This window comes from Saccostrea echinata, unplaced genomic scaffold (genome assembly GCF_033153115.1).
Source record: "Saccostrea echinata isolate AGI-Se365-2 ecotype Australia unplaced genomic scaffold, CSIRO_AGI_Sech_v1 ptg000029l, whole genome shotgun sequence".
Classification (NCBI taxonomy): domain Eukaryota; kingdom Metazoa; phylum Mollusca; class Bivalvia; order Ostreida; family Ostreidae; genus Saccostrea; species Saccostrea echinata.
Genome location: NW_026889778.1, coordinates 20,348,647 through 20,420,735, shown reverse-complemented (window position 1 = coordinate 20,420,735; position 72,089 = coordinate 20,348,647). Strand labels below are relative to the sequence as shown.

The 72,089-nt window shown below is 33.1% G+C and overlaps 2 protein-coding genes and 2 long non-coding RNA genes across 5 annotated transcripts in view; 1 reads left to right on the top strand and 3 right to left on the bottom strand.

The window, feature by feature from the left end:
- The window catches only part of LOC133194613 (glycine receptor subunit alpha-4-like), an 11,802-nt gene extending 6,752 nt beyond the window's left edge, over nucleotides 1-5,050 (bottom strand). The window contains exons 1-3 of the mRNA XM_061330540.1: nucleotides 4,978-5,050; nucleotides 4,537-4,601; nucleotides 251-268 (exon numbers count right to left, since the gene is read on the bottom strand). Of these exons, the coding sequence (XP_061186524.1) occupies nucleotides 251-268; nucleotides 4,537-4,582 (64 nt within the window). The 5' untranslated portion in view covers nucleotides 4,583-4,601; nucleotides 4,978-5,050. The remainder of the gene's footprint in view (nucleotides 1-250; nucleotides 269-4,536; nucleotides 4,602-4,977) is intronic.
- Nucleotides 5,051-7,657: 2,607 nt separating this feature from the next.
- Nucleotides 7,658-8,972, top strand: LOC133194612 (uncharacterized). The gene is made up of 3 exons (XR_009722135.1): nucleotides 7,658-7,752; nucleotides 8,212-8,442; nucleotides 8,656-8,972. It is a non-coding gene; the product is annotated as an uncharacterized LOC133194612 (long non-coding RNA).
- A 17,310-nt stretch (nucleotides 8,973-26,282) lies between these two features.
- On the bottom strand, nucleotides 26,283-69,654 carry LOC133194611 (cell division cycle protein 123 homolog). The gene is made up of 13 exons (XM_061330539.1): nucleotides 69,478-69,654; nucleotides 68,140-68,272; nucleotides 67,367-67,435; nucleotides 66,719-66,773; nucleotides 33,147-33,185; nucleotides 32,679-32,774; nucleotides 31,089-31,195; nucleotides 30,535-30,668; nucleotides 29,518-29,640; nucleotides 29,329-29,357; nucleotides 28,860-28,979; nucleotides 27,110-27,241; nucleotides 26,283-26,830 (listed from the first exon to the last, which is right to left on the bottom strand). The coding sequence occupies exons 2-13, from the start codon at nucleotides 68,211-68,213 to the stop codon at nucleotides 26,771-26,773; spliced, it is 1,038 nt and encodes a 345-aa protein (XP_061186523.1). The 5' UTR covers nucleotides 68,214-68,272; nucleotides 69,478-69,654; the 3' UTR covers nucleotides 26,283-26,770.
- LOC133194610 (uncharacterized) lies at nucleotides 39,881-56,190 on the bottom strand. Of its 2 annotated transcripts, XR_009722134.1 has the most exons (4): nucleotides 55,973-56,190; nucleotides 42,796-42,923; nucleotides 42,600-42,702; nucleotides 39,881-40,869 (listed from the first exon to the last, which is right to left on the bottom strand). It is a non-coding gene; the product is annotated as an uncharacterized LOC133194610 (long non-coding RNA). The 2 variants fall into 2 exon arrangements; XR_009722133.1 differs by lacking the exon at nucleotides 39,881-40,869 and having other exon boundaries at nucleotides 42,527-42,702.
- Nucleotides 69,655-72,089: the final 2,435 nt, after the last annotated feature.

Below are 72,089 nucleotides of genomic sequence, written 5' to 3'. Positions count from 1 at the left end.
CGATGAAAAAATGTGAGTTTGATACACTACTAAATAGGACTGTAAACGGAGAGAGAGAAAAAAAAACTTCGAACCAATTTAGTCTCATACATGTAACTAAGAATAGTATGTAGTTAGTAATGATTATAGAAACTTTTTCTAAGCATTAATATCTATATCAAGCATTGCATGTGTTTTTCATGTTTGAATCTAAATGCTGATATATTGTTTCTAGCTGGCCACGTCTTTTAAATCTTGTTTTTATACTAACCTTTGTATCCTAGAGTTTCTGTGAGATAAAATAAAGATGGCATCTAAAATTGTGTTACTTTTTATTATCCCTCGCAACAAAGTTGGAGGGAATATAGTAAAAAGCTTGTGTGTGGGGTGGGGTTGGGATGGGGTTGGGGTGGATGGGTGGGTAACAGAAGCTACGCAATTAATTTCCAACACTAAAAAATAATAATATACATAGCTGTCATAAAACGCTTATCCAAAAGTGAGATACTTTTTCATTTAATCCTTGAAGGGATTTAATGCCCTCGACAAAGCCCTCGAGTAATAGTTCCTGTCGCGGGTTTGATAAGAGAACTATCGTACTTACAGTTAATGGATAAATGTATGATATCAATGTATGAAACAAATTTAATACACTTCCAGATAGGAATTTGTGTGAGAAGAAACTTAAGAAAGCATTCAAACAAGACGGACTGACCATGCATTTCTTTAGTACAATAACAACTTTTTCCCGCATTTTTTCAATAAAGATGGCCTTTCAGTGAGCGCTTTATTCGATACGCAAGGTTAAGAGCACGCTCCACATAAGAAACATTTTAAAAAAAACGATCAAGGCAAGCTATTGACAAACAAGTCGATGAAACAAGGATATCAACAGTCTCGTGTAAAGTCATCATTTGCAAGTTCTATGGCCGATACAATGACCTTGTCAGCAAATACAATCTATCATTAAGTCAAATGCTAACTGATGTTTTTCGTACTAATTGTAAGGCCATTATTTACACACCGAATTGTCTACGAAATTTTCTGTTTGCCCGATCAATCATGACAAGAAGCACACGGCGGGTGTGACCGGTCGACAAGGGATGCATACTCCTCAATGGCACCTGATCCAACCTCTGATGCTTTTAGAGGTCCGTTTTTGCTCTGCTCCTGACTTATATCTTTTCAACGGACTTTGAGCTTGATTACTGTTCGTTACATGTATCTCCATATCTGAAGATAAAAATGATGCTTATGAAATGCTTGATTTGTGGATTTCTGCTACTTTTCTTTTTTGTCATTAGATTTCTATAATGTAAGATATCAAGCCATAATAAAATTAAGTAACTCTTTCTAGAAAACGATGCAAATCATATAGGCCTCGGACCCGATTTACTCATTAATTGAAACATGAACGTTTTCTTAAAAGATTGATTTCTTCCCTGTAGTTGTGGCATGTCGTGTACTTGCTTTATAGCGACATGGCTCTTTTGATCTCCGGTTATAAATCGTAATAACAAAGGTCATAAATTTTTACCCATTGCATTTCGTTTGTCAATAACAAGAAGCCGCGTGAATGATTTGTACAGGTTATTACAATTTTTATTCGTCATGGGTTTTGCAATATTTTTCAACTGATCAAAGAAAATCCAAACCGAGATTTTAAAAAAGCAGCTCCAATTCATTTCTTGTTTTAATAAAGTCTTACAAGACGATGAGTCGACCATCAATAACTCTCCATTGATGCTTTTAATATTTCATGTGCAAAATTGTTGTCTAATGATGAGATACGTATTAAACAGCAAAAATTTCCAAGGTTGTATTTTCCCCTTTTGGCATAAAATAGATAGTGTTCAAATTGAAAAACTATGATACAAGCAAACCAGTAGAACTACTACTTAAAGGTGTACTAGTAGTATGTGTAAACTCTACCTTTGGGATATAACTTCAAATAAGTCTTTTTAACTTCAAATTAAGACAGCACTTGAATAAATACGAAAAAAATCTGGAATTTGTTCACAGGATTATAAGACCAATAACTTTGAAAACAACCTGATCAGGATCAATAAAATAACTCCTAAGAGAACAGAGATTTCTTAATCCCCTGTAGTGTACATGTGTCATTACTAAATTAGTATCAAAGTATTAAATCTCTTAAAATCGAAGTCATAAATCTTCGACTTATAATCAAGAGTGTATGTATAAGTCAACACAGATATAAGGTTAATATATGGAGCATCTTTTCTCAATCATTGGTAAAATAAACACGCCCTAGTCATGAATGATTAAAATTCTGGATGCGCTGAGACACAGATATTTCATACATCTAGTTTATAAAACAGGACTGCTTATCAACCTTGTACAACAGTGCATATAAGTTTGATTTACTACTAGTACATGTATATGACAAAATTATTTCATATTTTGAATTTCTCTATCTCATGTCTAATACAACATGAAGAAGTTTAATACTTTTTGAAGGATATATGTTGCAAATATATATAAAAGTTCATATCTGTTTTTAATTTTTTAACGAATCAAGTGCCCCCACCCAGAGAGCATCAATTTATGCACATTTTGAGTTATTAGATTTCGTATTTTTATGCATTATTACAACTGGGAATATTAAAGTATATCTTAAAATATAAGATTTATATTTAATACTAACATTTATTCCTATAATTGACAAACCTTAACAAAAAATGAGAATCCTGTTAATATTTAAATTATAAATTAAAACACTTATTGAAATCCAATATCAATAAGCTTGTGGTTGAATTGCGTTTGTAATATCTCATGAATGATATACAAGTGTTTTGTTTTACATACACATATGAAACATATACAAAAATACCGATTTGGTTGTCAAATATGCAGATTTCTTATTTGCAGCCTCATATTTTTATACAGCTTTTTTCATTCAATTAAGAATTCGTTTTCTTTTCAATGAAAGCTAAGATTAACCTACAAAGATGGATCTAAAGAATCATGATTATATAATTGTATATTTATATTACATATTGAAATAAATAAACATGGTTGTATTTCCTGTTAATTCCTTTTTTTCTAATAACCGGGATTTTGCAACAATATAATTTGATTTCTAAAATGATGGGTATTTTTTTTTAAATCGATTTATAGCTAGGGTCTTGATGTCAATTCATCACTGCCAGGAGTCAAATAATAACGTAGCAATGCCATTGATCAGCTGTTTTCATCTCACCATAAGGACTTTTTCATTCTTTTGTGTACTCATTATCATTTTATAATCCAGTTTTATTCTACATTGTTTACTGAAAACTATGAAAATAAATCAGTCTTTTAGAAAACTTTGTCTTATAAAAAAGCCTTTGTGCATCCAATTTCATTCATGTATTTGTGTCCTAAATTTTACACTCTTTTCATTATGCCTAGTGGTTCATTTAAAAAAGAAAATGTTATTAAAACTACTTCCAACTTTAAAATCAGTGATTTGAAAATTTTCTCTGACCTAGCTTTTTAAATTTGCACTCCATTCTTTTCGTGCATAATTGGATTAAGCAAACATATTTTCAAAACGTAGGCAATTATATTTCTAGATATACCGTGTACAATACAAATACTAAAACTTTAAAATGGGAGTTTCAATTTGCATTGTATAAAAATTAAAAAAAAAATATTGCTGCTTAGTGTTTGCGGATCAGGATTTAGGGACAATTGCTACAAATAAACAAATAGAATGTATTTTTGATTATTTCGGTCGTATATTGTTATGCAAATATCAAGAAATCAAATATTAAGAAAATTTCAAATTTTCGATGATGTTTGAAATTCTCACTTTTAGCATTTCGCCTTCTAAATTCACATTATATGATACTAGTATAAAATCCTGAATAAAACTTAAACTTTATATTGTTAAACATCTTTTTTACTTGAAAAGCATAGATCTAGTTTCTATTTTCAAGATTTAAAAAAAATGTATCAAGTGGCCTTACTATTCCATCGTCGCCTTTTATTGACAAGAAATATAATCTATTAAAGAAAGCTTAAAATGCAAAATCCTTTTTTCCTTTAAAAGTTATGGTCTTTTTCATGAAATATAATTTAGTTTGCAAGGAAAGATTTGTTGGATACTTTTAAAACAAGTAAGATTTCTCTCTATATATACTTATAGTCTACGTCTGGTCTTTGAACTCTCCGGGACATTAGTCAAGGCGAAAAGACATAAAGTGACTTTCTCTCTACCATTTGATTTAAGGATTTTTTTTATCCTCTTAGTTTTAATGAGGGCGCTGAATGTATTGTAAAAGGTTTTCTCTTCCTATATGGAAAAGCACATGAAAACAAACATCATTTAAACGCCAAAACAGGTACTTTCAATTTATTGAAAAAGTCTATCGATCAATTTAAAAAATCAGATTTTATTTCAGTGATTTTACTAGTTTTGAAAAGGCAATTATATTTATTCATATGAATGCTTTCATAATTTGGACCGACTGCGAATTAAATCGTAATGCTGACATTATGCCACTAATCACTCATGGATAGATGTAATTTTAAAAGGTAGATGACCTTTACCTCTATCATAATTGGGAGAAATCCATGCATCATACCCCTCTAACATCGTATTCAGAATTTCTTTCCTAAAAAATTGATAAAATTGATTTTACAGTTGTCTCTTATGGAAAGAATGAATATTTACAAATAATTTCATGATTGTTTCAGATGGAAAAAAAAATGAACATTTAACAATCAATTTTACATTGTCTCAAATGAAAAGAATAGTAGTTTTCTAAAATTCTTTGATTGAAACTCGTTCTTGTATTATGCAAATAAGTGCCTAAAATTATTAAGTGTACAAAGTTAGACTTCTGTTTTCAGCCAAGAACAAGTTGCAAATAAATATGTGTTATATTTTCATGCAATGGTCGAGGTTTTTAAAACTGCTATTAAATATAAACATTTTATTTTCGAAAAAAAAGCCGATTAATAGTTATCGTATTTCTTTAGTTTACATACCTTGTGATATTAACATCCGAGGAATTCAGTGATTCACTTCCACATGTTAGCACGCAGTGTACAATTATAATATAGAACAATCTATCTTCAGTTGACAGAGAAGGCATTCGAAAATCCATAATTCATATATTACTCTTTTTCTGGCATTCCTTTCATAACGGTTACTAGCTAATTGGTTGCACTTCACTTGCAAGTATGCTACATGTCTTAATTCCAATGTTTACTCTTAAGTAGTAAACTATTTGCACAGGTAAACTTTATTATTAAATACATTTTGAGGACACAGAATTTAAATTCCCATCTTTAAAGTTTAGAGTACATTCGTTTCTAAATTTACTTTAAGTTATTTGAATAATCTCTCAATACACACTTAATACACCCGATTTCCACAGAGTGAGGTGATCATGTGATTTTCCATTTCCGTTTTGTACCATTTAAAATCACTGCATAAGACGACCACAGAGTGATGGAAATATTGTAGACAGTGTTCGTACCTAAACGAAACAATGGCAGAGAAACAAAAATTGATTCCTTATACTCTGTAATTTTACACCTAACTAACTGTCTTTCCTACTATGTATACTAACTTGATATTCTTATTGCGTTTAATGAAAACAGACCGATATAATAGCTGAACTAACAATTAAAGGAAACAATAAGAAGCAATTGAAAAAAATGGCAAATTATAGAATCAGTTTTTTAATGCATTTTTTTCCTCATTTATATCTTGAATTAGAATACAACACGTAGACAGAATATATATATTAGACAGATGGATTGTTTCCTTTTGAAGAAGTAAAAGTTTTGAATTAAATCAAATGTCAATTCTCAAAAACTACAAAGAATTTTAGAAAATATAAAATCACACAATTTTCAAAAGTGACATCAAAGTGACTTTTCTACACTTTATACAACCGTTCGATTCGTGATCGGGAGGTTCAGTTTCGATTCTTGTTTGCCACATCGCGTCAAATCTAAGAAGGAATCATAGGTAGCGACTGTTCCTTCCTCCAGCACTAGGCATTAGAAGTGAAAGTCACGGGGATTTCCGACGAAATTTTAAAACCGAGCTTCCGTGTCATGGTAGGCGTTAGTACGATAAAGATCCCTCACTGCTCAATGGTCCTGAGTGCCGAGTATAGGTCTAAAATTGAAGCCCTTCATTGGCATACGAAGACATCTCTTTATGACTGAAAAATTGTCGAATGGGACGTTTAACATCATACAATCAAATAAACACTTTATATATCATTCCTCTTGATAAATTAGAAACAAGGCTTTTTGATATCATAAACAACTGCTCCTTCAATAAAAATTGAAATTTTCATATCTCTATTAGTCATCATCAAAATTACTTTGTTAAAATCACTCTCATTCTACATAAAATACACCCGTACGAAACTCTTAACCGTTTTCCGCCTGGAGTCCGGGCGGACTGAGACGGATTCCGGTTAAGTGCTAGGTGGACTAAGCCGTACTAAAGGCGGACATGGAAAACGTCTTAGCTTTAACCGTTTTCCGCCTCATATCTTAGGTGGATTCCACCTTGAATCTGAGGCGTATTTTTGTTAGACGTTTTCCGGCTTAGCTCTTAGACGGATTCTGCATTAATCTTTAAATTATGAACAGTTTAAATTATGACCACATGTTTCATTCCTTTAGATGACCTTGTTTTCTAAAGGCACTAATGGGGGAGATATTCGAAAAAAATAGTCAAACATGGCGTTTAATCCAGTTATTAGACTTTGAATATTAGGCTTTTTATTACATTGAAGATTGCGTTTCCTAGAGGAGTAATTTTTTGCAGCCATATTGTATATCAGATATACGTTTCTAATGCGCTCCTGCTTGACCACCCTCTACAGGGGGCGGAAGTTTTCAGGCAGAGCCTCTCTTTGGATGCATTGGTCAGTTTGAATGCAGATTTTGAAAGTGATCTAGTGATGACTGTTGGTCAATTTGGTTGATGAATCTTTACATCTTATTCAGTTTAAAAAGGAACTCAGGCAAGATGTATGCCTGTAAATTACTATTCTGAAGATGATTTGTTACGTGTTTTTGGAAAAAAGAGTGATAAAATACAACTTTTGGTGTTATTCTTAACTAAGCTTTGAAGTGAAGCAAATTATGCTTGGTGAACATGCTGAATGGACAAAGAAGGACCTCTAAACACTGAACAGGAATACATGTAACTGTGAAAAACAATGGTAAGTTAAAATTTTTAGCGGTGTTTTTTCTTTTCTCTCTTTTTTTGAATTCGTACAGCCAAAATATGTACACACCACTCTCCACCATTACACCATTAATTCCAACTGGAATAGCACTGAGGCCCTATATTCACATTATACTCTACACTAACCCAGATGTTAAAAAAAAGTTTGCGCATAAAATTTCAGGCGCCATTTCTTTTTGCCTAATGTAGGGTAGCCTCAACCCCCCCTTGTTTTCAATGTTATGAGTATATCCTTTTAGATTAAAATATTAAATATTAAAAAGTACAAAGATAAAGGATAAAAAAAAAAATACAAATTCATTTGTCAATTATTAATCAACATGTACTTTTGTAATTTTATTTTTTACTTTGCGTATGTGTTTTCTGGAAATACGATTTCCTTTTAAAATTAGCGACCTGTAGTTACTTCCAGTTTTAAAATCACGATATGATGTGTGTTCGCACTGGTTTAACCAGTGGTTTATTAGTGGAATGGTGACACAGACACCCTTCTAAAAGTGTAGTTCGCTGCTCAGTTGGGATTAGGAGTCAGGTTCTGAGATGTAAGTCATCATTTAAAATATTAATATATACATCATGTACATGGAATTCTTTTTTTTTTTTTACCTTGATGAAATTCTTAAAATATATTTTTGGGGTGAAATTTGAACAAGTTTTTTTAATTTATTTTTTCATCCATATTGAAGTGTACCATTCCTCATAACGTTGATGCATCTACACTATAGTTTTCCTTATTATTCAATAAGCAGCTGCAAATGTACATTTCAAAACATACATGGATATGAGTATATTCATTTAAGTTAGATCTACATATTTCATGAGCAGCTTTTGAATATACATGTAAATTAAAAGTGTTTGTAGAATGGGGTCTTACATTATTACCTTTTACAAATATATGAAGATTATGAAAAGTAATTGAATAAGAGATTAAAAACCTATTTAAGTCAATTTTAAAACTGTAGATATTAGGATTTTCTGCTGTGCAGTGTTATACATTTCAGCACTCCGAGCTTTTTAAGTCCTTGGCAATTTTGGCCGATAAAGGTAAAATGAGGAATGTGGCAACTGCAGCAAGTCAGGATGAAGGCCAGAAGTCACTGTCCATCCACCCTTAGGAGTAAACTGGCAATGCTGCTTAGACTTCTCATTTGAGAGCTTGCCGAAGATTCATGGGAAAAAGGAATGCAATCTAACACCTGTGCATCATTCAACTGTATTGGAGGTTATGAGAGGTAAGAATACATGAAGACATCAGACGTCTGATAAATATATGAAAAATTATTCTTATATTTTGTAAGTTTTAGTGTTGAGAGAAATTAGACAAGACTGTTTGCATCCTGATCTGTAATACGGAATAGAATGCCATAAAAGAGTCATTTTATTGAAAAATGTTGAAGAGTTGTTTTTAAACGAGAAATTCATCTCAGTTTGTATTTTCTTTATAGACTTCAACATGTGGTGACCGTGTGTGAAGAATGGCAAAGGATTTAAAGCTTGAATCATGGAAAAGATAAGTTATTCCAGATGAACAATAAAAATGACACACTCTTTCCTTGCAGACAGAAAGAATTTTGTGAAAATAATCAACCAGTGGTAAATTAACAGCTAATTGTTTTGTTGAATTGACTTTTAAACATTGGTTTTGTCTTTCTTTTTTTATTTGTTAATTCAACTGTGACAGTCACATTATTATGTAGATGTATGAAGAAAAATCAAGTATTGGTACAATATTTTTTATCTTTTTATTTCATGTGAATATAAGGCAAGGCATAACATTTTCAAATGTAGAATTTTTTTAGTCATTGAATTTTAAAGAACTTGTAAATAAATGATTTATAATTTGTATAATTTCATTTTTTTTAATTGTTAAGTTTGTAAAAGTCTGAAACAACAATAGCTGATGTACACAGTGATAGGCAGATTATGTAACCATTAATGCAAAATCCCTCTAACCATTAAGGCGGAATACGCCTTGCTAGTAAGGCGGAATACGCCTATCTTAAGTAAGGCGGAATACGCCTTGCTAGTAAGGCGGAATACGCCTATCCTAAGTAAGGCGGAATACGCCTTGCCATTAATGCGGAATACGCCTTGCAGGTAAGGCAGAATATGCCTTGAAAGTAATCCATATTAGGAAAGGCGGAATACGCCTTAACTCATTTAAATATTTCGAGCCCTATTCCGCCCTGATTCCACCCGGACTCCATCTAATAGTCTTATTAAGTTCTTTATAGATAAAGGCGGATTCCATCTTTTGATTTCCGCCTAAGGTCAGGGCGTAAATTTTCGTACAGGCTGTAATGTTGTTTTGAAAGGACGCTTGAAATCCAGACTGAAATATTTATATAGTCTTTGGAGACAAGACCTTCAAACATACCATTGGAATTGCAATGGGTTCTAATTGTGCCCCTTTATTAACCGACCATTTTTTATATTCGAGTGAAGCAGAATTTATTCCAAAAATTCTGAGAAGAAGAAAACACTTGTTGTGGCCTTCAAATGGATATATATCGACGACACATTATCAATTATAGTTATATGTACTTCCATTCGTATGATGACTCGATATTTTCCAGTGTTCTCGAAATAAAAGACACATCAGAATCTACCACATCTGTTTCATTTTTTTTTTCGGCGGGGGGGGGGGGGGGGGGGGTTGATGACTATAGACTATAAATGCCAACTTACAACTGTATAACAAACAAGACGACTTCAGCTTTTCTGTTGTGAACTTTCCTTATTTATGTAGTAATATTTCCCTATTACTCTCAACTTATCCGATACTCAAGAGCATCTCTGAGTAATCAACGTTCAAACCGAGGCAGGCTACAGACCGATAAGTTGATGTTATAGAGATTCATAAAAACTTGTTTAAAGTCAGCATTCCGTAAATGCGATCGCAGTGATGATGACCTGATAAGGAAATACAACCTGTCATTATGTCGTATTTTGACTGACATATCTCATATTCATTGTTAGGCCTTTCATATTAATACTAAATTTGACTACTAAAATTCTGTCACGGCAGGTGTGACCAGTCGACAGTGGATAATTACTCCCTCTAGGCACCTGATTCCATCCCGGGAATTTCCGCGGGTGCGTGTTTATGCCCTTTGAACATATTTATATTGTTTGTAGGTTTTTTTTCTTTTGCAGTGAAATTTAATATCGACCAAATTAGTTTTTTTTTTTTTTATCCAAAATTGTCATTTTCTTTTTTGATTTAGTTATTATGATTAATTTTTTGTTGTTATTGATTTTGTTTTTGACTTCGTTCTTGTAAGTTCTTGGACGTAAAAATATAGAAATAACAGGAACGAGTATCTATCTCTATTTACCCGCTTAAGATTTACATATAGTAAGCAATTTGGTTTCAGACTTTGGTTTAAAGGCATCTTAGTTTAGTGAAATTTTGAATTTTATCAATAAAAAAATAAGTGTGAAATCAAATTCAATTCAGATAAGCTACAGTTTATTAATATGACATCTTCTACAGTGGCATGGACATAAACTTGTATCATATATTCATATAAATAATAAATATTGATATTTGAGAGCTAAGAACTGACAATACATGTTATTTTTGCCTGGTATGAAGTGTTACAAATACAATGTATCTTAGATTTCAGTAAGGAGTAGCAAAATCGTAACAATACTTCGGCAATGGTTGATACAAAAAACACTAAATTATCATTTAAGGTATCCGACCCATATTAGGACCTAATTTTCTAACCTTAAATATTCATCCTGTATTTAATACTCTGATATTAATTCAAAGCATTTTAGAGTAGACAAGAATTTACCCAGAGAAATTTTTAAAAATGTAATTACCTAAGCAGTAATTAATTAAGAATATTGCATTGAGGTCAATGGGGACAGGCAAATTTTTGAGAATAAAAATTTAAATACTAAGAATATCAAAAATTGCTGTGGTGAAAAGATGTATTTAATTATTAGGAAAAGAAAAACGATTGAAAATTAATTTTTTACCAGATAGATTTGTTTTTGAATTGATTTTATTGATTGAAAGCAAAGGGGAATAACTCTTCAAGGACAGGACAAGGTAAAAAAAAAAAAAGGACACATTCCGCTGTTACATATTGATACTAAAACAAGAAGATTATGTCTACATATACTGAGTATTCAGCCAATATATATCTATTATACATTCAGATTCAGTGAATCTAAGGCTATTATGGGTCAGATACCTTAAGTTACATGTCACTTAGTAGACAGAGAACAATATGTACAGCTAAAACTGCAACACTATGAACCATATATTGATTTGTTTTTTAAACAATGTTTTAAAAAATGCATCCATAAGCAAGTATATAGCGTTTGAAGGTTATATATATATATATATATATATATATATATATATATATATATATATATATATATATATATATATATATATATATATATATATATATATATATATATATATATATAAAATCATCCCAGTGCCTCGTAGATAATAATAATATAATAATGAACAATTTGTGTATTTTATTTTCAATTGTCATTTTCTCTTTGTCGTATTTTGGGGCTGTTACAAAAAATATCAGTTTTTTTTTTTTTTTTTTTTTTTTTTTTTTTTTTAATAATAATAATTTAAAAAATAGAAGATTACAAACAGGATCAAATTCATAAATTCATTAAACAAATCAGATCGTGAACAGGGCAAAAACACGGTGGGATCAGATGCCTAGGATAAGTAAGTACCCCCTGTCACACACGGCTTATATATTGACCAGGTATATGGATCAAGTACTCCGTAGTCAAAAATAGTATAAAAACGAAGACCGTAGAAGTTGCAAAAAAGCTGACTTTGTTGAAATTCTTGTAACATCAAGTTATTTGTAAGTAGCTTGCCTCGGTTTGAAAATTGAGCGTACTCGGAGCAAGCTCTTGAGTATCGAATCAATGGGGAGACATAAACGCTATATGAAGGTGATGTCGGAATATTACTACTACATAAATAATGGAAGTTGACGGTGAAAAGCTGAAATCATCCTGTTTGTCAGATATTTTAGTTATTAGTTGGTCATTATCGTCTGTAGTCACTGTAGTCAGTAAAACCTCCAAATATGAAACAGGTTTGGCAGACTCCGTAATGTCTATTGGGAATAGAGAAAACACCGTCAGTATATCTAAATATCTAGTTGAAGGCCATATAGCAAGAGTTTTCTTCTTCTCATGTACGATTGATTTACTAGTATTTTTTTCAAAAATAAGTCTATGTTTTATGTACATGTAATCTGGAATAATTTCATCAGAAAAAAAAAACCACTTGCCTGTGTTGTTTTACATATTATTTCCAAAATATGTCAGAAAATTTGTTTTAAATTCACTTTTTATGACAAATTCGTGGGATTTTTTTTGAGTACAAATCAATCATCGGAATGATTTATCAGTTTTCTTATCATTACGCAGTAAAGGTACATATAACTATTGGTATAACTATTCGTATTTGTATATAAATGGCACAAAACTTTAAGCCTGTTTATTCTTTAGTTATTTGATGCAGAGAATGAATTATAATATCCTTCTATTTTTATCGATCCTACATGGTGTCCAAAACAACGAAGTGATAAAATAATCTGGACCAATTTTGAATCGTGCCTACCGAAAACAAAAGATGCAATTATAGTGATTTTGTTTTTGGTTGTACCTTGTCAATACTAATCTGATTGCATTTTAATGGATCGCCACAAGAAATAGGTCACCTAAGTATATGTTTATCTTACTCGTATTGATTACATAGTACATCACATTAATTGTTTCCTTCAACATGGCAAACTTTTAGCAGCGAACTCCATTGATTGATATTTCTATCATTCAGTATTAAGCTTTAAAGTGCTTGGAGGTCGGAGAAAAATATATTAAAGCGTACAAAATTGAAATCAAAGCACTCATTCTGATAATATATGGCAATGTTGAAAATGTAGGACATAAGTAAGAAATTCTATATCGCTCAAAACAATAAAGGCCCTAAGTACTAAGTTACCATTTTTTATGCTCTTAGAAGAACCATTTAATAAAACCTTCAAAGATACATCCTGAGAAAAATTGAATTAAAGTAAAAACTCATTCTTAAATAATCATCAGTTATTAAGGACGAAGCCTTATATCATGCAGGTTATGTTCTTTTTTTAAATATTGTGTTACCAAGATCCTCGACTTCGTTTTACATCAAGTAAAGCTTGTGAAACACAGAAGGAATAAAAATAAATAAGCTATCGGCCTGATATGTTTAAGAGGGTCACCATTTTTTCCAATGAAGAAAAAAAGCAGCTGCTGTTTAATACAGTACATCAGCTAAAATCAACGTATCTGACTCAAAGAAAATTTTCATTTTTTCCCTCTAGAAACAAAGTGATATTTCACAAGAATAATACCACCAATTAAACAAAACTTTCATGTTTATCTCATTTCTATATGCTCGAATTTAACTCTGAGCAAAACCAAAGGAATAGCATTTAATGCCTCTGAAGAAAAATATTAAAAGGCAATATGGTTCTAATACATGTAAGTTTGAGCTCAAATAAATTGGGAAACAAAATGGAGTTGATAGAGATTGCATGCTCACTTGGAAGAATGCAGTTGAAGGTGCATAGCAAAACTAGTTAGGAACGCAGCACATAAACCGATGAAGGATATAAAATGAATGAAAATGAAACAAAATGGTCAAGGGCCTTTACGGTCATCTGAGTATAATACAACCCTAAGCAGAGATCTTCAAAGAATAAATGAATTTTTACTAATTAAGTATATATCAATTAATAGAGTCTAACCCAAACACCAGAACCCCCTGACCCAGGGGCCAAGAATATCACAATCACAAAAAAAAAAAAAAAAAAAAAAAAAAAAAAAAAAAAAAAAAAAAAAAAAAACGCACCCTTGCTCATCATATTTATGTTCATGGTTTTAACTGCTAAATACTCAGAAGCAGAGAAGATTTTCAAAGAATTTATCTATTTTCACTATATTATCAATACAGCCCCGCTCTAACATCAGAACTTCTGACACAGGGACACAGGAATTTCACCATTTCCGAGGAGGTACCCTTGCTCATCATAACCATGCACTTAGTATATTTGTTAAATACCCAGAGAAGAATCCTTGACATTGGTGACATGAATTTCACAATGTTTGGAATAGTCATCCTTTTTCATCATAACCATGTGCTTAGTTTGTTCCCTTAAAACCTTAGAGAGAGAAGAAGTTTATAAAAGATTTTTTAAAGAAATAATGAATGAAGCCCCTTCCTCACAACAGAAGTCCGAGCTAGGGATCGTGAATTTTCTCAGTTTGGAAAGAAATACACTAACTCTTAAAAACCAGAGAAGAAACTGAAAATGAACGACACACGAGACAAGATGCACAACGACGGAAGAAAAAAACAACATGTATAGAATAGGTGACCTGAGTGACTCGGGTTAACTTAAAATCGTATGGAAAATAGTAAAGTACGAAAATAAAAAATGAACCTCAAGCTGAGTCATTTTCATTTCAGGAATATTTATCTGCATAGTTATACTGCAGTAAATATTATTAAACAATGTAATTCGTTTATTTTAAAACAGAAAGCAAATATTGCAGCTGCCTCATTGGTAAAACTATCAGTTGTACCTACAAAAAAAATTGATTAGTCTTAATCTCCTGAAAACTAAAGATTTAATTTTCGGAATCATCCTCATCCTCCATAGACACATACATGTATGGTCACTGGCGACAATTTGTACATATACTATAATAATTATGCGCAGATGAACAAATATGTAATGAGGCTACTTGGACATGGTTAATAAGTTCTCACCAACTAATGTATTAGTGCATACGCTTACATAAAAATATTCATTAAAGTTTCTTTGTAACTGAGCTAACACTAATTTGAGAAAAAGTAAGGTCAAGATCAAAGCTAAAGTCAAGGTCAAAAACTGTTGATGAAGCGTAATAGCTCCCTCCACTATGTGTCAGAATATGAAATTTGATAAAAAAAATATCTTGTCTTGACTAAACACAAATTTGAGAAAAAAAAAGTAAGATCAAGGTAATAGGAAAGTGCTGATGCAGTTAAATAGCTTTCATCAGTATGTACATGTATATGCATATGAAGTTTGAAAAAAAAAAAAAAATCTTGAAAAGTTTCTTTAAAATTTAGCTTAACACAAATTTGAAGTTAAGGTCAAAGAAAAAGGTCGATGTTAAAATGTGGATGGATTTGAGTGGCTCTCATCAATATGTATCAGGATATTAAGATTCATTAAAATAGTTTCCTTGAAATTTTAACTCATTTAAGAAAAGTGAGGTCAAGGTTAAAAAATGGTGGTTTAGTTGAAAAGCTCTCTTCAATATGTTTAAGCATAAAAGGTTTGATAAAAATATCTTAAGTTTCTTTGAAATTGAGCTAAACACTAATTTAAGAATAGTGAGGTCAAGGTCAAAGATACAAAAGGTCAAAGGAAAAGTCAAGGTCAAATAACGGTGACGCAGTTGAATATCTCTCATCAATTTGTATCAGCATATGAAGTTTGATAAAAATGTCTTGAAAAGCTACTTTGAAACTGAGCTAAATGTAAATTTTGACTGAAGAACGGAAGATTGAACATGACAAACCTATTTGTCCCGGTCATATTCATGACGGGGCATAAAAATTACTATAGTAAATCAAAGCTCCATAGTGCATGAAACAAAGGGTGTATTTTGATACTAGATATATACATTGTACATGCAGGTAAATAATGATACGCAACTAGTTAACAATCATGATAAACAATAAGTGTTTAATTATCAATTGTTAACAATGGTTAATCGTAGATCCATAATATATTACAATAAATAAATAGAGAAATAAATAAATAAATATTAAGTTTGTGAGATAGTAAATCAAACTTCCACCGTTTTTACTATAGAAAAATTGAATTTTTTTACTAAAAGTAGATCAAAGTACCAATGATTTTTACTATTGTAAATAAAGGTGCACGGATAAAACTTAGAAGAGTAATGCTCCATTCTTTGATACTATTAGTAAACTATAATTGTTCAATATAGTAAACTTTAGCTTAAACCATTTTCTTTTAGGAAACACACACCATATACAGGTACATCTATACCGGTAAATACTTCATAATGAACTACCGAATACTTGTTAATACATGCACATTATATTACAGAACATCCATATACTTCTAAAAGCACAATGTTATTTATGTAGCTAATGGAAGTGCATTGTAATCAGCCTTTTGTCATTTTGAAGGCATTGTACCTATTAAAATTGTTCTGATACAGAATACAAATATTAGCGCAGATCTGCAAACTAAAAAATAATTCATCAACCATCTGTATGTGTTCACTCTCTTCAATGGTAACATCCAAGCTGTATTTACAAAAGGAGGGAATTTAAATTCCCTCTGAAAAACCTAGAGAACAAATAAAATATTTTTGAACAAATTTAGAACATTTTTAAGACTTGCCCTTAAAGAAATGCATTCTAGTGAATGACATTATTGGGAATTGAAAGGAAAATGCAGACTGTAACTTTGATTTGAACTGAACAAACACAGAAAATAAAGTTGTTGCTGAAGGTATATTAATTTCTAAGTACAGACATTGAGAATAACTTCATAATGGATTGAATGCGTAATGGATATTTTTTGTTACTAGAAGTAGAATTCTTCTATGATTAAAATGACAGATTAACCAGCCAACTCTGCTTTATAAAAACCCAGAATAAGAGAATTTCTGAATTTTTATCACTAAATGAAAACATCAACTAAAGTCGAACAAGTTCATTACAAGTTCAAAGAACTCATGTTTTGTTTTATAGTTTACAATTTTAGTATATTCTTTTAATTGGAAGTCTTTTTTTTTAATTTTCCAATTCTGTATGATCAGTAATTAAATAATATTCTGTTTTAAAATAATTATGAACACAATAAGATCAAACATTGCTGTATGCTTGAATAATCACATTTTAAATTCTTTTGTCAAGTAACAGTCCGATTTTGAAGGATATCAGTACTAAGACAGTCTGATATTACACTTGACATATGTGATATCAGACTGCTCACTAGGCCTAATATCTGACTGCCACAGGTAAACTTTTAGACTGCAAGATAAAGGAATGACATCACAGCAATGTTTTAAGCTGAGAGAGCTGAATGAATTATTTGCTTTGTAAGCTGAATATCGAAAACATGGCAAGACTTGTACGATAAAAAGTTCCACAAACTACCGGGCCCCTGGCTTGATTCCATATCTGGTAACCTCTCATTCTCTTTGGGACTTTCATTTTCAAAAAAAGTCAATCATCCCAGAGTTCAGGGCCGTGTCATTGAATATGGCAGACGGTTAATTTTATCCATCATGTCCATTGTGGCCCGTTTCGCACAAAAAAGCCGTAATTATTTACAAGATGATTCCCAAGTTTACAGGTATTGCAGTAATTAACTTATATTATTTATGAATGTTAGAGCAAGTGATCGATTGTATATTATGTGCGTTAAACATTTCAACGATGTAAGTTCTGTTAATTTGCAATAAAGTACACCGAGTTTTATCAATTTGCAGGTTTGGGCCTCCTTAAGTGATCTCGCTTTATAATAGCTCGTGCATAATTCATACAATAATTATACATCGACATTCTTTTGTAAAATCATCGACATAAACGACAATTACCAGTTAATTAGTATCTCCTTGGTTGTTATTTAACAACATAGAGATCAAAGCAACATATTACAATTAAAAAGTCTAATGTGAAAAATAATCATTACGTGACAAAATATTTTTTTTTTTTTTTTTTTTTTTTTTTTACAGTTTGACGAAAATTGGAGTATCCTTGTTCAGTGTTTTGAACAATAAAGTTCTTATACCATCGTCTTTGACTTTTCTCAATATAATTTATTATCGCCATCCATGAGTCTACTCTGCTCTCTTTTTTTTTGGGGGGGTGTGTGTGTTTTTTTATTTATTTATTTATTTTTTTGTTTTTTGTTTTTTGCAGAATATGAACTAAAACTAATTGTCATAAATGGGCATTTAGTACAATACCAAACAAATTAACCAGACACGTACAGAAGTTACACATGCTCGTTTTTTAATATATCCTTAATAAGGATATTAATATACATATAAATGAAAAAAAAATACAGATATGACTAGAAAAATTGGCAATAAAGATGGGATAAACATAAGAAATACATGTAAATATTAAGGAAATTCTATTCAAGAATTCAACAAATTTGTGACCCTAGCTCCTGAGTTTTAACAATCATAACAAAAAGTAGTGTCCTTTCTGAAAAAAAAAAGAAGATAAACTCTTTAATGTGCACAACTATACCTCCCTGGATTCAGACTTTGGGTATGAACACTTTTTCCTAACAGTAGCCTCTAGTTTATTCTGAATTCTGGCTTTATTGTCAGTTCTTGTTACTGTAGACTTACATTATCTTTCGTATAGGTAATGCTACCTGGAAAGTAATAAATCAACAAAAGTTATATATTATTTAAAAAAAAAAACTACATTTCTGTGACTTACGGGGGTTGTCTAGTAAATCGTAAACACATGGCCGTAGGAACCGGGGGGGGGGGGGGGGGGGGCACGGGGGCAATAATTTTGCCAATATATAGAATAAGAATACTATAGAAAACTTAGCTATTATATGCTTGTGCCCCCTCAATAAAAACGGCTGATGACCTTTTTTTGCTTGTCAAGGAATTTTGGTAGTTGATAGTGCCCCTCAACTGAAAATGTTTGGCTGTCCCCACCCCCCCCCCCCCAAAAAAAATGAAATTGCTTCCTACGGGCCTGAGACAAGTTGTATAAAGGTAAAAAGGTTATCAACACTGCGTTTTAAAATGTCCACTAATCTTTAGTACATTTTTCAACAATACACAATAATTGATAAAACTAGAGCCGAGCTCGTTGCAAAGCAACGAATAGGTCTTCCGTTGGAGCAGTGACCTTGAGTCAAGGTCATGCCATATTCTAAGATGATAAATAATCTTTTAAGGGACTATCAACTTGCAATGCTTCGCCAGTAGAAAGACAATAAAATAATGTACACTTTCTATTTCGTGACCTTGAACTTGTCCAGATGACCTTGCGTCAAGCCATGACACACTCTGGTTATGATGCAAACCTATCTGTGTTACCGACTTGACAAGTTAACACATGTTCTTTCAGACCACACATCCAGTAAAAGCATCTTGTTCTTAGTGACGTTGAACTTGAGTCAAGGCCATGACACAGTCTGTATGATACCAACAATACCCATTCTGAGTGCTTCCAACTTGACAAGTTTACACATGTTTTTTTTCATTTCGTTTCCATATAGTTGTAATTTATTACTTTTAACTCGCTGGCTTCAAATTTTATTGTATATATGTTTTATGTCCAATTTCGATATTGAAAAACGTCGGCATCTTTGAGTACGTGTACAAGGTGCATTACGTTACCCTATCACATCATGTTTTATATCGCAGACCTTACATGTATATATAGTCAGCGTTATAGAAAAAGGTTAAAAAAAACCCATTTTATTCATCAAAAATCTCTGCTTAATTATCTTTGCTGATTTCTTACAGAACTAGAGTGTTCCCAGGAACGCATGTGTCGCCTGCTTTTAGCTTCATTAAAGATGTAACTAAGTCTAAAAGTTATCAGCTATTTATTTGCTAAGGCATTGAATATAGTTCATGCCAAAAAAACAAAACAAAACAATCCAGGGATAGTAAGACTGCGATAGAATCTAACAATCAAATAGAAATGCAAATCCTTAACCCCTGAAAGCTAAAATGGATATTAATGAAATTTGAATAAATTTATTATAAATAATTATATATAAATTATTTAAGTACGTGATTTCGACAATCCTTCGAAAGAGGCTTCAGTCTTTCATATCAGCAATTATCAGTCTACACCATCCATTTTGGAATACCGATCCCGTTGTATTTTCATAGTACTTAAATTTCAGTTTTTGTAGTTTCTTTATTTCATACAGTGTCAAAATACATTGTCATGAGATCATAAACATGTATAACTGTTAATTATTATACCCTGCCTCTGTAATTTCAAAAGACACAAGGTAAATTTAAGCCTCCGCAGTATATTTTACAAAATAGGTCAAAGGTCAAGTGAACTGTAACGCTGGTATTTTTCAAAATGTTTTATGACAAACAGTGCACATTCTAAATAGCATAGACTTACCTCATAAATATCAAAAAGAAGTTGTATATCGGCATTATTGGTTATTTTGAAAAGTAGGTCAAAGGTCAAGTTTAAGGATATCTAGGTCGGAAGCCATGGAAAAATACAAAAGCCATAGTGTCAAGCTATATGTGCAAATTATCAAACCCATACCTCTTACATTTCTCGAGATATAAGGTGTGACAGACGGACGGACAGCAAGACAGACGCCAGGTAAATTGATCGCTAAGTGCTGCTCTGCTCTGCAGGCGACACAAAAATGTTTGTTTGATTGTCTGTTTGTTGTTTAACGTCCCTTGAGCTGCCAGCATTTGCCAGTGGAGGGCTGCAAATTCAGACCTATACTCAACACTCAAGGCCATTGAGCAGTGGGGGATTTTTTTCTTGCCGGCACCTACTGCTAAACGGGACCTCGGTTTATACGGCCTCATCCGAAGGACCATACTCCACGTTCTGTAGTGAAAATGTTTGTTTGTGTGTTAACGTCCCCGTCGAGATTTTTCACTCATATGGAAAAACCACCACTTGCCGGTGGAGGGCTGTAAATTTGACACTCAAGGCCATTGAGCAGTGAGGGATTTTTTTCATCCCAGCACCTACTGCTACACGGGACCTCGGTTTATACGGTCTCATCCAAAGGACCAGTCTCCACGTCCCGTAGTGGAATAGTTTGTTTGTTTGTGTGTTGTTTAACGTCCCTCTCGAGATTTTTCACTCATATGGAAACGCCACCACTTGCCGGTGGAGGGCTGCAAATTCAGACCTATACTCGACACTCAAGGTCATTGAACAGTGAGGGATCTCTTTTGTCCCAGCATCTACTGCTACACGGGACCTCGGTTTATACGGTCTCATGCAAAGGACCGGTCTCCATGTCCCGCAGAGGGAGTCGAACCCACGACGTAAAGATTAACTCCTTACTCCGCGACTCTAGAGCAAACACTCAAACCACTGCGCCACGCGGGCGACGTGGTGGTATTCGAAACCACAACTACGAATCGTAGGGGTAGAAACATTTTGATAAATGTATTTTCATTATGAAAATCATGTTCTGACTTAAGCCTGTAGAACGCAATTTCATTTTTTTCTGGGACGGGGCACAAACAATCAAATTTTTTGATATCTAAGCAAAAAAAAAAAAAATTAAAATAAAAACATAATTGCGGGGGGGGGGGGGGGGGCACGACCATATAGCTTTAAGCTATAAAGTGACTAAGAAGGAATAACTTGTCATTTGTCAAAGTCTTTTACCTAAACTCTTCACTTTTAATTGTCAATGACAGATTCTTGTTACAAAGTGAAAAGTATACATTTATATGTAGTACAGCTATCCATCTCATATGCATAATCTATTTAATGAATCGTTTATCCTAAAGGGAAAGTGAAATCTCAATCAAAATTTGTCACAAATACTGGACTCTCTGATTAATTATAATATACATGTAAGAACGGATCGTCAATTAGGACTGCAGGTTTGATAAATTCACAGCATGCATCTTCAGCCTTAATTAAAACGTTGTTTCGAAATATTACACTGTATCTATAAAAGCGTAAAATAAGAATTGACCTAAAGAATATTCAACACCACAGGGGAAATGCTTCCGTGGCACCAGAAGTTTACAATTTTGATTGATAGGTGTAGCGCCGTGCATGGATTTCATGTAACTATGTACAGATAAGAAATGAAGGGATCTAAAGAAAAAAGTTATTGTGATTGACATTATAATTAAAACAGAGACAATTAACAGTAGTTTGGCTGTGCTGGCCTTTCTGACATTTGAAGTAAAGTTTAAGAATAACTTATCATTGAAATGAAGTTGTAAAAGTGTATTATCAATTATTTTCATTTTCATCATTAGATGTGCTAATAAGTTTGTTATATTCAAGTCCATGTATATGTACTCCTTGTACATTTTTTTTTTTGAACCGCGTGTGCAAGTGTAATTAAATTATAAAAAGTTAACATACTTCTTAAATGCATGGCATTTACGTTACACAGTTCTGGACATTAGAAATAAATAAGCTTATAGTGTTGGCGATATTTTATCGTATGCTAAAAAATATGTATTACATAAAACATGTATTTTAAAAAAAATTCAGCACAATATAGCCTTTCAGATACTTATACATACAAAATCAGATTACATGTAATATGAAATATTTTATTGAATATTATGATCTCTTCTCTGTAAACAGGTGTGTTTTGAAGAGGACATTGAAGGCGAAAAGGGGCTCGAATAGCTGCCAGTTTTTTTTTCTTCGGAAAGCTGTACAGTTATCTTGGACGACATATCGCGTACAAGTACAGTGTACAAAACAGCAGTGAAAATAAAAATAATGAACTCAAAGTTTAATTCTCTTCTCTCAATTATTTTGTGAAACATAATTACCAACAAAGATATAAGTTTTTACCAGAGTGTATACAAAGCGACTTTTACATGAAAGCGTTTGACGCGTGACCAGGTACGTGTAATTGCTTTCAAAACATGCAAACTCAGACTACAGTATCAGGTAGCGCAGGTTGCTGGCCTGTCAATCAAATCAGCAGCTATTGTTTTATTTTGTATGATTGTCGGGCGGTATGTTATCGATCTTAAGCTAGGTAGATTTTGTGGGCGTTAATGGAAAATTGGGTGTTTAATAAAAAGCACATGTACTTGTCATATGCTGGAGTTACAAAACTATAGTCGACAGAGTTTTTCACATAGCATGTTAAAAGTTGGTGTAATCATAAAGATAGCCATTTTGAAAAGAAAATAATGTAAAAGTGTTTAGCAATGCGTCTTATTGTTTTCAAAATATATCTCTTTTGAATTCTTTGTCTACAAACCTTGTGTGTCAAGTTAGAATTATCTGCAGAATTAACCACACGCAATGAATCTCCGAAATTAAACACATAATAACACATAACCGAGAAATAAATCGTTTATTAAATACATGTATGCAGTTTAAAGATTAGGATTCATGAAATCGGGGACCTTTATACGTCCTTAATAAAATGTTTTGGATTTAAATTAAATCAAATTAAGATAAGAATAAATGATTTAATTGAATGATCCGGTATGATTTAAAAAATAATTTTCCGTAAATCATTGTGTCAGCAAAATGAATATAGAACGACAATGTTTTGTGTATGAGCACTAATAGCTGCTTCCTCGGCTACATAATTAGGTTACATAATTGTAAACAAACACAAAACCCGGGTGTATGTGAAACGCAGTTAAATGCAGTTAAAGACTGATTTATTTATTTTTTTTTTAAAATTTAATATAGTTTATGTTTCAACATTAAACGACGAAAAGATGTTTTGTTTACGAACGCAGGTCGCTGGTTCACACGCAATGGATCTCTTGTAATTTCGGCCACAATAATTTAATAAGTATATCACCAACATGACCAACATAGATAAGATGAAATAATTGGAAAGATCCGATTTGACTAAAAAAACAATTATCCGTACATAGTTGAGTTTGCAAAATAGATTTAGAACGGCAATGCCTGTTTAGTGTATGACCACTGATCACTGGATCTAGGTCACGCGTGATCGGGGGATGGCCGGTTACGTAATTATAAACAAAAACAAATCCCGAGACGTATTGAAAATGTGCGACTCAATAATTTGGAATGAAACCACAGAACACGTAAAAACTTATTTTAAAGTAGTATTAGTATTTATTTTGGATAGGTTTATCATTTATAGCAAGTTTATTTCAGTTATGCGCATAAAGATTTCACCATCACTTGTCTAATGAAACTAGATACCTGTATATGGGTCAAGCTTCTAGCTCATTTATCAAAAAAGACTCGAACAAAATAACAAGTTCACGAGATCAATAATATGTTAAAGAACAACTTTTTTAGCGACAGCTATATCGAAATATTTACCGTTTTTGAGTTATAAAACGAAAACTTTCAAGGACCCTAGATCCCTAATTTAAAAGACCAGCCCCTTTTTGGAGGTGCCAAATGAAAGACCCTAAAACTGTGCACAACTTTTGTTCAACATGTCTTAACAAAATATTTTTAGTTTAAAAGATACATAGGAAAATATGTGTAAATTTTCGCGCTTTTAGGCGTTCTAATTTTTGACCCCTATCTAGCGCCATTTTGAACACAGAAATCAAAAAACAAAAATAGATGTGCACAACTTCAATGCTTCTATTATTTAAATTCGGTAGAATTTCTACTCCAGCTTTTGTAGTCTCGGAGCCTTTATCCGGAAATGAAGAGTCCTAAATTTTCATTTAAAGGGAGATAACTCAAAAGCGGAAGTGGATTTTTGACATGTTTGACAGCATTCTGATAGAGTTTTGTAACGTCTATAAACCCTGCAAATCTGAGCAAAATCCGTTGAGAAATGAGTGAGATATGAGGCCTCAAAGTTGGCGTCTAGAAAGGAGAAGAAAAAAAAAAGAATAATAATCTTAACCATCAGAATCAGTAGAAGGTCTTCCGTTGTGACGGAAGACCTTAATGAAGACATATTAAGATAAGGTCAATGGGGATCACAGTACACGTAGAGTTTCATCAAAATGGGGTTACAGCGACAGCTAGGGAGTGACAGAGGGATGAAAAAAAAACCATTTCCAGCGAAGTTCTTCAAAATTTTCAAGAGAAATGTTGGTTTCTAGATACAGCAAATAAATCGATCAAACAAATTGATTTCATGTATATCTGCTACGGTATGTGCCTTCATGCACCAAGTCTTTATATATAAAAATATCATCTCATTAAATCTTTTTAATGATTTCCTGATTGATATAAATTTTGAATTTTCATGGAAAAAGTACTTAATGCAATTATTGCCAAAAACAGAAAAGTTGAATTTTATTTTCTCTTAATGTTTTTGTAATCAATTAATAAAATTTTCTATGGCGAGCAAACGGACAGTATATACCAATACTATTCTTATGAGCCAAGTCCTTGTAGTGAAATAAAATTAACTCGGAAAAAATATTAACATAGATATATTTAAGGGTTATATCATCTTCTTACTCCAATTTTCTGCCCAATATTTCAAGTTTAAGTCGCTCAATTCGCTCACCCTTAAGTGCCTCTTTCACCTCAGGAAAAGATGTTTGATGAATGTCTGAAATGTCCTGATTTAGATTTTCACATGCAGTTCAGTTTCCAGATCACTGACTCGTCGCTTTACATCCTGGATTTCTCCTCGAACACCCTTTATGTCCATGGACATGATAGCGAAGCAATCCGCAAGATCTTTTCCTTCAAATCGTTTTTTTAATTCATCCAGGGAAGCGTGATTATGATTACAAGATGGGCTTTTGTCCACTTCCATTTTAGGGTCGCTAAAGGTGAACTCTTTGTCCGCCATTAAGATCGTGCGTGACGGGTAGTAGTCAAATTATTAGGATAATATATTTAGCACCAGAATTTTGCTTCCTGCTTATCACTCTAAATTTCTAACACAAATGCAATTGATAATTGGACACTGCACATATAGGCCAGACAAACGTGTGAAAGAGCAAATACAACTGGAAATATCCCAGGAGCTCAAAAATACCACTCACCCCACCATTTGTCAACCTGAAGTTATCTATTCTAACCAAACTTGTCTCAAAGAATATTTGGGTGATCAAGATACATCAGTTCAAATGAAGTTGCCATGTTTCCATCAAAGGAAAGATAATTTTAAATGGTTATTCATTGCAGTCTTTTCTTTAATTGGCCAAAGATGTCTAAACTTGCTGAACTGTTCATTTTATTTCATATCAGTCTATGATTAATTCATTCCATAAATTTACATTTATTACTATTACTTTAACACTGTTATTAAAGTTTAAAAAAAATTGGCAATGCTAGCTAGTACAAGGACATTTTAAAAAATATATATATGAACTAAAGTGTATATTACATTTCGAATTCAAAGTTTAAAAAATGAAAATATTTCAAAGTCAAGAAAATTGTTTTTGTGAAGCACACATCTAAGATTAACAAATCCCCATACGATGCCTGATCTTGCAGTATGACATACTGGTCTAGTATAAAACTTGAACTACACTGTATTACAAGTATGGCCATCACAGTAAACATTTTGTACAAATAAAAGTTGTGAACTTCAAGTGAAAATGATGTCAAGTCTGAAAATGATCTTGATATAGCATGAAAATATGATCTTACACAAGTTTGACAATGTTAATTAACTTGCTAAAATATGACATCTCTCTCAATGTGAAGAAAAAATGCTGCCAGAGGAAATGTATTATATGCATATATGAATAGTGCATGTCTTTGTGGCTACAAATGTAACACAATGTGAATGTTGTCTTCACAGAGCTAGTTTGGCACTGTAAATTTTTCAGTCTTATAGAAGACATACATCATCATCATGTCTGCTGGTTTTCTGTCTCTTCCTCCGATGACGAGTCTTCTTCTTGCTGTTGTCTCTGTTTATAAAAAAATGGAAATTTTAGTCCTTAAAGTTTTCTGTCACAAACTTGGTTGAGGAAGGGATGCATAATTGATATATCTTTGCCTATTTTGTTCATGCTTGTAAAAAATATTATGGTGCACTTCTATGTTACATGATACACCATCTAAACCTATATGCGTGCATATATGATTGCAACTACATGTACATTAATTGGCATGGGTGGTGACAACAAGGATCAACTTGATCACTTCATAAGTTGTCTCAATTTTTTTTTTTACAAAGTTTAACTTACAAGTTTAAGGAGGTCCACAAGTTTACTGGCATCTGTTCCTGTGGCCAAGTCTAGAATGTCTCTAGGAACCCCGAATGTTGAAAGAGGGTTGGGCTGAATACCCCCTGAGTTTCTGTACCTGAACACTGGCGACTGGAAAAGGAATTTCAGTGTTTTTAGCGTGACCTTTAACCTTCCGATTTGTGTTATTGTGCCCAGATTGGTAGAAACAATTAAAAAAAAATTAACATTAAAGAAAAACAAGATGTGTTTGTGAAACACTGATGCTCCCGTATGGCAACTTATAGCAAAGATTAAACTTTCTCAAATGCAAGTCAAATATGTTGGTACCCAAAGTAAGGTCTTGTCTCGAGGAATATACCTGTGAAATATGAAAGCCCTATCAGCAACCATTGAATAGATATGGAAAAGGTTAAAGTTTTTCAAAAGTAATTCAAACATGAAGGTCAAGGTCAAATGACAAAATTAATGGTGCCTAAGGAAAGGCCTTCTCACAAGAAAAATACAGGTGAAATATGAAAGCTGAAGCACCAATTGTTCAAAAGTTATGACCAAGGTTAAAGTTTTTCATAAGTAGATCAAACTCCAAGGTCAAGGTCAATGGATTACAATTGTTGGTATCCAAAGGAAGGTCTTGTCACAAGGAAAAAACATGTTAAATATGAAAGCCCTAGCAACAACTTTTCAAAAGTTGTGTCCAAGGTTAAAGTTTTCCAAAAGTAGGTCAAAGTCGAAGGTCAAGGTCAAAGAGTCAAAGTTGTTGGTATCCTAAGAAAGGATTTGTCAAATGGATTATATATGTGAAGTATGAAAGCCTTAGCACCAACGGTTCAAAAGATATGGCCAAGGTTAAAGTTTTCCCAAAGTAGGTCAAACTCCAAGGTCAAGGTCAATGGGTCAAAGTTGTTGGTATCCAAAGAAAGGTCTTGTCACATGGATTACATATGTGAAGTTTGAGAGCCCTAGCATCAATGATTCAAAAGTTATGACCAAGGTTAAAGTTTTTCAGAAGTAGGTCAAACTCCAAGGTCAAAGGGTCAAAGTTGTTGGTAACCAAAGAAAGGTCTTGTCACAAGGATTACATATGCTAAGTATGAAAGCCCTAGCGCTGGCTGTTCAAAAGTTATGGCCAATGTTAAAGTTTTTTTAAAAGTAGGTCAAACTACAAGGTCAAAGTCAAAGGGTCAAAGTTATTGGAATCCAAAGAAAGGTCTTGCCACAAGGATTACATATGCTAAGTATAAAAGCCTTAGCACCAACCGTTCAATAGTTATGGCCAATGTTAAAGTTTTTCAAAAGTAGGTCAAACTCCAAGGTCAAGGTCAAAAGGTCAAAGTTGATGGTATCCAAAGGAAGGTCTTGTCACAAGGATTACACATGTGAAGCATGAAAGCCCTAGCATTAATTGTTCAAAAGTTATGACCAAGGTTAAAGTTGGGAAAAATTTTGCAAAACTGGGTCAAACTCCAAGGTTAAGGTCAAAAGGTCAAATATAGTGGTACCCAAAGAAAGTTCTTGTCACAAGGAATACACATGTGAAATATGAAAACCATAGCTCCAACCAATCAAAAGTTATGGGCAATGTTAAAGTTTTTGTGGACAAACAGACAACCAGCTAGACAGACGGACAGGGCAAAAACTATATACCCCATAATCTTCGATACGGGGGCATAAAAATAATACAAATTAGTCTGAATGCATCAAGATAATTCCCTGTTAAGACTTCTCAGACTTTGTATACATTAGTTACCTGTGTATCATTGTCTGTGCCTTTAAGTTCTGTGTCACTATCTGTTAGTTCATCCCATGTAAACATTAAACCATCTGTCACTTCCCCAAAGGGATTAAAGTCTAACAAGAGTATCTTCCCCTGCAACACAATCAGAATTTATATAAAGTAAAAATATAACTCTCCAACAACCAACTTAAATCAATCAAATCAAATGGATATTTCATTTATCTAATACTGGATAAATGTAATTTTTTTATATTTAGCTATTCTGTAAATATTCAATCCTTGCTCTGAATACATTTACATTTGTACATGCGTGCTTTATTGTTACATAAAAATATTTCTAAAACTGAATTGATCTCTCTACAAAACAAAATTATCTCAATTCAGTTTTAGAAATATTTCACAAATACCACAAGATTTTATGGTACATATGTGTACTTTCAGTTTGTTCATTTATATAAAATTTTATTAGTATTATACACACCTGATCTCTTCTGTATACATCAAACACATCTACAAAGAACCAGCTACACAATTAATACATGTATTACACATGTAAGCTTGAGTAAAAATTTCATATTCCTGTTTCCATATTGCATTACAGTACATGCTTTTAACTGCAAGGGAAATTAGAAAAATGAATTTCTATTTATTTATTTATGTAAATACTTACAATTTTCATTAGGAAATTTCAAACTGACTAAGTGGTAAAAAAAGGACTGTATGTCTGATACAATGTCTTCTTTTTCTTGTCTGATGAACTCATAATATGCTGTGTGGTTTCTTTGACATATTGCTGAAAAGGTATATATATGAACAACATTTAAGCAAAATTACATACATACATGATTTACCTGAAAAAGAAAATCTAAAGAAATACGAGGGTCATTCAAAAAAATATGTTGACAATGCTCCTCTTCATCATATCATCATGATTATTTTTACAAGAATTAACATGTTTAAGATCAACATATTTTCAACTGTGAAAGATTTATTTTATCTGTGTGAAGATTCACTTCATTTCAATAGATGTGTTTATTAATGTTATGGCAACAAGTTTTGTAATCACAGAGCACTCGATCTTAACAACATTGTAACTTCAAAGACATACAACCTCATGAAAGTTATACAAAATTACTCTCACTTGGCATTTCGCAAACCGACTGTAGTGCCTTAACAACTCATTAAAAACATCTCCATGATACAGGACACACAGTTTGTTAACAATTGTTTGAGTAGCATAAATTAGATCGACAGCTTTTCCAAATTCTTTACTGCCTAACTCTGCTTTTACAAGTTCCACAATAGTGAAGTGCACATCACTTTCCATAATGTTATAAACTCTTTTGACCACATTTTTTATGATAATCTAGCTGTTTCCTCATACACCATCCACTTACACTTATATAATAAAAGTCTACAAATTTTTTGAATGACCCTCATATAATAAGCAAAAAACGGAATTTCAGTTTGATTCTAAATGATGAATGCTAAATACCTATCCAAAAATAAAAAATCATTACAAAATAAATCATTTTCAGTTTGCTATATTTTGGTTTGCTCTTAAAATTTTTCTAATATTTATTAAAAAAAAAAAAACTTGTTACTTTCAAATCACTTTTTCATGTTTTAAGATAAAAAAAATTATACAAACACATAAAATGTTTAAATGTGTAGCAAAAATTCTCACCTATTAGCTTGTTATTCCTAACAAAACACCTGAATTCATATCCTGGATTGAGGTCTTGCCATTTTCTTAATATTAAGCTGTAGCCTACATTGGTCTGATCACCACTCTCATCAAAGTCTTCACAGCGAATAAACCTGGAAGTGTATAGAATATTTATAAAGAAACAATAGCAAGAAATATTACATCATACAGTAAAATATGCTTATTATAATGAAGTGCCAGAGATGGGAGAATTTCCTTTGTTATATAAGCGTAAGTGGACATGTCCCTTCAGTTTATAATATACTTTTTAAATTATGGGGAATGAAAATCACTTTAACTTGTTGTAATTACATGTAAGTGTCAATTCATTATAAGCATGTTTGCTGTTAACATGTTTTACTGTTTACATGTACATTGCACCATTTACTGTAGCAAACAAATTCATATTGAATTTCCTAATTATGATAACAATTCCAAAAAAAAAAAAAATAATACTGAGCAGATTTCTCCTTCTACCCCTCCTTATACATTACAAGTAATTTATACAACAGGGACATGTTCATGTAACTTACGGTTGAGTGAGGTCATGGGTTATGAACTCTGAACTCTTCAGTAGTAAATACACATCACTGGGACATGTACATTTTAGACTTTTGTCAAAGGCTATCCATGTGGCATCCTGTAAACCAGAAGTCTCTGACGAGACTGTAGCTCTACTGGTTGTATTTATAAAGGAAGATAAAAGTAGCACTTTGACTTGAAACTTTGCAACAGCAATAAACAGAATAATGATCCTTGGTTTAGTCTCATTTGTGGCAAGATTTATTATTATATCAGACTAAAATTTCTATTTTTAGTAACCATGGCAACACCGTTCATCGAAATCAAAAACCGATATACAGAATTATGCATCTTAGTATAGTCTACTTGTGTGCCAACTTATATTGAAATCAGATAAAAACTGTAGGAGGAGTAGCATTTTGAATGTTTTTCACAGAAATTTCTATTTTTAGTAACCATGGCAACACCGTTCATCGAAATCGAAAAACCGATATACAGAATTATGTATCTTAGTATAGTCTACTTGCGCGCCAAGTTATATTGAAATCAGATAAAAACTGTAGGAGGAGTAGCATTTTGAATGTTTTTCACAGAAATTTCTATTTTTAGTAACCATGGCAACACCGTTCATCGAAATCAAAAACCGATACACAGAATTATGTATCTTAGTGTAGTCTACTTGTGTGCCAACTTATATTGAAATCAGATAAAAACTGTAGGAGGAGTAGCATTTTGAATGTTTTTCACAGAAATTTCTATTTTTAGTAACCATGGCAACACTGTTCATTGAAATCAAAAACCGATATACAGAATTATGTATCTTAGTGTAGTCTACTTGTGTGCCAAGTTATACTGAAATCAGACCAAAACTGTAGGAGGAGTAGCATTTTGAATGTTTTTCACAGAAATTTCTATTTTTAGTAACAATGGCAACACCGTTCATTGAAATCAAAAACCGATACACAGAATTATGTATCTTAGTGTAGTCTACTTGTGTGCCAAGTTATACTGAAATCAGACAAAAACTGTAGGAGGAGTAGCATTTTGAATGTTTTTCACAGAAATTTCTATTTTTAGTAACCATGGCAACACCGTTCATTGAAATCAAAAACCGATACACAGAATTATGTATCTTAGTGTAGTCTACTTGTGTGCCAAGTTATACTGAAATCAGACCAAAACTGTAGGAGGAGTAGCATTTTGAAAAATTGTTTACAGACGGACGGACAGACAGACAGACAGACAGCTAGACAGACGACGGACACCTTACTATCGCATAAGCTCTTCTGGTCTCTGACCAGTAGAGCTAAAAATTAGTAAAATTCCCATTACAAGAGCAAATTCACTGTAAGCTATGCTAATATTTTGAAAGCTTTCATCACTCTTATATACAAAATAATTGTAAGAATGGTGTCCCATTAGGGGATAAAAGCCAGAATATTAATCCTAAGTCCAACTGAACTGAAATTTTTTCTTATAGTTAATTAAATAATTTTTATACTTACTTGTAGACATGCTCATGATACAGATAATCAGAATAAAAGTATAATATGTATGCAATGTAGTTAAATGAATCACCAGAATTGACATGAACTTATTACCCTGGGAGAGCTCCAGTTCAGCTTAGGGAACACTTTACCACCCAACATTTTAATGGCCTTCTTAATGGCGGCATCAAAGGCTGGAAAGCTTGGTGCCTTTATAAAAAAAGAGAAAATCGTCACCAAAGATTTGTAAGTGAATCAATAGTAAAGGTGAAATGTGAAACAAAGAATCTCAGTCGGGGTATATTCATTCAATAGACTGATTAAGACTCCTTTAAACAGTCTAATTCCACATTTGAATTTCTGTGTTACATAATTGTAATTTCTTAATTAACTAGTTAACTTAAATTTTAACAAATATTTTCTTAACTGAACCAGTGTTGTACATGTTTTCCCCCAATTTATTGCAGAATACAGAGGTAAATTAAAACTTCTCTCTAGGTAAAGCACATACACATACATTTGTACTAAAAAGATTGCTTTTCTTGGCATGAATACACAATTATTTTTTAATTTACTACTTACAGTTGCCTCTACTGCATCATCATCCCAGTTCACATCTATCTGCAATGTAAACATATAAACCATTACCTTAATATCAAGTATATTACATGCAGATATATACTGAATTTACAGTCGAACCTTATTAATCCGGGCACTTTGTCACCAGCAAACTGTCTTAATTAATGGGGGGGGGGGGGGGGGGGGGGGGTCTGGACCCCCTCTGGAATTTGCAGAGTAAATAAAGTATATATTGAAGCAAATAATGACTTTGGACCCCCCCCCCCCCCCCCTCCCCCCAAAAAATGTGGACACTAGTCACACTACCATCACTACCACGAAATAGGATTTTTTTTTTAATGTTTGGGAATGGACTTTTTTTTTTGCTTGTCAAGAAAGGATGTATTCACTATTTGAAAAGAATTGACCAATAGGAGTGAACAATTTCCTGGAAACCAGTAAAACAGCTGGGTATATATACTGAAGATACTTTTTTGAGTCGTGGTTCGAATTCACCTGGTGCCACACTTTTTTTACACTTTTAGATTCTTGTCTTTTCATGGAATATTGTATATTTTTAAAGGGTCTTGTTCATTCTTGATATAAAAGACACCATATAAAAAGAAAGCAAGTAAATTCCATTGTAACTAAAACACTTTCAAGCGGAACTATACCTCAGTATAGCACACTTTCTTGAGGACAAGAGTTATTCACTCTGTGTTACTCGATACAGATATTCTTGTCTGCGATTAGCTTGAGCTGCAATGGATTTCTTTTGTATATATATATATATATATATATATATATATATAATCCTGATTTCTGGATTAGGGGACCAATGCCATGAAATCTGGCTTAAGTAGACAAAATTTATCTTTTTCCCCTATGCTTTGAAATAAAAACCAAATGCATTTTTGTTGGTACTTGGTCTTATTAATTACCATTCTAATGCTAAATTTTACAGAAAACTTGTAGGTAAAAATATACAAAAAAATTGGTCTCCCTAATATTTTGTAACCCTTTCACGTGAGTTAAGGTGACCAGTGTATATTTTCGTAAGTACTAAATCTGGCTTAGGTGGACATTTTTTTTTCCTTACAGTTGTAAGGTTATAGAGAACTAAAATTTAACAGAGAATAGTTAAATGATTCAATTTAAGAATAATGTACGGTGGGGGCACAAAAAATTGAAATCTTGCAAGGCACGATAAACAGGAACGCCAGTTACAATATGTACAGCTTCTTGCTGAAGTTTATCAGGCATTTCAGAGCAGCTGCGGAGATGCTGTTCAATGCTTCTAATGCATATTCCAAAAGTGGTATCGGTCTTACATGTATAAATGTAATACTAGAATACATTTAAGCTAGGAAGTCAGGATACGTAACCCTTTTAATTTACTAAAAACTGCAATTTCTTTGGAAGCCTTTTGTATAATACTGTCAGTGTGGTTTGTCCACTTCCCAGGGTTTGAGAATGTAAGTCTAAGATGATAGTGACCAAGAGAAGGATCGATTTGCTGATTATTCAACACTAAGTGCAATTATATATTTTATCTAATAATCTTCATTGCTGCAAAATATTAATAATTTTAGCTTGGTAATTAGAATTAAATTTCACAAGTCGTTTTAGCCATTCTTCATTTATAAGTCGTGATTGCTCAGGCTTTCTAAGTTCTGCACGTTTTGAAAGGTGTTTGACGCGAATATGCATCATATGCCAATATCCTAGAGGTACCCAATAGACCACCTGGTAGGTATTGTATATCAACAAAGAATAGTTGAAGTCCAAGAATAGAGCCCTGTGGAACTCCAGCTTCCGTCTTTCTCACTAAATATACTGAAAATTTATTTTTGATCTGTTGCGATGGATTGAAAAGATTATTTGCCAACAAGGTAAGAACTCCACCCGCAAATCTATGTTGTCTCTGGTTCTTTTAGATAAACCGCATCGAATGTCTTGCTGTTATCATAAAATGCTAAACAAGTTAATTCGAATTCTTTATTGTTTAACACAAACCATTTATTATGATAAATTTCTTTTAACTGGGTGACTGTTTAATGATTTCTTAAAAATCCACACAGGCGAGTAGCTGCCTATACGCAAATACGCAAGTGCATACACATAATTGTAAAATAAATAAATAAATAAATATAATGAATAAATAAATTCTATGGGAGAGAGAGAGAGAGAGTTATTCGAAGAAAAAATCTCAGTACCATCCAACAAATATTCGGATTTCGAATTGTTTTGTGTTATACTGCTGAAGAGCGCTTTGAATTTTATATAATCATTACTATATAATAAATTTTGAAGTCCTTTATTAAATCATTGCCAAATTTAAATAAAGCATTCATGAACTTGTATTCGTTCTTTGATACATTGATAATTTTTGATATATTTTTTTTAAAGATCTTTGAGAAATAAAATTTCAAACACATCCTTGAATGTCATGATCTACTACATGTACATGTAGTATATAATTTAAAATACGATATTTTTTGTTAATAATTAACATTAAGTATACAAGTTTTTGAACGATAGAAAAGAGTATGATACCAAATATCGATTAGATATTTAGCCTAAACTACATGTACACTAAGTTTCCGTAGAAGTATTAATTTTGCGTTAAAACAATAAATATTATGTCTTCTATTTCAAAACAAAAGATAAATGACATAATTTTTATTTTGCAAGAAAATGAATGATATACACGTATTTGGTAAAACTCAGAAACTTCTGGGCCCTCACCAGCAGGCATGTAGTATCGTGGGGGGAAGGGGGGGGGGAGGAGGAGGAGGATTCCCTGCCTACACTTTTCCAAACCTAACTTTTGACTATTGAAAATGTTCACTGAAAGGCCCCCTTCCACTTTTTGTTGTAGCATAGTTAAACCATGCTAATTTGTTAATATTTTTAATATAGTTTCGATTTGTGAAAACTGGAAATTAACCCCCACCCCACCCCCGTCGTCCTCTTCGTATACTTCACTTTTATTTGGCTACGCTCCTGCCATAATGTAGTTTGTACATGTATAACAATTTACAAATGTATTTGAACATTACTCTTTCAAAGATTTTTCCTATGCAGCATAATAAGGATACCGGTATGTAATTAACTTAATTAATGATTTTGTTTTAAAGACAGAAATCACATGAGTATGTTTCCAAACACCAGGGAATTGTCCGATACGCAAAAATGTTTCAAATAAATTTTTTAGCAAAACTGCAATTTTATTTCTAGTTTTTAAAATCAAAATATGGCTGAATATGTCGAGAAAAGGCTTTTTGGGATCTAAAATTTTAATTTCAATAGTTTGATACACACAAATAACACTTTAAAATCGTGGAGCGATGACCTACAGAAGCAAATGTATTAGAAAAACATGTGTAAATAAAATTTTGTAACAAATTCAAGGTAAATTTTAGTAAAACAACACACAATATCTAGAAAAATTTTCATTTTCCTGCTGAATCTAATTCAAAAGCGCTATTGGTCTTTATAATTTTGAAATGTATAATATATAATAATGGGTATTTTTATAGGTACACAATTATTAAAAGTTGCAAATAGTAGTTTCACATGCGCTCGTTTACTTACCGGCGTAAACTTTTCATGTATGGATGGAGAATTTACTCTTATTTTTGCGATGGGTGCACGTGCACTCTCAAACTGTTTTTCAATTTTTGTAGTATTATCACGGACAGAGACATTTGTAAATACATCAGTATGATCATGAAATTTGCTTTTTCGAAGTACTAAGTAAATATACTTGTTAGGACTTTCTAGTTTTTTTCAATGAAATCAATTGATGATGTATTTTTTAGACAATTGCAATATTTTTATTCTTATCTAAATTTTGTTATGCGTTCAGATGACTGAAAATACATAAGGAGTAAATTTACTCGTATGTAAAATTTTATTTGAACCTAGTCTGACTAGATGTAAATGTTGCACTAGGAGTAAAAATACTCGCGTACAAAACTTGCTTATCCCCCCCCCCCCCCCCCCCCCCCGTTTGCATTCGCTAAAACATCAAGGTGCAAATTTTGCATGTATGTAAAATTTGCTCCCTGTCTGTAAATATACGCATGTAAAGGGGATTTATAAATTTAATTTGAAGTATGTGAAAGCTTTTTCTTTTTTTGGAAAATCATGTGGCTGATATATTTGGACATGAGTAAAATTCATGTAAAAAGAAGACGTTTCTGTTTCCGGTTGCCTTCTACTTCTCAGCTTTTCAAAATCAAACTAATGTGAATTATCACCAGAGAGAACTCCACGTGTTCATTACCATGGAAAGGGCGTGTCCCTGTTTTGTAGCGGAATCCCGTCAGCTCTTTGGCATGTTTTTTTTTTTTTTTTTTAAATGACACGCGTTCTATTTCCTTTGTGTGTGTGTGTGTGTGTGTGTTTTTTACATAAATTAATAATTTTAATTATATTCATTTTACAAACAAATTACCATACAAGTAATTAATGTTTAATTTTTTGTGTACATTTCATTTAATATTGGGTCTCTAATGCCGCAATTCATTGTCAATGTTAATATGTCATTAAAAAAATAGTGGATGTTGCTTTTATATTTTTGTCATTGGGATTGGGGTGTTATGTAAGGGAGAAGCCAAATTCTATAGACTGAAAAACAGAACAGGTACCCTTTCAACTCACGGAAAAACCTGCTCGTAAAGGTATGACTGTTGTATTATTCACCTACTTACATTATTTGTTTCTTGCAAGAATCGTATTCTGGACTCTATTTAAAAAAAAAAAAATATTTGTGTAAATGTATACATACGAGTCATTTTATATACTTATATGTAATTAAAAATAATGTCGGATAAATAACTTTTTCAGCAACCCTTTGGCCACTTTCTCGCAGGCGATTTTCCATGATTTCTACAAGTTTTTAGTTTAAATCACTGAAAATTTCCTTGATTGGGGAAGAATGTAGCTTGAAAATAATGAATAGTATACTAAGTTTATTTTGTCTCCTACATCTCAAAGAACACAATTCTCCCAAGGAACGAATATTTAGTGAGTTGAACAAAAAAAAAAAATAATAATAATAATACAAAACTGATAGCTTTCGTATGTATTAAAAAAACACTTATTACTACATGTAGTACATGTATGTAACATGGCTGATCTATAGGATGCAGTTACAGTACGGAAATGGGGCGCAGCTGAACAAAAATCAGGGCATAACCGTAATTTTGATACTATTGTGTAGTATATAACGGCAAAATTAAAAGGAAGGGGGGGGGGGAGGGGGGACTGGTCTCCATGTAGTTCTTACGGGCCTGATATGCAATTATTTTTCGACGACTTGAACTGAGAGACCGTTCGGTAGCGATCAAGCGGTGGAAGGTGTCGAAGTAGTCCAGCCCGCCCCCTATTTTTCAGAGTTATTAAATTACAAGTATGTAATATAGTTAGCAAAGATGTGCAATGATTAATTCAAGTAACTTCTATAATTTCTTTTTCTACCTTTGAAGTAATATGAAATATGATGCTTTGGGGAAAGATTAATCCACATATCGTATAAGGTAAACAAAAAAAAAAATGTTCAACAGACAGACCCAACATCCACGTTCCAATGTCTGTAACGGTCATCCTGAATTTTACAATGTAAGGCCCTTGGCCCACAACGCTCACCTTGAGTCACTTTGGCCCTGCTGTTTCCCCTCATATAGATGTATTCTTAAGTAAAGTTTGCTAAATTTCATCTTTCCTGATGCAGTGATTCTGGAGAAGATTTTTTTTATATATAAATGTATATTTCAATGTAAAACTTTGACCCCCTATTGTAGCCTTATCCTACCCCAGGGAAATGATTTAAACAACTTGACATCTACACTACCTTAGCAAGCTTTCACGTAAGCTTCAGCTTTTCTGGTCCTGTGGTTCTTGAGATTATTTACCCTATTTGACCCCACCCTGTTTCTGCCTTTTCTTGATTATTCCTTCTTGGAAGCATATGGCTTGGCTCTTCGTTTTAAAAATTTAAAATTCCCTTTACCCAAGGATGCTTTGTAGCTACTTTGGTTAAAAATGGCCTAGCGGATATTGAGAAGTCGAATGTGAAAAGTTTACAGACAAGTGGATAGTCAGATGGGCAGACACTGGACAAAGCTCACTTGAACTCATAAAATTTTTTTAAAAGAAAAATGCCACTGTCATCACAAAATCTGGGGCACAAATTTTGATTTTACTCTACAACTTTGCAATTTTTAATGTCAACTTCAGACCATATGGTCAGCTGTATAATGTACATGTATATAATTACAAAATTCTCTTGGTCCTTTCCAACATACATCTATCTATATTAGTTGATAAACCATTTGAAATTTGCATTCACATGTTGATTAAAATAGACTATTAGATGTCTCTAGCAGGCCCGTAGAATGCGGGGGGGGGGGGGGGGGGGGAATGCTGGATGCCCCCCCCTCCCACTTTTTGATGTTGTAAGGTGGAGCACTGGCAAATTCCAGGATTTGGACAGTAAATCACCTTTTCTTTTTTGCTTGTCAGTTAATTTCGGGAACCCCCCCCCCCCCCACACACACACTTTTGGTCAGTTTGGGTTTTTTTTCTTTTGAAACTGTTGCTACAGGCCTGCTCTAGATAACTCATGAAAACAAAGAGTCAAATAATAGTTTTTAACCTTTATTCCTTTGATCTAAAATTGACAGGTTAACGAAATAAAAATATAGTACACTTACCAAATTGAAAAATATTAAAGATTTTTTTTTCTTGCCTTCTGCCACCACAGTACTTTTAAGGTCATATGCAATGTACATGCACTTTACAGTGAACCTTCCAACTGATAATTTTTAGAGAAAATATAATTTAAAATCATGATACCATTAGATGTTCTTTAACAAAAAATCAGCATACATTACATGTACATGTATCAGGAGTTTTGAAAAAATATCAAATGACGGAAACCCTTGCATTTTTTAAAAGAACCCCCCCCCCCCCCACAAAAAAGTTTTATGTGGTACTTCCTCAAAATTTGATTCAGATAAGGTGTGCAAGCATTACCAGGTATCATTAAATTGCACAAAGATCTTTCAATTACTGGATTTCTTAAATTATAGAGATAATTAGGAAGTCTGTGAGCCAATGCTCACTAGTAATACCCCCGCTCCGATGTGAATATTCACTCATGAATCCCACAATATGGCATGCCTAGTCATAAAGTGTTAAAATTTCAAGCATCTTTGATGAGTAGTTGTTGAGAAAACTGCGACGAAAAATTGTTACGGACAGACACACAGACAGACACACAAGGGTAAAACAGTATACCCCCTCTCCTTCAGAGTCGGGGGTATAATTATAACAAGTGTCACTTACTACTGCAAATGATCAATAAAAGATCTCTCATTACAAATTTTACCTGTTATTAATCTACAAAAATTTTCTTGATAAATATCCTTTAAAAAATAATTTTTATATAATTTAACATCTACATCCCTACTGATAAAAATGCTTCCAGATATTGAAAGTTGCTATTCAAATTCATAATAAAGTTGTTCAATAAAATCCACATATGCCTGGTACTTGACAACAGATAGCTTGAAATGGACAAAGTCTTTTTCACATCCTCTGTTTCTCAAATGCTTTTCCAAATTAAATAAATAACTTTTACTTTATAATTTTTATAGAGTACATGTACTGTAAGTGAATGTCTTGAATTTAAACACTCTTTTTTGAAGTGTTTCTCTCAAAGGTTGGCAGCCTTGATCTGTAAAAAAAAAAAAAAAAGAAAAGAAAAATCTCTATTAATCTCTAAAAATTAGAACAATCATAATTGAAAAATTTACTTTGCTATAAAATAATTACAAAATAACTTACGCACATGTACATATGATGTATAAAAAACAAATCTCCCTAAATGACACATTTCTTAACCGACATAAAATCTTAAATGAATGGAATCTTTGATAATGATGTTCAACACACTCAGTTGTCAAAGCTAAATTAAGCATCTAAGTTAAAAAAAAACATAGGTAATCAAAGATTACGAAGCTCACCTCGACGAATGTTATCTATAAGTAAGGCAAATTTCACATCATATTTTTTTTCTAGTTAGGGTACATCCCAAGATCAATATCCATGCAAGTTTGATTTAATTATAGACCTGCTCAAAAAACTTTTGACCTGTTTAGTAATCAAGAAAATTTTGGTCAGTTCCAACATTCAAAGCAAGTCTGGAAGTTTTCATCCTTAGATGCACCATCTATGCAAGTTTAATCATAACAGGCCATAATATTATATAGCTACTCCAAAAAAATTACCCTGGTCACTCATCTGGAAAAGGTATGTCAGATTCAGAATCCAAAGCAGGTCTGGAAGTGTCCATCCCTAGATACATCATCCATGCAAGTTTGGTCCAGGTAGGGCTTATAGTTACTTGGGAATGGACCTGCTTCAAAAACTTTAACCTGGTCACTCATCCGGAAAATACAGGTCAGATCCAGCATCCGAAGCAAGTGTGGTAGTGTCCATCCCTAGATGCATCATCCATGCAAGTTTGGTCAGTAGGACTTATAGTTACTTGGGAATGGACCTGCTCCTAAAACTTTAACCTGGTCACTCATCCGGAAAATCTAGGTCAGATCCAGCATCCGAAGCAAGTTTGTAAGTGTCTATCCCTAGATGCATCATCCATGCAAGTTTGGTCAAGGTAGGCTTATGGTTAATTGGGAATGGACCTGCTCCTAAAACTTTAACCTGGTCACTCATCTGGAAAATCTAGGTCAGATCCAGCATCCGAAGCAGGTAGGGCTTATAGTTATTGGGAATGGACCTGCCTCTAAAACTTTAACCTGGTCACTCATCTGGAAAATCTAGGTCAGATCCAGCATCCAAAGCAAGTTTGGTAGTGTCCATCCCTAGATGCATCATCCATGCAAGTTTGGTCCAGGTAGGGCTTATAGTTACTTGGGAATGGGACTTGCTCCTAAAACTTTAACCGGGACGCCGACGCTAACGCCGACGCCGGGATATAGCATTAGCTCATCTCGACTTCGTCGAGGTGAGCTAAAAAATAAAGTCTTAAATAGTACACGCAGGATCATATGATCCTGTTCACAAGTTTCGATGAACTAATTAAAGTAGATGTTAACACTCAGTTGAAGTTACCCCAACATATGTACATATTTTTTTAAATCAAGAACACAGTCAATGTCAGCTATTTAACATAGAGAAATAAAATTGTTTATCTAGATGCACCCTCTTTCTTCTCTTATGCAGATTTTCCTTATATATAAGCATACAAGTTATTAATCCTAAAGCACTTTTTGACCCGAGAACAGCTGCAAGATAATTTTCAATAGGTTGCTTCCCCTTATGTGCATGCGCTCCTTTTCACGAAGTTTCTTTACTTTAATTTCTCAAGATTTTTCAGATTAATTTTTTGGTTAACAAATAGTACTGTGTCATACAAAACTCACAACTCCTCTCATATTTTACCTTATCTTCCTTTTGTTAACAAAATCCACTTTTCCAACATCTCTCTCTGCAGTGAGTCTATCATTAAGTCATTAACTTGTCTTGCTCCAATACAAAAGTTTTCCTACACAACAGATATATAAAAAAATAACAACCATCTGTAAGTTGATATGATAATATTAAATGTACATAATTTATTGAAAAAAATGATTCTAACCTGGACAACTTTTAGCTTGGTTGGTTTTGTTGTCATCTCTGTTGGCATAATGTAATCTGAACTTTCCAATTTACCCTTCTATCAAGTGCCTATAGTTGCTCGACACATACATATTTTTTATCCATTTCCTGAAAAAATGAAATTCTAATTTACTATGTGTATTAAAATGTTATTCCTTTTAAAAAGAAACTTACACTAGTGATTCAGGGGACCTAGGTTCAAATCCTGGTTTGGTCCATCCCATATTTATTTGGTGCCATTGATCACCCCTCGACTTGCAGGTAAAAGGCTTGCCAGGGGTAAAAAGAACTTGAGTTGTGTCTTTAAGGGCAAATACAATTTAAGGAGGGAGGAATATGGCAATCAGGCAGGCTTGATCACCATCGCCAGATCACTCAGTTAATAAACATGCTAAAGCACCTGATAAGTGATTCAGAGGGCTGGGTTCAAATCCTGTTCTTGCTTATTGCATTTTCCTGTTACACACCTAATGTCAATGGCAGAGAAATTCAAGAACTTTCCTGTCATTTATAAACAAATATTTTGGTGACTATAATTGTCGAGTTCAGCTATATGGTACATGTTAAATTTAACTTTTTACCTCAAAAGCTAAGAACATACAAATTACAGTTTTCTTAGAGACAGTATAGGCAATCTGGGTACATTTCCTTTGTCTGACATGGAAATAAATTCCCATATTCATGACAGGTTTTCTTAATTTTTCATTGAAAGTAACAGCCTAAAATATGATTTTTTTAATCTTGTTTACCTAAGAGTTATGCTCCAATACACCTTATTTGACCAAGTTATAGTCATTAAAGGAATCTATTTCTCAAATTAAAGAAATTGTAGGCTCCTTTCATTTACTAATTCTTGACCTTAAGAAAAAACTGCAACAAATATGTTTCAAAAATTAACAGAAAAAGCGACATCGGCCATCCGTATGGAACAGCGTCTAATCATAAAATTATGTATTATCTAAAATATGGTTGAAACGATGTCAGAAGCAAACTAATTATTCAAACATCTAAAAATTATTAGAATATATTAAGGTCATTGGGTTGAAATTGGTATATAATATATGATTTTTCAAAGGAGAGTACAATTTCAAAGACAGAACAAAAATTGGAAAACTACTGTTACTGTTATTTGATGAAAATAGCATAGCTCTATTCATGACATGATTGTATAATAGTGTTGTACTTTGCATGCACTATGCCTATATAGTAGTCAGGCATAGTGCATGCAAGGTACAACACTACTGTTATTATTATGCTGACTGTTGTATAAAAACGACAATATTATCTCCATTTCCAATCTTTCATCACCTCTTACATTCATATTAGTACACCCCTATTATGATGTCATGTTGTGCTACATGTACATCATAATCTTTTTTCCTTTAATTTTGAATGTTCCATGTTCAGATACATGTAGTTTCAGAGAATTTTAGTTGAGTGAAGGGGAAAAAATTGCAAGAAACTATTTTAGAAAATTATTTTATTTTTTTTATTTAAGTGTAAAATATTTGAAACTAAGTTTATATATATTACAAGAATAGATATGGGTTACCCCATATCCAAGATATTCGACTTTTAATTTATTCGAATTTTCATTGTGTTCAGATGATTTCTAATAAAAAAACAAGTATTTACTGACAAAACGTCAGAGATACTCGAGCTGTAGAAAGTCAACTATAAAAGTGCCATATACATAAATATCCTAAAATGACATAATATTTAGGCTACTGAGTTTCAACATCTTTTGTTGAATAAAATATGCATATAGTAGGAAACAAACTGCGTGTACATATATAACGTTACTTGCATGTAGTGACTTTATCACAAAGTTGCACATGCATAAAAATAGTTTTAATTTCACATAGAACATAAACTAAATATAATTAATCGTATAATTTTAAAAATGTATTTAACGCCTCACTCATTTTCAGGAATATTTAATCCAAGTAGCATGTTACAGGCCTATAGCAACGTTTTCAAAGTGAAGGGGGGGGGGGGGGGACTCCCAAAAAATCCCGCGTACTATGGGCCTGTGCTACATGTGTACCATCTAACTTTCCAATGATAGAATCTTCTGTAAAAAAAAAAATCAAAACAAGTCCAAGCCGTTATGGATTATCAAAGATAGCCCATTTTTATAAATAGCAAAACTATATATCTATCAAGGATAGATTTTAATTTATTTTTTGATTTTGTGCTATTAAAAAGTACTATCACTCAAAGTATAGGCAGATGTTAAAGATGGTCCAACCTGTCACCTTTTAGAGTAATCAATGAACTCGTCCAGTGATGCATTGACGGCCGTTGTCAAACGCAAAGGAAAGCGCGAGATCGGTTGCGGCTATGGAGCATCACTGAATATTCCTCCACCATATACTGATTTTGAATATACAGACGTTTTGAAGATAAACTTCATTTTTGTTTCTAGAAATGTTTTTATTTACAAAAATAGTACATTTTCGTGTTAGATCGATGACCATAACTCAGCCCCTCTAGCCCAGTCTAGGGCTTCACCTGGAGTAAAAAACCTGCACTTGTTATGAAACTGGTGTATAGTTCTAAACTTCTTTATGTCCGTAGCAAGTACTGATACCCAGTCTACTGATCTAAGCGTCACTAGGGAACGGTGCACACACCTGTTCTTGCAAGACCAAATAGCCTAGGTCTACACACGTGCGAAGATCTTTCCGAGCTCGGAAAATCACGTTGCTTTGCCGAGAAGTGTTTAACCATAATAACCATTCCGTTATTTAAAAAAAGAGAGAAAAAACACACACACAGTTAATGATTAACATTCTAACTCAAAAGAAAATATACGGCAATTAACGAACAATAATCATGACAGTAATATAATTGGTGAAAAGATTTATCATTATCAATCGAAGTGTGACCTATATATTTTCGTGAAAAAGACTGAGGAGGCAGCGAGCGTAGGAATATGAAAACTTTTTATTTGCTTTTCTGGGGAAAAAGTGATTTTCTTAAAATCTTTTAACGTTAATTTTGTTTTCTTTAACGTATTAAATATACTTGATTATTCTTAATATTTGTTGTAATGTTTTATCTACTGATCATGAATGGAACTATTTTCTTCGGAGCAATTGTGTGAAGAGTACCTGACTTTAGTAATATTTCTTGAATAGATAATATGCACTGATCGAATATATTAATAATACAGTGCTTTAGATAATGGCGTCTGTGGTGTAATCGGTAGCGAGTCAGACTGACGATTTCGGGGTCGCGAGTTCGCTCCACGGCCTGGGCGCTGTTGGATTTTCTTCCGAAAAAGAAGCCATGCACTAGCTAATTTGGCATAGTATGCTTACGATATATAATTCCTTAGAACACTATGCGAAAATAGTTGGGTATTGATTATATAGAGACAAACTGACAGGAAGCATAATAATATGTAACTAGAACTGTCCAAAAGGGACAAATACCCCCCGCTGGGTTTTTCAGAGAAAGTACCAAATCACTAATGTTTTCTAGATGCGAGAGGTGTTCACAATTTCCTTAAACATTTACAGTGAAAATTTAATTACTCATTATATTTTTTTATACGTCCGTCTTAAGACGGGACGTATTATGTTATAGCGTTCATGTCCGTCCGTCCATTAGCTTTTTCATGTCTGGCTCATAACTTTAATACTATAAGGCCTAGAATTATCAAACTTTGTCAGCTGATACATCTAGGGTAGAAGGTGTGTCGCACATTAAAACCAGGTCGCTCTGACCTTTAATAAAGATGCTATGGCCAAATATGGACAAATCATAACTAGAAAACCATTTGACTTAGAATCAAAAAACTATGTCTTTTAAGTTTTAAATTACACAATCCCAAAAGATGTCAGAGTATTGCAGTATCTTTATTAAAAAAGTGTTAAATCAAGAGAATACTAGTCTTATTTTTTTCATTATGTTCTTTACAGCAATCTGTAACAACAAAAATTCCACCTCTCCCATGGGTGTAATGATCAGGCACTGGTCAAGGAAAATTTTGATAGCAGAAAATTGCATGTAAAATTAGAGATATATTAATGAGTTTAGTGTGAGGAGATAACTGGCAGAGCATCTCTGATCAAGCAGGTGTTATCTACATCTCTTGGGAAATGGGCAAAAGGAATCAGTCTCTTAATTAATTGCTCTTGTTGTATTGAATTGTTCTTGTTGGCTAGTCTTACTTTCAAGATAAATTTGATGTAATTAAAACTAATTTGATATTGTATACAATAATTAAAACTTATATGATATTGTATAATATAATTTAAACTAATTATTTATTGTGCATTTTTTATTTGAATTTTTATATCTTTACAACAAATTGCAGACTGCCTTGTCTCGCTAAGATATCATTCGAACAATTGAATCTAAACTGTTTATGATCATAATTTAACAATATTTGATGGGCGTATCATGCTGTGGTGGTGCACTTTATTTAATGAATGAAACTAAGGTGCAGCCTAATAAAACATCAACACTAATAATTACAGTGTTTTTTATTACATTGAAAAAATAGTTTGCAACTATCTGCCATCTTTGTGAGACATGACACTCTGCAAATTGATTGTTGAAAAAAAAATATCATAATTAATTATACAAAATCAAATTGATTTTAATACCTTTATATCAAACTCATTTTAAAAATAAAAGGCTGGTTTTAGTAACTATGTATTTTGACAGACATAAATTACAAGAAAGAGACTTAGACAACAGAGATCTTTATTTCTTTCTGCCCAATTCCCCTGAGATACAGATAAGACCTGCTTGATCAGAGATGCCCTAACAGCTTCCCACACTGAACTCATTAATTAATCTTTAACTGGATGCATGTCCACTCATTACTCCCAAGGGACAAATAGATTTACACTATCTGCTGTGTAATGTAAAAACTGTTTTCAATACTTTGTGTTTTTTTTTTTAGTTCTAATGAGTTGTTTTAAGCTGTAGTTCACATTTTTGTACAGATGTTTTAGATTCTATGTCTCAAACCTTAGACACGAACCCAAAATGACTAAGTCAATAAAAATAAAAAATAAAAAACACCTGTAAAATTCAGAAAAATTATCAAATAATGTTTAAAATACCAGGTGCACATCTTCATATGGTAAATAATAAGTGTACAAATTTTCATACAAATCTATGCAATAGTCTCTGGGAACAGATCCAGACAAAACCACATAATAAAAATGAAAAAAACACCTGTAAAATGCAAAATAATTATCCAATGAGAATGAAAATACCAGGTGCACACCTTCATATGGTGAATAATAAGTGTACAAATTTTCAGACAAATCCTTCCAAAAGTTTCCAAGAAATGGTCCGGACAAAATCTCGTCTACAGACAGACGGACAGACAGACGGACATGCTGATTCCAATATACCCCCCCTAAACTTCGTTTGCGGGGGGTATAATAAATAAAATGCAACATCAGACTGGGCTCTGCAGCTATATACAGGAAGTGTGCATACTGATGACACTCTTAAATTATCATTTATTGAATTTTAAAAATTTACTCCATTATTGTCTATATGTAAATATCACATACACACTAGCAGTGTGGCTCAATCAAGAAAAAATTGAGTGTGCACCACAAATACTTGATAATCATAGGTAATAAGAGATAACAGAGCTCACTTCAAGGAATGTTGTCTTTAAGTAAGGCAAAGTCCCACACTAAACTAATAATCTAGTAGTCTGCATCCCTAGATGTAACATTTATGCAATTTTAGTCTAATAGGGCTTGCAGTAACTTGGGAATGGGCTTACCTAATAAATTTAAACTAGTCACTCATCCAGAAAATGTAAGTTAAATCCACCATCTGAAGCAAGTTTGAGAGTGTTTATCCCATGATGCATCATCATGCAAGTTTGGTCCAGATAGCCCTTATAATTTCTTGGTAATGGACCTGCTAAAAATCTTTAAACCTGGTCACTTATCTGGAAAATGTACGTCAGATCCAGCATCTGAAGCAAGTCCAGTAGTGTGCATCCTTAGATACATCAACCATGCAAGTTTGGTTAACACTAGGCTTTTAGTTACTATGAAATGAAATCTGCTCCAAAAACTTTTAACCTGGTCACTCATCCGGAAGGAAAATGTAGGTCATATTCAGCATCTAAAGGAAGTCAAGTATAGTGTGCATCCTATGATGTATCATTCGTACAAGTTGACCTTCTGTATTTCGAACACGAATATATCTCGAATACCATGGATATGTCGAAGTCATATTTTGAAGTCCCATCTGCTTATTCCTTACTAAGTATTTTACCTTGAATATCTTAAATCCTCGGTTATCTCAAAGTATTTTCTTTGTCCCTTTGAGTTCGAGATAACGAGGTTTGACTGTACTTGAAAAGAAATCTCTCCAAAAACTTTAACCTGGGATGCGGATGCCTGCACTGATGGTATTACATAAACTCCCCAACTTCGTTGAGGTGAGCTAAAAATTCAAAATCCATATTCTTGACGTTATCATGAAACTAACTTAATGTCATACTGGGCTGTGCGGCTTGTATATACAATCTATTCACACCTATAATTTTTGTAAAATAGTGTATATTGTTTAATTTTTATATATTTACTAAATCATGGTCTATATCAAAATTATGTTGTATACACTTGGCAGTGTGGTCAATATCAAGAAAATTATGGCATTTGTCTAAGAACTTTCTGGACAACCCTCATACAAGTACTCTTTTAACTCAAAAATCTTTATTAAGGTCATGAAATACTGAATTTTCATCTAGAATGTCACATTGATCTGCAAAACGCAAAAGGAAAAAAATTGGTGGAACAATTTGTTGAATGAAAATGTATCAAACAAAAATCTAGCATAAACCCATTATTAAGGTGACCAATGATATATGTATGATCCTTGAAATTTAAAATCTTTATTAAGGTGACCAGGTATTAAGGGTTGTCCATAAGAACTGAAATAGAAAGAGGACATTTTAAAAGTGGAAGGTTATCTTGGATTCCTCTGCTAGTGAGGGTTGAGGGGGCAATGCCAGAATAACTAGGGGATTATGTCAATACGAGCGGCGAATTTACCTGGCCCCTGAATCTTGAGCACAACCTTGGGTATTCTGCATTTAAGCAACATGTTTCCTCACTATTCGTTAACATTGAAGAATAAAACGTCCTTATAAATCAAAAATCTAGCTTACATGCATTAACCCATCATTATGGGGACCAGAGATATATGCATGATTCTTGAACTTTAAAATCTTTATTAAGGTGACCAGGTATTCAGAGTTGTCCATAAGAACTGAAATAGGAAGTGGACATTTTAAAAATAGAAGGGTGTCTTGGATTCCTCCTCTAGTGGGGTTTGAGAAAGCAATGCCAGAATGACAGTGGGATTAAGTCATTACAGACGGGGAATTTCCCTGGCCCCCACGTCTTGAGCACAACCTTGGATATTCTACATTTAAGCATGTAAAACATTAATCGATTACATTTAAGCAACGCTTCCTCACTTTTTTTCTTAAAACTGATGAATAAATTAATCCTATAAATCAAAAATCTAGCTTACATGCATGAAACTATCATTAAAGCTGACATGAATTCTTAAAAGCGCAACATTTCATCAATGTACAACTTGTTTCATACCAACTAGCCATATTCTGCCATATTTCTTTCAGATACCTTGTCTTATTGTAACAATGTATACCCCAATGCCCTCGTTACACTTAAGAGAGTTTTTGGTTTGGCTATCGACGCGTGCACATCTCCGATAGTAAAGTGTCTTGGAACACACGAATTGATGAAAACATTTCAAAACCACAACAGATAAAAACAGTCATAAAGATATTTATAAGTATCGTTTTGAATAATATAAATGCAAGTTTGGAAGAAAAAAACATAGTTGTGCATGTTCTTTAAAAGCATGCCAAAATACAGATATATAGCATAACTGACTTGGAATAATTCACAGTAAAACTCGTACAAACAATTTGCAATTATCAATTGTAAGAATGGAACAAACAACCAGCGTATTTGATAGGCATGTCCATATGCAAATATAATGATGCAAACCGAGAGAACTTGTCGAACGCTGTAAACTTATTCCTACCTCCAAAATAGACCACTGTACTCGTTCGAAGATGTGCACGTGCCGAGTGATTTACACCTTGTATTTCATTGAAATATGCAACACAGAAAAGTAATAAACTCTATAGATATTTAACAGTAAACACGTTGTCATGTCATCATACAGCCTAGCACTCAAATACACTCAGATTTTGGTCAGCTAGGGAAAATATCAAATTATTTTAAAGTGAGAAGGGGAATTAGTATTTACGCGACTGGGTAAAAAATAAGAAATCACTAAGAAAAGTCTGATTGCTGTTCATGAAGTGAAACTGAAAATTGTCTAGTTCTAATAAACATGTATACAAACATTCTTTGTGTGTATATATTGCATTACAGGCTTCATTTATAATTTTTTAACTGTTGATTTTCATTGTTTTTGAAAGGGGACAGACGGAAGAAATACATGTAATTGACACTTTACCTGAAAAATCTTTGACAAGCTAAAAAAATGCTCTGGAAAAATGGGAGGGGGCAACCCCAATCCACGCATTCTACAGGCCTGTCTTTTAAGGTTGATTTTGTAACTAAAGGATTTTTTTTTAAAGAATGGCTGGCTCTCCCCACTCTCATCCAACGATACTGTATTGTATACTCAAATATTTTTCTTCCGAAAATGATAGTATGAATGGAATCTGTCCTCCCCCTGACTATGGATATTTTTCAATCCCTGTTTTCCTTCTTCATTTTTCCATAAGTATTTTGGTATTTTTCTGCATCCCTCCCAATTTTTAAGTGCCTAAAGTTTTTTAGCTCACCTGAGCTGAAAGCTCAAGTGAGCTTTTCTGATCACCCGTTGTCCGTCGTCCGTCCGTCTGTAAACTTTTCACATTTTCAACTTCTTCTCAAGAACCACTGGGCCAATTTTAACCAAACTTGGTACAAAACATCCTTGGGTGAAGGGGAGTTTAAATTGTAAAAATGAAGGGCCAAGTCCCCTTCAAAGGGGAGATAATCAAGAAAAGACAAAAATTGGGTGGGGTCATTAAAAAATCTTCTTCTCAAGAACCACTGGGCCAGAAAAGCTGAAACTTATGTGGAAGCATCCTGGGGTAGTGTAGATTCTAAATTGTTCAAATCATGACCCCCGGGGGTAGGGCGGGGGCACAATAGGGAATCCAAGTTTTACTTTGAAATATGTAGAAAATATCTTTAAAAATCTTCTTCTCAAAAACCACTGAGCCAGAAAAGCTGAAACTTATGTGGAAGCATTCTGGGGTAGTGTAGATTCTAAATTGTTCAAATCATGACCCCCAGGGGTAGGGCGGGGCCACAATAGGGAATCCAAGTTTTACTTTGAAATATATAGGAAAAATCTTTAAAAATCTTCTTCTCAAGAACCACTGGGCCAGAAAAGCTGAAACTTATATGGAAGCATCCTGGGGTAGTGTAGATTCTAAATTGTTCAAATCATGACCCCCAGGGGTTGGGCGGGGCCACAATAGGGAATCTAAGTTTTACATTGAAATATATAGGAAAAATCTTCTTCTCAAGAACCACTTGGCCAAAAAAGCTGAAACTTATGTGGAAGCATCCTGGGGTAGTGTAGATTCTAAATTGTTCAAATCATGACCCCCGGGGGTAGGGTGGGGTCACAATAGGGAATCCAAGTTTTACATTGAAATATGTAGAAAATATCTTTAAAAATCTTCTTCTCAAAAACAACTGGGCCAGAAAAGCTGAAACTTATGTGGAAGCATTCTGGGGTAGTGTAGATTCTAAATTGTTCAAATCATGACCCCCAGGGGTAGGGTGGGGCCACAATAGGGAATCCAAGTTTTACAGTGAACTAAATAGTAAAAATCTTTAAAAATCTTCTTCTCAAGAACCACTGGGCCAGAAAAGCTGAAACTTATATGGAAGCATCCTGGGGTAGTGTAGATTCTAAATTGTTCAAATCATGACCCCCAGGGGTTGGGCGGGGCCACAATAGGGAATCTAAGTTTTACATTGAAATATATAGGAAAAATCTTTAAAAATCTTCTTTTCAAGAACCACTTGGCCAGAAAAGCTGAAACTTATGTGGAAGCATCCTGGGGTAGTGTAAACTCTAAATTGTTCAAATCATGATCCTCGGTGGTAGGGCGGGGTCACAATAGGGAATCCAATTTTTACATTGAAATATATAGTAAAAATCTTTAAAAATCTTCTTCTCAAAAACCACTGGGCCAGAAAAGCTGAAACTTACATGGTATCATCCTGGGGTAGTGTAGATTCTAAATTGTACAAATCATGACCCCCAGGGGTAGGGCGGGGCCACAAAAGGTATAACAACGTAGGAAATCAGGTGAAGAACAGCAAGGCCAATGTTACTCAGGTGAGCGTTGTGGCCCATGGGTCTCTTGTTTTAGTTTTTTTTTGGCTTATCAATCATTTTACTACCCCCTGCTCCCCATTGCATATACACATTTTGAGAAATGGTGCTATGTGCCTGTTTTATATGTATGTATAGGAAGCCTTTCCAGGTTGAAAATTTTCCCTAGATAATATAAAATTTGATAACTATACAATTTCTTGTATTTTAAGAGAATCTGTAAGGATTACTTGAAACCCTAACTGCAAAATTGTGGATAAATATTTTTTTGCATTTTCATACAAGTATACACACACACACACACTCTCTCTCCCTCTCGTGTAAGCATACGTAAGAGCAATAAAGCGTATAAAATCTGATGTACTACAAGCAAGTTAAAATCATGGGAAATGCTTTACAAGGGCAGATCAAGGAATTTTTCCAGAGGTGGGTGGGTCAAACCTGCTGAAAAAAAAGTCTCATTTTTTGACAAGCCAAAAAATAAACAAACAAAAATAAAACAAAAAACAAACAACACACCTAAACACCCAAAAGGGGAACTAAACAATTGTGAAAACTATATTTCACGGAAATGGAAACTGTACACCATTCTCACGAACTTTCCAGAGGGAACGAAGTCATTTTTTTGTTATTTTATACCTATTATATTACAAGAAGAAAACAATAAACAATATTAAAATTTTAAAAAAACACTTGGGGGGGGGGCACTCTCAGAGGCCCATAGCTTTCCTTTCCTATAAACTTTGACTATTAACATGATTAATTATTGCTAGCGCTCTCGAGCGCTAGCAACTACGTTAGTCTATATTTCTAGAATACGCATGCTCAACTTCACGGTCGGGCATTCTGGGAAAACTACTGTAGATAGACTGTGCGATAACAATTTCGTTTTGTCATACAAATATAGATATGGTCAGAATTTACACTAGCCTTTCCTGTCTGATATGTGCGATATACATTTCTTACGTTAGAGACAGGCAATACCAGTCTAGATCCGGATTCTGATTTTTTTTTAATTTATTGTCGAACCTACTCATAAAAGTACAAGAAAAACTTAGGTCATATAATGCCAAGATTCTTGACATCTAGCTTTCCTCACAGTTATACCACCTTCCTGGGTAATTTCGGCAAGCTCGGAAAAAAAATCTTTTCAGAGTATGTCGGAAAGACATGTCAGTTTAGTTTTTATCATCTGAAAATACATATGATCTGAAGTTTCGTGTTTTGTTGTCTATTCTGCACGTAAATGAACAAAAAGTAACAGTTACTCGGGTCTTATAAAACGAAGACTGTTATTTCTAAAATTGTAATGAATACCTAGCTTTTCTAATTTACCTTCATTGATTTTTCCGGCAAGTTCGGAAAATCGCCGCAACCTCGGATATGTTTACCGAGCTTGCCGGAAAGTTCCGAGAAGATGCGATTGCTAAAAAACAGTACCACACTGGAATATTTTAAACTAGGTGCTCATTGGTTCTACTGACCTTTTTTTTTCACCTCCAAATTGAAATTACAGTAGAATACAGAATGCTTAAAGCACAGTTAGGAGTTATGCCATTGCCGACGTGAAGCCCACTCTTAGATTTACCATTCTGAATTATGACCCCCCCCACCCCCCGACTCAACCCCCCAGTGCTCCAATGTGCCTTCTTATTAATAATTAATCGATTCAGCAAATTTAACAAATGGTTCAGATATCTTCTGTATTTTATTATGCTACAGCGCTAGCTCACCAATCTTTTTAAAAGATAAGCTTGTATAATATTTAAAGAAATTATACACATGCATGCAACCATATTGTAATCATTCAGTCACATTACAAACTTTCTTTCAATATCTAGAACATGTAAATATGTGTAATTGTTAAAAAAAAAAAAAAAACTTTATGTAATATAATAATTAGTACTTTTGCATCACCACGTGATAATATTCAACAATGCGAGAATGGTTGAATCTCCTCACTTTACATTTGGGTACACGGTTAGAACTATTTCAATTATCATGATTATCAATGTTACTTTCATATAATTATATACTAATAATGTAATACATGTACTTACTCAGCTTCAGTTTAAACAAAAACATGTACTGTAGATTATCTTATATACACATAATTATGTCTGTTCTTGTTGGTAATTGTATCAATCATGCTTGTAATCTGTGATGCCTGAAAGGGCCCTGATTTGAAAATAATCTTTGTACAGAAACAAATTGTTCAGTGAGTGTAAATTTACGATATATTAGTTTTAGTTTTATATCTAAAACAGTTGAAGCCAGTTCATTGTACATATTTAAATATATTTGATCAAGGAAAATCCGAATTTTTTCCGACGTTTGTTTAAAATATATTGAAGAATGTATTATACATATTCCACCCCCATCCCCCTCCTTTAATTTTCTTTAAAAGATGTAAGATCCGTAACAAGAATGTATGTAATGAATTGACTCTTAGAGCAAAGTGATTTTTATTCCCTGTGACTTTAAAATATATTGTAAACTTAATGGATATAACGAATTACACTTATAATGAAGCAAAATTCTCCATCCCTGGCACTTCGTTACAAGCATGTTTTACTGTAATTCTTACAAAATTTTGTGATAAAATATCAGGAAAAAGATGACTTTTGGTCACAAAACTCACCTGAATGGGATTGCATGCATAATTTTATTTTAAATTTCTTCAACACTAAATATTCTAATGGTTAAATTTCATCAAACAAACAGCCCTAGGAATCAACACTTTAAATTACCTCAATTAAACACCAAATCCTCCTTCCATTCTCATAGTTGTACAACACTTCTTCTTCATGTAAGTCCTTTCTTGTCAGCATGTATATGCAACTGTTTTCTTTTACCAAAACTTTTAATTCGATCCATTGATTGATTTGTTTCATTTTCATTGTTGACATCTGTAGGGAAATAAAAGTTTCATAATTACATGTATTTTAATCAAACTCAAAAGTACCTCTCTTAACAGATTATTAATCACTCTAAAATCTAAATGTTTTCTTTAACATGAAAATAAGTCATAACAAACACATTTTTAAAATATAAACATGATAAATATACTTTTTTTTAATCTGTAATCTATTGTAGTAGAAAAGGAATGTATAAAGAAAATAAAAGGTTGGAATCAAACTAAGGACACCTGTTTCACTAGTCAAATGTTCTAACCACTGAACTATCAAGGCTGATTCATATAGTCTAAACTACTATTTTGTTCACTCCTTCAACAGTCTTTGATCTCAAAGACACGTAACAAGTTCACATATCTGGAATTAATCACAAGCCCCCACCCCCCCATCACACCTTTGTTGGAAATTAAAGGAAGCTTTAAACACTGCTCACTGAAGAGTTCTACATTTAGTATAGGTATCTCTAAATACCTTAAAGTATGCAGGACTGCAATCATGTGTTGTGGGTTTGTGTTCAGTAAAGTGTGCAGAGTTATGCCTAGGTCACATTTAAGCCGATGGTCAGGCAAATCAAATTTTTGTCATATTGTCGGCTTAAAAACATGATCAGCCGACAGTAGTATCGAGCGACGTGGAGCAGTCACATTAATTCCTAAGAACACTGATAATTTTCAAAAATTACATAATTCTAAGTTGGCCAACAGTCGCCCAATCATCGTTCACTAAGCCACAGTTTGATTTTCACCATCAGCCAACATTTACAAAAACCCAATTCCAAAAATGTTGACCCATCGACGACCGACTTTAAGAACTGTCTACCAATGTTCGGATGATGATTGAAGGTTGGTCGACAGACTATTGTACAACTGCTTCAATTGAAGGAATCGGCCACCAACGCAGAGAAAATTATAACATGGACCAACAGACACAAAATTGGTAGGCTGACAAAAGAAGAGGTCAAAATCGGGCAAGACAATGGCAGATGAACAGCTGACTGTTGCCTGAAGAAGGTATTTTTGCCTCAAAAACTGTCGCCCGTTGATCTTTTTTGGAAAGTGACTGGGGTTTTTGAAAACATGTAAACATTAAAACATAGACACTTTGAGGTATTGAGAGTAAATAACAACAAATTATGCATATCAAGACTGCATTTTGACTTAGAGGGATCATGGATTTCTGAATCAAGAGACAGAGAGTTCAAGAGATCAAACATAAATTTGCTTAGTTATATAAGTAAAAATATCTTAGTGGTCACCTTTTCATCACCTGAAAAATTGGAATTTCCCTGTTAATTAACTACCATTTTGCTTTCTTCTTTGTTTCGTTCAAAATTCATTTAATTTTCCCTTTTTTCTCACCATTTTTGCAATGAGGTCAGTCATATTTGTTAAAGGATTTTGTCTCTAATGCAAGGAGTAATTCTATATCTGTATCTACATAACCACAATTCAGATCATAATAGAATTTGGCATACATATTACATTTAAATCTTTACATTTGCTGCATGTTTATGACATCATGGTATGAAAATGAAGTCAATATATTGATGACTTGTGTCAAAACCAGAAGTCTCTGATGAGACTGTAGCTCTTCTGGTTTGCACTTTAACAATTTTTTTTTTAAATAAATAATTTTTAATTCGACAATTTCAATATTATTGTGTGTGTTAATTAATTTAACATGTTATAAGGAATATTGGACCATAATCTGTCGTTGTAAGCTGGCAACACAGAGAAGAGTAATTCGAAATGCAAGTCATGTACACTAAACGAAAGTAGGGTCCTGAATAAGTCCCGTGCATCTCATCATATCCGGAGTCCACTGTACTGGGTTTCTGGTCTTTGTTATCAACTAAATTTTTGTTTTGTAATACAGAGGAATATGAATAGCAAGTTTAGTTATTACAGATCCAACCATATTTTCATTAATTTTAGGGATAAATGACTACTGGGAAAATTAACACATTCAATTGGGAAGAAAGGTACCTCTTTTGAATTAGGAATGGGGCCCTTGAATGGCCCTAATTATAGACAATCGAGAGCCCTAAGGCATCCAGGTGTGGTTCCCCGACAGCTTGGCGAAACGAATTGAATAACTATCCTACTCCCCCCCCCCCCCCCCCCCCCCGGGTCCTTAATTCTAAATGTTATATGCAAAGCCAGCTGTTATAATACTGCTAATTTCTTTTCCAAAACTGGTTGTTTTACCATTACTTTCATCACCATGTCTCAAAGAAAAATCCAAAAAATTTCAAGTGAGCAGTGTTTTCAATAAGAGCCGGCAACCGGCAAAATTAACCGCCTGTACAAGAAATTTTGCCGGCTATGAAATTTCCGTAATTGGGATTTTTCAGGGGTTGGTACGCGAAATCCGTAGATTTTATCGCGACTATCTACATATTCTAGAGTAACTTCCCTTGAGTGCGCTCTTTTTCATGGAAGTTTGATAACTACTGAACAAGGCAGTTCAAGGCTACAACTTGCGAGAGTAAAGTTTGAAGAATAAATTTTTAACGAATAATTCCAACCTCATATAAAATTCACAACTCAGCGATCAGGATTTAACTTTAGCTATACAGGATATGATCAAGATTATTGGGAATTTGAGGCTTCATTGACGCAAGCGCGTTAAGCGTCAGGTATCTACGGCCTAAAATGTTGAACAGGAAAATATGTTTAGTGTTGTTTTTTTTTTTTTTAACATTCACTGTCACTTCACAAGCTAGGTCAAGATTATTACAACAGCAAATATTTATTCTAGACGATATAATTGTAAGACCTTACAAATAAAAGTCTTATTTTTTCAATTGTGACTGAGACGTGGGAGAAAGGAATTCTTACCGAATTTCCTCAAATTGAAAATGTAAATTATTATTCTCGTTTATTTGTGTAAGCTCTCTTGAAATACGGGAACAATTTAACTTTTCACAATTAAGAAGGTTTTTATGTACTAGTAATTTGTATTTGTATCCATTTTCTTAATTATTTCCTTCTGACAATCCGTACAAAATAGTAAATAAATTTAAAGATTTATGATATTTTAGTCTGCAGATTACAGATTGCAGAATATTTCAATTTTGGGGGGTTTTGTACGTCACTAAGAGTTAAAAAGTTTTTTAATTTTTAAATAAATTATTACCTTAATTTTGAATAATTTTCCTGACTGGTTAATGTGAAAGGGACTAATTATGCAGCATTTTCAGTATGAATTGAAATTCTAACACAAACAATTGTCTGTCAGTCTGTTAAAAGTCCATATAACAAATCAGTGAAAAGGTACAAATTGTTTTCTAAATGGCTTTAATAGGTAAAATTTGGTATATAGTGACAGAAATATGAAAAAAAATTATTGGCCTGAGAGGTAAGAAAAATGAGCCAAAAATGCCAATTTTCGTTTTCGGCCGGGGGGCTTCGCCCCCCTGGGCCCCTACCAGGGCTCTGCCCTGCACCCGCTGGGGGCCTGAGGCGGCCCCCTGACCCCTCGCCGAGATTGGTTTCCTGCTGTTGAATATATCTGTTGAAAATCTTATTGAAAACACTGGTGAGAAAAATAAAAATTCTTTCCGATGGTCATGAACATACACCTGCCTACCAATACATAACTATAAACATGTGGTAAGCACTTTTTATGGCTGTAATGTATTACCAAACATTTTCTAATGTAGTAGGTTATCATTACAGAAAAAGTTAAAACCTGCAGTTTTTAACACACTGAAATTGGATTCCACGTACAAATACTAATTACAGTTTGTGTACACAATGTGGCATGATTATCTCATGCAGAAAGACGATGGGATTAGTTAGTTATGCATCATTGCATATGATACCTGTGAAATTGATTTGAAACTACACTTCTTTGTCAACTTATTTAGTACATACTTGTCTTGTTTAAGGTAGTTCTATACTCAGCCCTAAATGAGCTCAATATTGAAAAATTTGCTTTTATAAGATAGACATATATCCCAGCAATGGAAAAGCATAAAAAAAAATTATATGTCAACATGTTTATTTTTCTGCTATGGCCTCTCAGACTATATACCCCGAAATGTAGAATACTGAAAATGTACCTATCCATGATTTTGTCTATATATCAGAATTCAAATCTAAACAGTCAACTTTAATACACAGAATAGAATAGAAAAATGTTAAGGAACCATATTTAGTCATTGTTTTGCGTGAATTATTTTAAATATGTGCACTCTGTTAGGCTAACGTATCAAAATTTAGTACAAGAAAATATGCTTCACAGGTCAGTCTCAGTCTTTTTAAAATATTTTTATGGACTCAATCTTCAAAAATTTGCTTTCTTTTTACTAAATAACATCTAAGGAATAAGCTAAAAAAAATTATATGTTGACACATTATTTCATGATATGGGCTCTGAACTGGGGGGTGTATGCGTCTTATGTAATAAGTATTATTCAAGATAAATTTGCAATGTTTGAAATAAAAAAATTTGTCACTGTCAAATCATAGCAACTTCTTTTCTTGCGAACTATCAGTGTTACAGTAGCTTCAACTTGTCCGCTGACAACAGTCTGTCTGTCGCATTGATTTGATATTTGTAGCATACTCGTCCATGTTATCAGCATATTCTCTTCTACAGAAAAGTCATTTATATTACATCTTTATTACCTTATCGTCTTTCTGTCAACCGAAAGTATTTTCCAGCCTTCCCTTTTTTTTTTTTATTAATTTCTCCTTAAACAGAAACTGTATAAGCAATGTTTGTAAGTTTGTTGACGCGACCGACTCAGAACAAAATTGTTACCGGATATTTAAAACGCCAAGTAAAAGTCAAACCAATATAGTTTAAAAAAACACATCTCGGAAATAAGGAGTGTGGTTCCGGTTTTACTATTCGTTAGTGATGTAGTGCGAGTATTGGTCTAATTTAATGACATTGTTACATAACTTAGCTAATAAAAAAGAAATATCACCTCTTTACTTGACTACTGACGACATATTTATTATTTATTTGGTACATTATCAGGTCTGGACGATTTCCAAATATGGAAGTCAAGAACGATAACTGAAAGTTGCCATTAATATACATCATATACACGTAATATTTTTCTGCCCAATCAGAACAAAGCATTTTTACACATCCCAAAACATATTTCAAAGGGGTTAAAGTTAAAACTGAATATGTATCCAATAATCCACCATCTGCGCTCACCCAACGGTGATACTGTTCATACAGGGGTTTTTCTAGGTCTTTAAATCAAGAGCCTGGGCTTTTCTATTTGGAAAAAATAGCAAAATTTGGTTGTAATTAGCAGCAGGGACCTATATACTGTTAGTAAATAGGTCCCTGTTAGCAGATTAGAGAAAATATCATATTTAACATTTTTTTCTAAATGAATTCGAGTTTTTCTTCATTTGCAAGGTATTCATTGACTTATTTTACATTCAGCTAATCAGTTTATGGAGCATGCCTTTTAAATTTTTTTTAGCATCATTCCTGTTACATGTATACATGTTCAGGGCTAGACAAATAGCATTGTCCGACACCCGGGACAACCAATTACATTGGCGGGCAAGTTATTTGATAAATGGTACCTGCCTGTGGACAAGAGTTTTTCCAGTTAACAAAAAATCATATACTCAAATGTTGTTTTGTTTTACCGCTGTTAAAATATAATGAATCACAGCAAAACATCTGTTTTCGATGCAGTTGACCGCTACATCGAACACTCAGTAGGAACTCCTCTAGAATTGCCCATTCATGTTTTGATAAAATATGCATGAGAAGTAGAACATGGCAGGTATCAATGTCATGTCAAAAAAGTTGAAGAGGGTTTTGGACCTTTCTTTTGTCAAAATGTAGAATTCATGCCGTGAATACACGATACAAACAAATGTGGCTGTTGTTAAATTGGAGGTGTTGACTGGCGAACACACACAGTCATGAAGTTGAACCCTTAATTGACATTCAGGAGTGTTTAATTTTTCATAACACAATATTAAATGTAAATACAGGTGTATTATTTTCATTTAAAAAATACAGAGAAATGTATAAGTACATGTTTATGTATATACATTGACATGTACATGTATTTAAAATTTTAAGTTTAATAATCATTGCACAGCGCAGACGCGAGGAAGTCTCCCTAGAATTAGAAATTTCCCCTTAATTTCTCCATGGGAGATTTGTGATTTTGGGTCAAGGTTGGTCCTAAATGTTAATGATAATATTTTATTTTTGTGTTATTTAAGGAAAAGGTGGGACAAGCATATTTTTTGGTAGGACAAGTAATTTTACGATGGTAACCTGTCCGAGGGCAAGTACTGACAAATTCTATTTGTCTACCCCTGATGCTACTGAGTTCGACGGACATTATTTTAACCATACTTGTTTGTTTCGATTGTCTTGTGTGAGTTCTTACGTCCACTGTTCTTGGCAACTTAGCCCATCTTCCCGTTTCTGACCACTCCATATTGACTTCGGTACAAATTATGAGAGTGCTCAATGAATTCCTAGTAACTTACCCAAATCTTTGCATTTAGGCGCCATATTGAAACATTAAGAATTTCGAACCCGATCTAAATTCATGGGAATTCTCAAAAATCCATATCTTCTAAGTAATTTTTAATAAAATTTTAAACTCCTTCAAATTTTCATTAATCATATAAATCACATTTTCCCCATTATTTTGAGTACAACTGGAAGTACATGTTTCTCATTTATTCCTTGTAAATAAAATTTCACATCAAATATTTATCTTTCAAATTGTTTAACTTTGTGTTGCTGGAATTCAGTTGAACCTGACTATCCTAAGAGCAGACCCCCCCCCCCCCCCCCCCCTTGAAGAAACACTCAAAAATATCATTTTTGAAACAGAGTAAATCATAATTCATTTGTTTAAAGTAATACTGCCAGATTTTCTTTATTTTATATGTGAAAAATGACCTCAAGGATGCACCAGAACCCACCAAAATGTATATTCATTTATTAATGATTTTAATTTAAGGATTGCACAGGATTGAGTCCTGGAAAAATCTTGTGGGTGGCATATGCCCCCCCCCCACCCACCCCCAAAAGGTATAAGTAACACAGGCACTTGATTCGATAAAAAAAATTTAACCCATAGTATAATAATATTGCGTTATTACTATACTAAGGGTTAAAAAATTTATTACTGAAACAAGTGCCTGTGATAAGTAATTAGTAAGTAAAAATACTAATAAATTTAAAGTACTTCATAACATACTAATTGGTACAGTGTGCCCCAAAGAGGCATATAAGTAAGAAGTAAGTACAAGTAAACCCAATTTTATTTATACATCAATTAGCAGAGTTATAATATACATGTAAGTACATGTATCATACAACAAAAATATGTACCGGGTATGTATACTTATCTTGAAGCTTTTTTGACATTTAAATCTTCTATTTAGAATTTTATTGATTTTTTTTTTTAATTGGGTAGTTGTGGTACACTACCCCAATTTTATATCCTTTTTCTTTTGCTAACAAATACATTTTATCATTTCATATAAAGACTTCAAAATTATCTTTGGTAGACCCAGGATTTTTTTTAAAGGGGGTTCAACAGGCTAATAATGGGGTCTGAGCCAGTGAGGGCCACCTTGTGGCCCCAGTGGGTAAAGGACAAAAGCCCCTTTAAGCCCCCAGGATTTGGGTCCTTTTTAAATCATTTTTGTGAGTTGTGTTATGTATATTTTATGTATAATAAAAGCAATTTCTAACAAAAAAAATAATGATTATTTCACCTTTACTTAATTTTGGCACACATGAGGGGGAAGGAGGATATAGAAACTGTTTTAAGAACATTTTTTTAAGGTAATAGAAATTTCATATTCATCCAGGATTTTGGTTTCAAAATACGAATAATAGATTTACCTCCTAATATTATGTTTCTGGGGAACATAACAAATTTTATTTTAATGCTTTTTAGGCAGTGAAAAGGAATTATACACTTAAAGACCTTGAAGACCCAGATTCATATTTGAGTTGTTATTTATATAATTATGATATATGCTGATAAAACAGATTATGACATAATATTAAAAAATCATTTATACCTAAAAATTATCAAATGTAGTACCTCAGAAAATTACATGTATTAATAGTCAAATTATTGTTACTACAAAATAACATATCTTAACGTATAATATCTAAAATTATAGACAGAAACTGTTTACATCATTGAAAACTGCAGAATAGAGTAAAAACCTCTGCAATACCTTAAATTCTTGAACATGTAATTGTAGAAGTAGTCTTTGACAATATATGACATTGTAAGTCTTGTTCAAATCTTAAACCAAATTTTACTCATTGTTCAAAAATTAAAGAGTGTCATAAAAGGAAGGAGGTGGCTTGTGTTGCATTAATTTTTGTAGAATCGTTTGTTATTGTATCTCAAAACACAAGTCCCAGATTCTCGTACACAAGAAACACCCCCCCCCCCTCCGCTTACTATCAGCTTCTTTAAATAATGCGTCAATCATATCCATGTTTCGAACGTCAAACCATGAGCATCCATCAACTTAATAATTAATTAAAATATATAAATATTTGATGATTTTTAAAAAGATGTATCATTATGAATGAAAAGAAATTAAAAATGTGTATTCAGAATTTCCTCGACGTTCACAGTTGCTATGCAAGCGCATCGTATAAAAAAGGGGAAAATAATATACAAAAGACGTATAAAACATAAAAAAAAACAGCTGCAAATGATAGTAAGTAACAGATTTATACTTACAAAAAAGGATCCAAAGCACTTCGAGGCGTCTGCCATCGTCTTCTTTTCTGGTTCTCCAGGTCGACCGGAAACCAGGCAACTTATTGCCAGACAAACATGAGTCATTTGTAGACCATGAATTTTCGAAATTTTAAATACTGAACTCACGAATGAATGAAAGGTAAGAAAATATAGGAAATGAGTAAACTAAATGGGATATTAATTAAAACTATTCATATATAGCGGATTTTGTTTAATATTGCACATTTTCTCTGGGCGACTTAATAGATATATATATTCCTATGAAAATATATGCCGGGTTATAAATAATTTAATTATTTCTCGCTATGCGAATAAAAAATGCAGAAATTATAGTTGCATTGAAAAAAACAATTACGAAAGAGTCTTATTTCAGGACATCAGTCATCTTACCACAAAGTACACTGCCTTAATGATCAGTTAAAATATTAGGGAGACCGGAAAAAGTCTGCTTAATCCATCGGGGTCCCAGACCGATATATAAATGCTTAACTGGGTTCCCTAACCAAGAAGTCCGGATTATATATATATTCCTTAGAATTTAATTAATTTAATGTATTACATTGCTCTTATTCTGTCTGTACTACTAGTTCTTGTCTGCATTATTGCGCTGGAAAGTATAGTAATACGTACTACTTGTATTATATGAGCTTAAAAAATATATTTAGAAAAAGATGCATGTACCAAGTCAATAAATTTCTGATCTAAAGTTTTCAAACAGTAGGATAACATATCAGTATCTACACTCCCTTGGATTTAATTTTTATAATTTGTATACATCAATGGCATGTTTTATTATATCAAAGGAGATTTGTTGTAAAATAAACACACATCAAGAAAACAAATAGGAATATAGACATTACCATTATTGCAGTGAAAAGTAAGGGGAAAAAATCAAGTAACATTTTGATATAACAAACTCAAAATGTGTTGACAATATAATCATGCTTCTTAATAAATGTCTATGGAAAGGTTCCACCTATCTCTACATACTGTAATAAAATGAAAACGAATTATCACATGTATGTAGTCTAAAGTCATCAACGAAATCAACAATTAAGCTTTTTGTAATGATTAAAACCAATCCCGGTCCTATAGGTCCAAGCTCCATTTATAAAGAAGTGATCCTTTATGGATCAGAAATATTTTTTTGACTGGAGTGGACCCACCCCTCCCCCTGTAAAAAATTCCTGGATCCACACCTGGAAATGTGACTTTAATAATTGCTACATGTAGATATTAATGTGAGTTCCGATCCACACAAATTTCTTATAAAACTTGAAGCATCCAGACTACCAGATCCACTGTATACAATGTTTAGAAAATAGATAATTTTAAAAATGTACTTAATATGCTTTCAAACAAATACAAACTGTATACTATTATATATCATACATCATGATAAAGTATCGCACTGTAGGACATGTAGGACCGCCAGGCTCCAAATATTTGAACATTTTTCATCAATAAACATCTCAGCTTTGATCCTTGATTGTTAACTTGACAGAGGGAAGATTATATGCAGATGAGTGAGACCTATCAATAATTACCAACTCCATTTTTTCTCAATCAAATTTTAAAACTGAGATCTGAGATATATAATTGGAAGACGGCATAAAATTGAAAATGGACTCCCTGAACTCCAGACAAGTGTCTGACCCCTATCTTCCTCTTCCTTAAAAGTTTCCCGGTGAATTTACATCAAAAATGAAGAAAAAATGGTTTGGAGACATTTCAAAGTTATTCAGAATGAAGTAAGGGAGATAACTCTCATATCAAATCTTAGTAATACCCCAAAATGTTTCCCATTCTATTTAAAATTCAAGTTTTACCTCTTCTCCAACTCTGTCTTCATCTGAATCCCTGTCTCCTGATGTTACCAGACTCCTTAAATAAAAAAATAACTTCACTGAATTCAGCAATCATTCTTTTATAATTTATTAAAAACAATTTGGATTGGACAAAAGTTCCAGAACTAAGGGTATCCTCTCCAGAAAATGTGTAAAATTCAAATAGCTAATAAAAAATTATTCATCTGCCCCAAGTAGCAAGGGCTGTAATAATGATTACATACAGGGCTCTAAATTGTCTATAAGTGTTGCCGTTTAAAGGCTTCATTCCCAATTCAAAAAAGGTACATTTTTTCCCCAGTTAAATATGTAAATTTTCCCAAAAATTAATTTTCCAATAATTTAAGAACATATATACAGTAAGATATTATAATAACTGAACTTGTTATTCATATTCCTCTATACTGAAAAACAGACATTTAGTTGAAAACAAACACTAGAAACCCAATATAGCACATCGATTATGATTTCAAATGATTTTACCTAAATTTCCTAAGAGATTGCTATTTTTCCAAATTTTGAACAGCCCTGGACCCAGTCTAAAAAAGAGTTGTGATAACCCTGACATAATAACACAGTTATATTTCTCAGACCTTTCTGACTGTCATCATAATTACACAACACACTCACCCTTCTGGCAACACCACCCCATCTGTGTGTAAGTATTCCAGGAATTCTGCTGGTAGTGGTATCACAATGCTATAAATATAGTAACAATACCTTCATGTGAAATTTCATATGTTCTTTTTGAAAATTTTAAAAGAAAAAAAATCTGTATAAAACAGATTATAGATTTTATTCAACTGTTCAAAGTAAAAATTTATCTACTATACCTATTGTACTATTCTTTAACAACATCATTATATATAAGTATACAGTCTGAGGATATTCAGTGTTTTGTAATTGAATATGGAATTTATAATTTATAAACAAAATGAATTTTAACAATTTGGAGAAACTTTTTCAATTAAAGGTTGTGTTTAGGATGGTTAATATATTCTCTCCTTCTTATAACAGGGAGTACTTTTTTATAACACTTTCATAAATGGAAGGTAAACATGGTAAATCCAGAGTTTAATTCACCATACTTCTGATATTTTTCACAACTTTGATATGCAGATATTTTAGTATATGTGTACTGAACAACTACAAAAATGTGCTAAAGAATTTTTCTTATATGAAGACAATTCACTGACAGTCAAACCTTGTTATCTCAAACTCAATGGGACCAAGGAAAATCATTGAGATATAGAGGGTAAAATACTTATTAAACAAAATTAAATTGGTTGGGGGAATCACTTCGACATATCCATGGAATTCAAGATATCAGTATTTGATATAACCAAGGTTAACTGTATGTACATGGAGTACAGTGAATAATAATTAATTACTGTTTTAATTACCTCTTCATTGAAACATGCTTAAATTTTGGATACCATACAGGAAAGCTACAGTACATCACTTCTGACACCTTCATTGCTGACTTGAATAGAACTCTGGAATCACAGGGTACTCAACGAATTCTCTGCTTGCAATCTACAGCAAAAAATATATGTGTTGTTAATGAAAATAAGGAATTTCAGTGATTACAGGGCAATTCGATGATTCACAGTGTTAACATTAGGCCCAGCAGCATATCATCATTCACCTTTTAAAGTTTTTTTAAAGCCCCTGCATACATGTGATATATACCGGCGGTACGCAAAATGTACCGTTTTTCGAGCCCATTCATCATGTACTGGCGGGACACCAAAATTCATGGAATATGAAAATTTGTACAGTATTTGAATTTCTCGCTAAATGCCACCATTTTCCTCTCATTCTCGCTCACGAGACACTGGAAAACGTCACCTGTGTTTGACACTTGACCTTCTGATAATTGTGTAGTGTACACAAACCACCGCGTGCGAAGGTGTGAACTGCCAATTGGGATAATTATCTCACTATAAATCCGTATCAAGATACCCCTTTAGGTAGCTTTATTTTTAAAAGGGTACTTAATTATAACTGTTAATGTTTTGTAACTTGATTGAAAAAAATTAAGCCAACTTCTAAAGTTGATATACATGACTTAATATACATGAATCTGACCCAGATCTTCGTAGGTATTAAAATATACGATGTTTATAACCATGATTACACTGAAATAAATGATTTAGTTATAAGTTTTTATGTGCTGAAATTTATGTATGATTGTATTTGCTGCTGTTATTTAGCATTGCTGATGTATATATCAGTAATATGAACAAGATGTAAATTGGAGAAATTGACTCTCACGTTAATACTATATAAAGCTGGCAAACAAAATATCATTTAAACTAGCTCAATTTATAGTCGATTCATATGAACACTGTGATTATAAAACACAATATATGAAATTTTAAAGCATTCAAATCTCCATTACAACTTTTAAAATAAGACATTTGCAACAATATATATTTGTTGGTTTAGAAATAAGGTGCCTTATCAGAAGAATTTAAGCGATATTGTATACCGTTTTTTGATAGGCAGTGTACAGTTTTTTCACCCAAATTCCAGTTTTTTTTATGGCTCCTGTACAGTTTTGTGGTCTTTGACTTATCACATGTATGCCCCTGCCAACAATAAAAAATTAATAATAGCTCTTATAAAAAAATAATTGACGAAATTTTTGAAAGAATTACATATTTAACTAAATATAGGCCTAGTACTTTTAAAATATATGTCAGTAGAGAAATAATCATGGAAGTCTGATGCAATACCTCTAGGTGATGAAACTTTCATTTAAAACAGATCAGGATAGTCACTTTTCATAAATTAGAGGCCTCTAAGTAAATTTTTCAGCAGAATTGCATCCAGTCAACATAAAAAAGTTTTGAAACAGCTGACAGTTTAGAAAAACAAGGTTCCGCTGTGCTTTCGGATGCCAGGATGACAATCGGCGTCGAACAACAACAAAAACACATGGACCCACCATTTGTAACTTCAGCGCTGGAGAGTTCCTGTAGACTGACACATACAATCGCCAGTCTACTATCGAAAGTATTTCTTTTTGTTAATAACATTTAATGTAGTGAAAACTACATATATAGACAAAGGTTATAGCATTGATTATCATTCAAAGATTTTTTTTTTTTTGGGGGGGGGGGGGGTATCATGACAAAATCTTCTGTATTGTAATGAATGTGCACGTCATACACTGAACTATCCTCAGTCAGAATCAACAAAAACCTCATGAATTCTTTACCACTACATTGAAGAATTTGCATTATTTTTCATAAATAAATAGATAAATAAATTAAAAAAAAATTGTCTGGTTGAACATTTGTTGTAACAGTATTTATAAAGACAATGACCTTAAAGTTGGCAAGAAACATGTCAGTCAAATAACAACCCAGTGACCACAGGTTGTTTCTGCAAACGAGGTCATTATAATGACCATAAACTTGGAACATGCTGATTTAAAACGAGATTGTAGAGAGCCGTGTAGCAACTTATTTGTCATTAGCCCGCCCTTACCAAACTGTTATGTTTGCTGCAGACCTGCAGCAAGTTTGCAGCAAACAAAAATGTTCACAGGAAGAAAGTTTTCTTGTTCGCAGATGATTGCCGCTAGCTGCGATCTTACGGCAAACATTGCAGCAATTGCTGTAAGCTTGCAGCAAATTTGCAGGAACTCAACATGTTTGCAGGAACATTGCAAGAAACATACACGCCTATCTGTTGTTTGCAGGAAACATTTAACAAATTGAATGTTTGCAGGAAGTTCGCAAGAACAGTAAACAAGTCAAATTAGCCAATGAAATGTAGAACACAGATTTTGCCATTTTGAAATGTTTGAATTGAAGTTGTAGATGTTTCAGTATTTTGTTAGGATATACCATTTTGAATGATTACAAAAGCATAATTCTTGATGTAGGTCTACAATGGCATACACAACATCTAATTGGTAAGATCTGATTTTAGTTGTTTTCTTTTGAAACAATTGAAACAATTATCTCTTTAAAGCATGTTTAAGTAACTGATGTACTTGCTAGGTCAAATCTTAATCTATTTATAAATTTTAATCTTTATTTTAATATCACATTTGTATGTTTCTTTAAATGTATTAAACGTTCCAAATCAATTATTATAAATGTTTATATGTTTTCAAGTAAATTGGTATTAACTGTAAAATTTTATTGTTAATGTGCAAAGGTTTTTAATTTTCTGTACATGTCAAAAAAAAAAAATAATCATATTATATTTTCATAAAGAATATAGTATGTGAAGATTGTCTAGGAACATAAAAAGAGACTATCAACACTTCGGAAACTAGCTTGAATCATTTCAGACACATGTGGTGGATTTTCTCAATAATTAACAGATTGAGGTCAGGACAAAGACTTGCTGCTTGTACGCAGGATTGTGCCAAAAACAATTATCATATTGCTTGCCGCAAGTTAGCAGCAATATTTGCCGCAAGCTTGCAGCAATGTTTGCCGCAAGCTTGCAGCAAGGTTTCCATATCTGGAAAATCCAGTATTTGCTGCTGACTTGCAGCATACCTCATTTGCATGGTAAAATGTTTGCTGCATACTTGCCGCAAACTTGCTGCAAACACATAGGCATTGTATAAACTGTCATGGTTTCTTTAGCTTCATTGCAGCAATGTCTGCAGCAAGTTTGCAGCAATGTTTGCTGCAGACTTGCAGCAAATGTTTGCAGGAAGGCAATATTTTGGGTAAGGGCGTCTTGCTTTAAAAAAAAAATCATTGTATTCAGAACTTGCTCTTGCTTACCGAATCATCTGAGGGACATAAACACCGTGTGCAGCGGAAAGTGGAATATTACTACATAAATAAGGGAAGTCGACAATGGAAATTAGTATATTGTAGTCATGTGTGTCGTATCTCAATAGTGTAGTTATAGTTGACCTTTAACGTCTAGGTGAGCTACATGTTGTCAGTAAAACATTCATGTATGAAACTACGTGAAAGACTCTGAGGCGTCTTTAATTTATTTCAAGTTAACTCAGGTATAGCCAGTCGACATGCATAAGTATTGTAAATTGGTAAACGTACGTCGTCGTCATTATAACTAAATGTCAAATTGAGGGCCACAGCAAGATTTTTTTTCTTGTTTGTTTATTGTTTAACGTCCCTCTCGAGATTTTTTCACTCATATGGAGACGCCACCACCTGCCGACGGAGAGCTGTAAATTTTGACCTATACTCGGCACTCTGGGCCATTGAGCAGTGAGGGATCTTTTTCGTGCCAGCACCTACTGCGACAATTTAAGGGACCTCGGCTTATACGGTCTTATCAATTTTAGAAACAGCAGGTTTATAATTTTTTTTAGAAGCTTAAAATAGAAACACCTAGTTTCTAACAC

What these genes read in the sequence shown, in the direction of transcription:
- LOC133194611 (XM_061330539.1), bottom strand. Translation starts at nt 68,213, where the DNA reads ATGAAGGTGTCAGAAGTGATGTACTGTAGCTTTCCTGTATGGTATCCA. An exon ending in AAGCATGTTTCAATGAAGAG is followed by an intron (nt 67,436 to 68,139) that starts GTAATTAAAACA and finishes CTATATTTATAG; the next exon opens with CATTGTGATACCACTACCAG. An exon ending in ATGATGCAGTAGAGGCAACT is followed by an intron (nt 32,775 to 33,146) that starts GTAAGTAGTAAA and finishes TTTTTTATAAAG; the next exon opens with GCACCAAGCTTTCCAGCCTT.